We start from the raw sequence: 62,425 nt of genomic DNA on the forward strand, positions 1-62,425 counted from the left end.
TTTTTGTGACTGAGCCTTTGTTTAGAGTACGGGTGGCCCTGCTTGCTTCGGCCTCCCAAGAAATCTTGTGCACTTAATGCGGAATGAGAGCGAGCGGTCAGAAGTAGTATCCCAGTTGAATAAATATCTAACTCAAATGACCAAATGTGGGCCTATTTATTTTCAGACATTGCTCTTTAAGTCAAACAAAAGTCGGACGGAGGGCTGTGAACTGCAACACAATGAGGGGAATTTTAAACTCCGTAATTTTGCATAGTGTCAAGCTCAATTACTTTCAAGACTATTCTAAATTATGACACATTTTGGGAATTCTTTTCCAATCTTCTCCAGACTAATATCAATTTTTTTGTAATAGGTGTTGAGTATACAAGAGAATACACCACTGCATTACGGTATTTTGAACTATAAAATAAAGACAGATTTAAACCAAAAGTTTAAAATGTTTTTTAGTCAGGTCGGGGCAAGTTGTCACATATATTATACATTTTATACAATTAATTAACTACAATTTATGTTGGCAGAAACAATGCTTTGATTTTTTTTTTTTTTTGGGGGGGGTATGTTTCCTTTTCTATTTTAATTGTTTTATTTGTGCAGTTTAAACAAGACTCCTGAAAAGCCATTTAAAAAGCATGAAACACATTTTGAATACCAATATAGAAGATATTTTTCTAATTTCCAGAAGATATCAGCTTTCCCATATATTTGATGTCTTATTCTTTAAAACAATCAGAAAAAAAACAAGAAAAAAAAAAACATTTAGGTGACTTTTTATGGGTTGCCCATCCCCCCCAAAATATATTTTTTATTCACTTGAACTGGTTATTTATTACGGAAGCTTGTGAACCACAGGACAGATGGCTCATCTTCAGCAACAAAGAAGCCTTACAGAATGAATGTGTACAGAAAATAACAGTATGACATAAACCCGTGTCCTCTATGGCAAGCTGTTTTAATATGTATTCTTTTACATTAAAGCTGCAGTCTATTACTTTTTTGTGCTCAAAATTTACTTCATTTATATAATAAGCGAGTACATCATAAATCCGGTTTCCAAACCGTATTTTGTCTTATCCTGAATCACTACGGTTCGGGTCGTACCGCTGCGGAGTAGCCCAATACCTGTGTGACTCACATAAACAGAGAGAAGTAGCTCCGGTTACAATGTTCTTCCGCAAGACGCATACAGTTCTTTTTATTAACCGCTAGAGCACCAAAAGTTAAGGGCTGCATCTTTTATAGGCTACTTTTTGAAATAACTAGTAAGTATCCAATAGCGAATAATATATTTTACAATTTTATTTTTACCAGTTACACTAATAAACTAGATGTACCGCATGGCGGTACAAAATATGACCGCCGCTCAGGCCTGCACTGGCTTTCCACAAAAAATATACTTATACTTATACATACTAAGTATGAAAAATCTGTGTTTTGTTTTTTTCAAAGGACCCTCCCATTCAATTTCTACAAACCTCTACCAAACGGTTGAGGTGCCTGTTGATGGTAAAAGTCAGTTATCTGACTTTGGCATGGGTTTGTTGTGTTTTACTGAAATAAAAATAAAAAAATTCCCCAAAAAAGTGGTTTTATCTTGTAGCCCTGGTCCCAGAGTTTTAAAAAAACAAGGTTAACAAAATTAAACTCATTCCCACTGTACCTAGTAGAACACTTAAGTAAATGTCCCATTGAAATTAATGGGATTTTATGGATTTAGGTGAAGAAAGTGTACACATAATACATTTTGGTCTGTACCATGAAGAGAAAACTGATTCAACTATATAAACTATATATTTTCTGAAAGCGTAGACTCTCAGGATGTGATCTAACATGGCATGAAACATGTCCCACCCACCTCATTAGTATACTGCCCAAGCATAACACATTGGGTATTGGTAAATCGGGTATATGGCTGATACCTAAAAAAAGTAGTAGTATGTGCATGTCTGTCTGTGTGTGTGTGTGTATGTGTGTGTGTTTGTGTATCTGTGTGTGTGTGTGTGTCTGTGCGTGTATGTATGCGTGCGTATGTGTGTGCGCGTGTGTGTTTGTGTGTGTGTGTCTGTGCGTGTGGATGTCAGTGTGTGTGCATGCTTGCGTTTGTTTGTATTCCTGCATGTGTGTGTGTGACAGTATCATCCTAAACCAGCAACCCTTCGCTCAACAGCACCATCTACAGGCCGATGAGTGTACAGTCACTAAATGTGCACATAAATGAATTTATTTTATACCCCCCCATGGATGAAATTCTACGAAACTTAGCATACCCCCAGAGGATGTCAAGTTAATCATACACATGAAATATGGTGAAGTTCTGAACATCTCAACTGAAGATAGGGGCGATTAAAGCAGAATAATATTGCATTTTCATTTTTTTATGGGAAGGGGCGCAAATCACAAATGAGTGATTATGGGCTAGGTTGATGTGGACCCTTAAGACCAACATACCATAAAAATTTCTTCATCCTCGGTGCCACGGTTCAGGTAGTTATTTAGGAAAAACTGCATTTTTTGGGTTTGGGGGGGCCCAGCGCGGGGTGGGAGTGGCCCCCGGGGACCAAACGAAATTTTTCCGTAAAAGTCTAGTGGGGCTACATGCCCACCAAATTTCATGTTCCCCGGTGTTTCGGTGTCCCTGGTATCGTTGACGAAAAATTCAGTAGATGACGGGAAAAAAAAAAAAAAAAAACTTTGACAATCCCTATATGACCGCTTTCGCTAGCTATGCTAGCGGCGGTCATAATAATGGGTTAAAAACAACCCAATTGGGGTAATTTTTGGAAATCCAGCATTGGGTCAAGTTAAATGTTTCACCTAACATGCTGGGCTGTTTTTGAACATTACTATATTGCTGGGTTAAAATTAACCTAAAATTGTATGGTTGGACATTAAAAAAATAGGCCTACATGTAAAATTACTACAGTAAGAACACAGGCAACTGTAATAATCAAAAGGAACATTTATTAATAAGCACGAACACCCAGGGACGGACAAAAAGAGTAAAAACAACGTGTACTGTACATGTATGTGAGTGAGAAAAAGTGCCGAAAATAATGAAAAACTCAACAGTTATACAGCTTATATTATAAGGTAAAACGAAAGTACTGGTACTGGTACAGTACAAAGTACTGGTCTTTCCTTATAAATTTTGATACAGAATTTTATTTTATTTTGTCACTTCGGGGTAGGTACGTGAAACGAATTTTCCCGACAACGCTTTATCTGTAGAGTGGGAAAGGGATCCTCCATAGGGAGAGACTGGTTGGCATTTCAGCACTGCGTTGACATTGGGTCCAGGCGAAGGGCCTTCGTCAGATCTGGATACGGCCTGGATCCGGCAGGCTGCGGGAAAACCTCGGGATAAACAAAGACACTAAAATTAGCGTAGATGCCATTCTTCTTATGATGTAACGAGTACATCAGGATTTATGGGAACTGTTCCCGGTTCCGGCTGACCTAATCAATGCAGCCTAATATGGAATTAGAGAAGTCTATAATGTGTTATGTGTATGCTAGGACAAAGAGATGTGTTTTTAGTCTAGCTTTGAACTGACAGAGTGTGTCTGCTTCCTGGACAATGGTAGGAAGACTGTTCCAAAGTTTTGGTGCTAAATAGGAGAAGGATCTACCGCCAGCAGTTGATTTTGATATTCTAGGTATTATTAACTGGCCGGAATTTTGAGATCGCAATAGATGTGAAGGACTATAATGCGTTAAGAGCTCGCTCAAGTACTGCGGAGCTAAACCATTTAGTGCTTTGTAAGTAATCAGCAATATTTTAAAATTTATGCGATGTTTAATAGGGAGCCAGTGCAGTGTTGACAGAACCGGGCTAATATGGTCATACTTCCTGGTTCTGGTAAGAACTCGAGCTGCTGCGTTTTGGACCAGCTGTAGTTTGTTGCTGTCTACATTTTTAATATTTAAGAACAAATTTTACCATATTTATTTTTTCTCCCACAAACGAACACACTAACGCTACAGCCAAAACCATCAGACTGAGTGCACTGTGCAGCCAAGAAACCTGTAATAAACACCAAAAGTTGGGAATCAACTATTGTAGCGATTTTACTCTCTCCGTTTATAAGCACTCCTCTCAAGTGCCATATTCCACCTTGTTCAGTTCCCTCTCATCAGACCCCGCTAGAGTGAAAACACTCTAGTTTAAGAAGAACATCTTCCTCACTGCAGTCAGTTTCAAAGTTCTCTCTTCTCCTCTTCGATTAGATTTCTTCTTTTTTGGCTACATATATTCCTGTCATAAGCGCAGCGAGCACTGATATGCTCATTTTAGGAGCCGCTTTTTCAGTTTCAGTTCCCGCTCAGCATGCTACCAGTCCAGTTTTAAACGAACACGTTCCTCGCTGCACATTTGTAAAGTTCTCTATCTCTACTTTGACTAGTTTTCTTTTATTTTTCACTCATAATCCTGTAATAAGTGCTGCAAACACGGATAGGCAAAGTGGTATTGGCACACACTGATTAATAACAATTAATAACCCGAATTGGGTCAAATCAACCCAGCTTCCTTACCCAACAGTCTTTGGGTTGCAAAAAATAACCCAGCATTTTTAGAGTGTACTATTCATATTCATTAGACAATCTGAAGATCCCCTTAAAATTGCAAAGATTTGCAATTTGTTTACCAACAACAATGGTATAGCTTGTCACTTTTGAGATAGTGAGCAGTAGCAAGGAAATAAGTACTAACATGCAGTAAATAAATAAATTAAATTATTGAACAACTAACCACTTTTGGAGTTCTAGCAGGCCTGTAGACTATAGTACACTCTAAAAAATGCTGGGTTATTTAATCTACCCAACCGCTGGGTTATGAAATTCTTTACCCATTATGGGTTATTTATATGGAAGTTGGGTATTTTTTTTAAAATGCTGGGTTATTTAATCTACCCAACCGCTGGGTTATGAAATTCTTTACCCATTATGGGTTATTTATATGGAAGTTGGGTATTTTTTTAAAAATGCTGGGTTATTTAATCTACCCAACCGCTGGGTTATGAAATTCTTTACCCATTATGGGTTATTTATATGGAAGTTGGGTTATTTTGTGCAACTCATATGTTGAGTCAAAATCCATCAACCCAACATTATATCGTTTGACCCAGCACGTGGGTTGTTTGTGCTTCGAACGTCATCATATCGTCACCAGAGTCCACACACCGCGCGAGCGCTCGTCACAGCAGAACCTGACTGATCATCCAGCGAGGCAAACAAATAGCCTAATAAAAGGTATGTGTACACTACATGTCTAATTCACATTGTCTGTGTTGCGTTACCTATTAAATTACTATATATTGTCGATGTCGAGGCTAGTTGGTTGGTTTGGCTAACAACGTAGCTAACGTTAGCCATTTAGCCGTTATCAGCACGGATAGCCTGCTTATTTGGTCTGAATTACATTTTTGTAAGGTATTATACATTAAGCAAAAGTTTATTTTTATTTATGCGGAGATGTGGGACTTGAAAGTAAATCATTACAGGATTAGTGTAAGAATATAGTCTTTTGTGGTGAGAAACCGGGACAATTTTGAAAACTGAAAGGAGGACTCTGTGCGCGCCTGCGCCCCCTCACATCTTCTGAGGATTTGGTGCGACGTGACGCGGTGTCTCCTGTTTCATCAGTTTGTCCTGTTATTTTGCAGGTACTATTGTTACAACAACTTGATAATATGCACTGTAATGTGAATGTATATGTTCATACCGCAGATATTTCGGGTAACGTTAATGACGTTCGGGGTTGTGAATATGTTGAATATAGGTCTATGCAGACTGTCCGCCATTTTGTGAACGCTGTAACACACGAGGTTATTGTGAAATGCGTTTAATTCGATTCAAGACTCCAGTTACAAGGTTATAGTGTTCATTATGAGTTTACTTTTATTTGTGTTTGGTTTAAGTTATACATATAAAGATCGGATGCACTTATTTTGCAGAACTGTCTCTCTAACGTTACTTGGCCTTCTGCGCGGGGCCTGTAACATTAAGAAATATATAATATATTTCTGTGCCCTATGCAGTGAGCAGCCACAAATATTATTGTGCAGTAAAAACATAGACAATTTACATGTAACTTTATGCAATTTGTCATATGAATTGTAGAGAGGGAGGATTGTTTTCTCTATATTTTGTATAACTTAAGTTGATGGCGCTCTTGCAAGGGCTCTCATACCAGGTAATTATTAAACGGAATAATTATTTGATGAAGCAAAACAATCATATTTCAGTGACTGACAACTTTGTTCTTTTTTACAGAATGTACCATATCAGACGAACGTGCGTCACAGCTTAAATAATGGTTGAGAAACAATTCTCAGCCCCTCAGCCAGATAGAGACCTAACGTAACATGCAGAACACAGCAGTCTACAGGGCCAAGTGGATTAGGGACTACAATTGGACCATCGATCAGATCCTCGAAGAGTTCCCTCGCCTGATGACCAAAGGCATGGTAGGTATAGGGAAATATGATCTTGAATATGAGGATGCATTGTTTAAAACGTTTTATTAGTGTGCTACATTGAATTAATTTAAAAAATGTGTTTTCCATTTTATAGATTGCACAGAACTTTCTTGTCCTGCATTGGGATGCTGCATCAAAGTTGTTTGAAACATGGCTACCCATCTATGCTGAGAAGATCCTGTACCTGGCAAGACAGAGCTGACATTGCCCCTGGATGGATTAACACCAGGTAATATATTCGTAATATAATATATTAATATATTAGCATTCCTCTTTCCAACATTTTTAAAGTTTTTTGACCAAAAACTTTTCACATAATTTTGGCCAGAATAGTGACTTATTGAATAGAGAATAGTGAGTGATATCATCATAGGAATAGTTAAATAAATCCGTCAGCCTCTTTATGCTAATTGGGTACAAAAAATGGCAAGTTTTCACAGCAGAGTCAACACAGCGGTACCGGTGTAACTAATAACATTAACCAGTCCCTCCAGAAAAACGCAGAGTTTTTTTGTGATTGTTGCAGGCAAAAATCCTTGATTATGTGGCACGTTTTCTTAAAAAATGCGATGGAATATGCAGGATATTTATGCGACGATATTGCGGGGATTGTGAAATCACAGGTATGCCATTCCACATTGTATTGACACCTATGTCTTACAGATGGTGTTGGGGAACTCGCCCTGAGGCAGCTGCCAGCCTTGCTTCCACCTACAACTTGGAGAGTTGGCCATGGCCGCGGTGCGAAAGTGGTTTGCCACACCATTCAGGAATGCAGCTTGGCCTTCATCGACCATAAGCCTGTAAGTCCTCAAGTACATCTAAAGGGGGAAACTTTATTCATTTTATCAACATATCTGAGCTCAAGACTGTGCACGCACACATGCATATCCAGGTTTTTTTTACTATACTTTTGGGGACAGGCATCAAATATAGCCTGACAGTATTCGGAAAATGGCTGTTCTATAAGCTTAAGTTGGTCACTATCAAAGCATCCTGGGCTTCTAGAACACCTCAGCAGTGCCACAGGCTGGTAACCTCTGTACCACACCGCACTGATGCAGTAATTTGTTCTAAAACAGGCACCAACAAAGTATTGAGTGCAGAAATTAACATAATTATCAGAAAGTTGACACTGTTGTATTTTAACCAATTTGGATCTGACTCTGAGGTTGACTCTAAAGAAGTCTTGTAAATCTACAAAGCATTTGCGGCCCATCTATCTGACCACCTAACCCCGCTGCCCATTGGCCAGACAGGATAGTCAGATAGGTGGGCCACATTCGTTTTCTGAACATGTTTATTGTAATGATATATCATCAATCAATTTATGGCTTTTTAGGTCAATTGAGGTCTGAATCGTTTTTTAAAATTGTTTTCTGTAATGTGAGCTATATGCTCTAAGACTTAATCAAAAAATATTTTGTTATGTGCAATGAGATGTAGACTATTACAGTTCAACTTTTTGAATTATAAATGCACCGAATCTTTTCCAAATTGTAAAGTTAACTAGACTTTATCATAAAACAATTTCTCTAGTGAGGACCAGGAAAATGGTCCTCACAATGTCTATATTTTAATTATACTATAGTAGTCGGTAGACATTTGGTCCTTACTCACTTGCACTCTCTAACTCTCGCTCTCTTGTATTCTTTCTTTTTTAGCCTGGAATAAACATGGTGGAGTACCTTCATGAGGCAAAGGCATGCAAATCTCCACTGCACCAGTTCCACTATATTTTTTATATGAACTGCACCAGTTCCACTATATTGTTGCAATTAATTAATGTTAATAAAAAAAATTCAGAGATTACATTGTTGTTTTGTTTTTGTATTGTTTAAGTGTTTATTGCATAATATATGCATAAATCTAGCATGTATTCTGTTCTAAGTTTGTAGTTTAACAGTTTTATAGCTATGGGTAGTCTATTGCAATTTATTTTCATAAATTGTACTGTAATGTGTTAGAATTAATCTGGCATTTGGGTTAATTTTACCCAGAATTTGGGTACACTTTATAACAAGTATGTAGTTGAATCAACCCAGAATTGTAATTAATTTGACCCAGCATTTGGGTACACTATATAACTAATATGTAGTTAAATCAACCCATAATTGTAATTAAATTGACCCAACATTTGGGTACACTATTTAACCAAAGTATGTAGTTAAATCAACCCATAATTGTAATTAGTTTGACCCAGCATTTGGGTAGAATATTTAACTCATCTGTTGGGTTAAATATGACCGACCCATCTTGCTGGGTCAAATTAACTACTGCTGGGCTGGTGCAATAGTTAACCAGCGGCTGAGTTATAAAACAACCCAAGTTGAGTTATTTTTAACCCAGCGTTTTTTACAGTGTAGTGAAATTGGAAAGGTAGGCTACCATTAATAATTAAATTGCATACCAGTAATTAAAGTATTTGCAACGTAAAATCGATACTAGTTAGTTGTAAGAAATCATTGTTAAAACGGCCTGCCATATCACCCCTTTTCTTTTCTCCATTTTGCGCGAGAGAAGGGAAGTGCGCGCTCCCTATCAAACAGAAACGCGCATCCGTTCGCCTCCCCATTGACGTCACTCCGGTATCACATGAACGAGCCCGGACCAATCCACACACAGCCCTGTCGAAGCACTCGGTTCCTCCACCGAGATAGGGAGGAAAAAAAAGACAGAAAAGGGAACCATGACTCCGAGCATCTGAAGAACAAATAAAATACGGCGAATTGAACACGTTGTGGATCTTGTACCTGGTTATTGTTTCATATTTGGTGCGGGAAGACTGGAATAATATGCAGTGGAGAGAAGCGGAATGGATACGGCAATGGCCCGAACATATTGAATAGCTTGCGTCGCGCAAAGGAAAGACATTATACTTTAACGAACCTTCCTCATCTTAAAGGGCTTTCATGGCTTCAATCCTCGCCGTCACCGACCCTTGTCTTTTCCGTACCACTGTTGAGGTCGAATCACGGTGAATCGCGTGAGCCTCTATATGCCAAACACGCGAACGACCATTATTCGGCCTCGAAATCAAAAGACAGCCACCTGATCTGATCCAACGCCGTCGATTTTCGCTGAGGGGAATCATGGATTTTAACGGGAGCGGTGGGGGAAATGAGCTACATAACAATCAGTTTTACCAGTTCGAAGAGAGCAAGCCTCTGCTGGGGGAAATGTCCGCGCCGCAGCCGGAGGGGAATAATAATCACAAAGCGGGGCCCTGCAGCAAGAGGAGCCTTTTACACAGCAGCAGCGGCATGAGATACAAATTGCTCCAGGAGGGGGACATCCAGGTGTGCGTGGTCAGACATCCTCGGACCTTCCTCAGTAAGATCCTCACCTCCAAATTTTTACGGAGGTGGGAGCCACACCACCTCACCTTGACGGACAGCAGCCTGGTCTCTGCCACGGTAAGAACCTCTCTGCAGGGCTTGCTTTTTAATGGCCATATTTGAAACTGTTTCATATTGTGCTCAAGATTGTATACATGTTCTACTCAGTATATAGCTAAAGTAGTGAGTGCATAAACTATTGTAGGCTACTTGCATAATGGTAATTCTGAGACCAGCAGTAAACAAAAATACAGTTTTATAGTAGCCTATAGTTTACTACCTCAGTACATTAATTAAAATAAAAATGAATTCTGTCAAATTAAATGGATGGGTTTTTTAGATTTTGTGTCCCCTCTTTATTTAGGTAAGGAATATGTCTTTAAAAAATAAAATAAGTTGTTTTTTCATACATTTATGAATGGCGTGTACGCGGAACCAATATTACATTAACAAATAATTCTGTTTTAGCATACTATCCAACAGCATGGCAAAAACAAAAATTTCTAGAAAATTTTGTTCATTAAGGGAAACTTTTAATCAAACAAGTCCTCGAAAAAATGTATCTTACTCAGCGGATGTATTTCGAAATAGATCTGGAAACACCGTGACGTCATAATAACAACAACTTAACAGCTTCCTCTTCGTTGTGTCCCGTTTTCCGGGTTTATAATGTGATTTGTCATTTGATGGGGGTCATTCCATGACACGTGTGCCTATTTAATTTGAAAATATGTTTTTAAAGTAAACATCTTTCAGAAAAGTATAGGCTAGTTGCATTGCGCCACCTCCAGCTAAATCTAACATTTTAATATATATTAAAAACAAGGTCATACCACTATAAGGTGTTTTTAGAAATAGGAGGTGTGTTTAGAATGAAAATTGAATCCACCTGATATTTCTATAGATGTTTTCAATTATCTGTTGTTTACTGTTCAAAATCATACAAAGAGATCAGAAGAACACTTGCCTTTTAATAAAGAGTACACGTCATGGGAAGGATGATGAGATTATGACAATTTATTTTAGTAATTCTACATCATTTCATGTAGGGGTGTTTTGACGTAGTAACATGATTGACGCACAACTGTTTATTTCCATTGCAATTCCACTGAATTCCCATGTTTGTTGGCTATAAAAACAAACCGTAAAAGTTGGTGTCAGCTATTCATTGTTAAAGTCATGCAAGTTCTAATTTAAGAAATGAGTTGTCATTTCCAAATACCATGATCAGAGGCCAGTGTATTGGAGAATTATTCATAAATAAAGGTCATTTAGATGATCACTGGTCAACAGTAGGTTTTCATACGTTAAAGACCCCCACCCCATGACTTTTTGATTCTTCTTGAAGGATTTGGAGCTACTATGTCCTGTATGCAGGACAAGTTTTTTTTTTTTTTTTTAGGTCAACAGAGTTACTAAAATAATATCTGAGCCTTTTGCAGGTGCATGATCCTCAACTGCATCACATGAGCTGTTCAGTTTTGTCAAATAAAGCGGTGTAGAGATGCCTAGATATACAGTTAAATGTTTCAGAATTGAATTATTGTCAGCGGAGATGATGATGAATTGAGTATTTATAACATTTAGTCACATTTTGACTATGTATGTTATTTTTCTTGCTAATGTTTGTTTGGTCTCTGCTGATTTTAAACCTAATGATCTGATGCTTAGATATTTGAAAACATAACTGCATACATCTTAATTGCTGCTCAAGAGGCCTGTCAATGGAAAAGTAGTGTCACGGTCACAATGGATTTACCCACCTGGGAGATTTCTGGGAATCCACTCGATGGCAGTTACTTTTTCTTTTTTTTTAAGCGAAAACATAAGAAATTGCGCATGTGGAGAGGACAGTCATTTTTTACCCACTGCCTTTTTCTGATGAGTAAATAATATCTCAGATGTGCCAATGAAATCTCGTAGAGTCTCTTAGTTCAGGACATCCTGACAGCCTGCTCATTGGAGCCATCATCAAATGGCTGATTAAATTAAAGGTTTAAATTTTACAGCTATATTTCATCGTTCTGAAATGATCAAATTAGCCGTTGACTTCTTCCTGAAATGAATGCTTCAGAATGAATTAGATTGCTTGTTTAACAACAGTCTGACTGTCGGATGAAGCTCGGCCGCTGACACTGAGAGGCCCTTGGGATTTCTGAGGCTAGCTGAGATTAACCCAAGCCAAACACAGGCCGTATGTTTATGTTTGCCCATTTTGCAGAGAGTCATGTCGTCTGAAAGTGTGAAAAAAAAAAGTTAGGATACTTCTTGTACTTTGACAGTCCTGTCACTCAGTATTGGTTTTCTCTTAGTTTCAAGGTCTCTAATAGATGTTTAGCTAGTGACCCGTGTTCAGTTGACCGTAGCTAATGGAGGTAGTTGTCTGTGGCTAATGTTCTCTTTTGGCAAAGACTAGCCTGTTTGTGATTCTAGTGTGCATCGAACCATTGTGCTTCAGAAAGGGGTCAGTATATCTACAGAAAGGCCTTATTGTTGATGTTAAGCATATAAATTGTTCGATTTTGATGGTTTGGTTTCCTCACCTGGTGTTTATCCTGCACAAACCGTGCCAGGGTGTCATTTGGGTTGAAATTACATTATCTCGCTCAGATGTGCTTAAAATACTTGACCTCGCTTCTGCCTCGTAGATGTAGCACATGACGCCTGTTTGATGATAAGTGCATTATTTTCCATGAAGATGCCGACTTTTTCCCACTATTTTCTCGAGAACTCCTGTGTTAAGCGAAGACTAAACATTTGGCATTTTGATAGCTCATTTTCGATAAGTGTAGTCATCTCTATGGAAAATGATCTCACTAGAAGATATGAAAGATGTGACTCACCCCTGTCTCTAAGCTCTCGGAGTCTAAATCATATTTGCGTAGCAGCATGCCATTATAAATACTTCCTGTCACTCATTTGTTAAAAAGACATCAAAAGCCCTACCTCTAAAGGCACATTTACGCCGATGCCCTCAAGCACACCATTTTGTTTGTGAAGCAGGGTATAGTTGCTGTTCAAGTTAGATCCTGTTAATTAGATGAAATACCAGATGAGACAACAGCCCGTATAGACCATAACACCTCCTTTGAATAAACATTGCACAGCTAGGTGAGACCTTTCGTGATCGGGTTAGATGCTGAACACCTGGGTACAGTACATTTGAAATGTTATTCTGGTTGTCTCAGTTCAGCTTGAGGACATGTTAACAAACTCGCATCAAACCGCATTTTGAGCAAAGCTGATGACTAAAGCTGAACAAGTCTGGTTGTGATGAGTTCAGCTAAATATGAACAGGTCAGGGGAAATAAACAAGTTACACTTATAACAAACCATTTAAACGGTACTGTTGGGCTTTCTGCTGTAAACAAACAGAGCTATGGTGATGACTGGGCACATAAACTATTGTGGCTCCCTGAGATCCCTTCGGCTAGCATCCAAATATGCTCTGTAATTGAGATGTAGGAGCTGGCTTTGTTTTTGTAGCACAGAAAAGCCATTAGGAGGACATTTTCAAACACTGGCAGGGTTTATTGTTTTGCATGTACTGAGTTGTTTGTGTCTTGATATTGAGGACATCTTTCATTATTGTTGCTGTAAGGATGGATGGATGGATGGAGCCGGTTGGTTGATGAAATGTTTTGGAGATATTTGCATTTGAGAGTGCAAGACGCAATGTATGCGGCTTTGTCTGTGGCCATCCACATGATCAGCTTCAGGGCAGTTTGAAGGCATCTTGGAATGGGATTCCCAACATTTTTAACTCTGTTTTTAGCTAACAGTGTCATATTGTTGTAGTGAGTACTTGGAACAACTTTGATAAAGTTTTGCTTAATATACAAGTTTGGGGGTTGTAAAATGTTTAAAAAAAATGTTTTTCAAAGTCTGTTTTGTTCACCAAGTCTGCATTTATTTGAACAAAAATGTAGAAAAGAAAACCAGTTATATTGTGAAATACACTTACCTAAAGGATTATTAGGAACACCATACTAATACTGTGTTTGACCCCCTTTCGCCTTCAGAACTGCCTTAATTCTAGGTGGCATTGATTCAACAAGGTGCTGAAAGCATTCTTTAGAAATGTTGGCCCATATTGATAGGATAGCATCTTGCAGTTGATGGAGATTTGTGGGATGCACATCCAGGGCACGAAGCTCCCGTTCCACCACATCCCAAAGATGCTCTATTGGGTTGAGATCTGGTGACTGTGGGGGCCATTTTAGTACAGTGAACTCATTGTCATGTTCAAGAAACCAATTTGAAATGATTCAAGCTTTGTGACATGGTGCATTATCCTGCTGGAAGTAGCCATCAGAGGATGGGTACATGGTGGTCATAAAGGGATGGACATGGTCAGAAACAATGCTCAGGTACGCTGTGGCATTTAAACGATGCCCAATTGGCACTAAGGGGCCTAAAGTGTGTCAAGAAAACATCCCCCACACCATTACACCACCACCACCAGCCTGCACAGTGGTAACAAGGCATAATGGATCCATGTTCTCATTCTGTTTGCGCCAAATTCTGACTCTACCATCTGAATGTCTCAACAGAAATCGAGACTCATCAGACCAGGCAACATTTTTCCAGTCTTCAACTGTCCAATTTTGGTGAGCTCGTGCAAATTGTAGCCTCTTTTTCCTATTTGTAGTGGAGATGAGTGGTACCCGGTGGGGTCTTCTGCTGTTGTAGCCCATCCGCCTCAAGGTTGTGCGCGTTGTGGCTTCACAAATGCTTTGCTGCATACCTCAGTTGTAACGAGTGGTTATTTCAGTCAAAGTTGCTCTTCTATCAGCTTGAATCAGTCGGCCCATTCTCCTCTGACCTCTAGCATCAACAAGGCATTTTCGCCCACAGGACTGCCGCATACTGGATGTTTTTCCCTTTTCACACCATTCTTTGTAAACCCTAGAAATGGTTGTGCGTGAAAATCCCAGTAACTGAGCAGATTGTGAAATACTCAGACCGGCCCGTCTGGCACCAACAACCATGCCACGCTCAAAATTGCTTAAATCACCTTTCTTTCCCATTCTGACATTCAGTTTGGAGTTCAGGAGATTGTCTTAACCAGGACCACACTCCTAAATGCATTGAAGCAACTGCCATGTGATTGGTTGATTAGATAATTGCATTAATGAGAAATTGAACAGGTGTTCCTAATAATCCTTTAGGTGAGTGTATATATATTTTACAATGTTGTTTATTCCTGTGATGGCAAAGCTGAATTTTCCAGTCATATGATCCTTCAGAATTCATTCTAATATGCTGATTTGGTGCCCAAGAAATTTTCTTTTCTTTTTTTATCAGTGTTGAAAACAGTTGTGCTGCTTAATATTTGTGAATATTGATATATTTATTTTTAGTTTTTTTTTTTGGATTCTTTGATGAATAGAAAGTCCAATAACCTGCAAAGGGTTAGTTGTGTTTTTAGTTGTGTTTTTCATTAAGAATAATAATGAATCCACCATTCAAGCAATAGCCGTCCCCGAACTGCCTCTAATTCGAAAGGGAAAGAAAAATGCGCACGTCCGCACAGGCATTCATAATGGTGTGTGAGCTTACAATGCATTTTATTTTTCGCTTAATTCGAAAAAAAAATAACAACAAAAAAATGTAAAAGCGGGGTGCAAAAGAGGGAAAAACTCCATCTCCCAGAACACCTTCCCCCACCCCCGGTGATACCAGAATTACCGGTGTTGTCACACATCGATGAACCGGTGGGAGAATTTCCTCACCGTCACATCCCTAATCTGCATACATGCCAACCCTCCCGATTTTTCCGGGAGACTCCCGAATTTCAAAGCCCCTCCCGAAAAGCTCCCGGACCGACCTTTCTCCCGAATTTCTCCCGATTTCCACCCGGACAACAATATTGCTAACTTACACCATCCGTCACTGGGCGCCGTTTCAGACCAAGCGCTTGCGCTCCCATGGCGTCTGTCGTTGCTATGCAACCAAACTGCGCTCTCCATGATGACGACGAAGAAGTATCAGCAAAGGCTTAATTGATTCCTAGCCCTCGCATTAGCTTTACTACTAGATATATTTCTGGAGATGAGAAGGAAAAACCCGCCTGGAAAAACTAGCGCACGTTGCTTCCATTATGAGCGTGCTCACCGCGGCCGCGCGCCTACGGTTGAAATAACGACCTTGAGCGCGGAAAAGACGCGATATGTGAACGGCCCCTAGTCTGAAATGAAAGGCAAGAACAGCTATTTATTTAGCTTTAGACTGTTACATGAAAATTTAAAAATGAAATGTCATAATTATAATGTTTTGAGAGTTTACCTATGTAATTGTTGCATTAGGCTATGAATTAATAAATGTTTATTGATAAGATCTAGCTATTTCATGTCTTTTCATTTACAGTTGCATGAACCACGAGTAGTCGAGTAACTCGAGTAACCCCCCCCCCCCCCCCCCCCCCGGTCCTTTTGAATATCTCCCTAATTCTGAGGTCTCAAGGTTGGCAAGTATGCTAATCTGTTGTACTGCATGAAAACAAAATTTCACTCTGACTGCATTGGGTTTATAGGTGCAGATCCAGCAGAGACCCTCAGATCAAACAAAGGGTTTGACTATTACTTATGTAGCGTGTAATTAGATGTATCATATGATATCAGTTCTGCCTATTATGTGTGAGCTTTTTTATCTGCTCAGCTGCTGGCTGTTGAGGTTTTAAAACAGAACTGACGTTGCCACATCCGTAATGTAGACACTCGCCGTCAAGTTTCCTTTTGTCGCATAAACCATCTCAGATCATCAAATTTGTGGTTAGGCTGACGCATGAATGGATGACGGTATCCTAAAATTCAGCCCACCAAAAAAAAAACCTGGTTTGTTCCTAGTACTCCCTATATTGACGCATTGGTGGAATTACAGCCAAAACTGGTTTAGAATAGATATTTCACTTTAACTTTATTTTGGCTAATGCATTGTACTTTGCATGCCATAGTCATTTGCATCATACTGAGAATTTCTTTGGACTAGATTTCACAAGAGACGTTTTTTTTTTGTTTTTAAGCATATGCAAGTGTCAGTGCCACATGTGCAGACCACATATCTGGATGCAAATGTGTGCGCTAGATTTACATATATGGTGTTATTGAAGCCAGCTGTCTTTGGGATTTTAGTGTTGGATAGAGTCCATAGGCATGCAGTCGTACCCGTCTGTACAGTAACTGAGTTTCTCTTTTGCTTTTGGTGTTTTTAGATGCACAGGAACTGGAAGTAAACTTGTACGGTTGGCTTTACTGGTTGGAGACTTTTTTTCTTTTATTTTTTCTTGGCTTGCATTGGCTTCCTCCTCCTGGCCTGCCATGGTTTGCTGTTAATATATCATGGGTGAAGAGTTTAACTGGAAGAAGCCATGTTTACTTTGGGAGAGAGCACATTGTCGCAGTTTTTACATGCCCATGCTGTAAAAAAATGTCTATTTACACAAAATTTGCATGGGCTTGAACAGTTTTACAAAAGCACGTTGACCTTTTATGAGGGAAGTTTTTTTTTTTTTTTTTTTTACTTGGACATTGACTATCCATGTTTTTGTTTGTTTGTATTGAATATTGATGATCATGAGAAATGTTTCTTGAGCACCCAATATTAGAATTAGGGGTGTAATGATAAATCGTTGTATCGAGATATCGTGATGTAAAAATGTGACTATGTATCGTTGATGTAAACGATATGATTTGCGCTAGGGCTGCACGATATTGAAGAAACTGCGATAACTCATTAGCCTAAATAATTCGATATGCGATACGATAATGCTTAAAGTGTATATAATAAACTAAAATTATCTTTAAAATATATTTAAAATTATATAGCCTAACCTACATACGTGTTTCACATTCTTTTTGTGACAAGAAAACATCCCTACAACTTCTGACAGTGAACAGCAGAGTTTTACTGTAGCATAAGAAGTGTTATTTTAACATCAGTGTAAACCACAGGCTTTAGGGTTTGAGGAACATTAGGTTGATTTAACAACAGAAACTGAATAATCAAATGTAAAAATCAGTATTTTATCACTGCTTAGTTTTAACTAAATTAAATATATACTGATTCTTATTAAAGCTACTAAAGTTATTCAGCCAAGAGCAGTGAGTGATTTTCTCTTTTTCTTAAGTTCATGACCTGTTTTTGCAAGCCGTTGCGATATGCATATCACAATATTTCAATAATTTTGATATATTGTGCAGCCCTAGTTTGCAATTTAGTTAGTTTTATCGAAGGCTCAACTTACTGTATTCATAAGGTATAATTCACACAAAAATGTCAATTGTCATCATGTACTCACCCTCGTTTCAAACCTATAAGGTTACATTCGATTTCCAAACACAAATGGGGATATTTTTTATGAAACTTGAGCGATTTCTGTCCCTCCATTTAAAGTCCATTCCTCTAAAACGTAAAAGAATGTTATTAAGGCATGGTAAAAAAAAAAAAAAAAAAAATCAATCGAGTGGTCTAACCCAAAGTCTTCTGAAGAGACACGATGGCTTATATGATGAACAGATTTACAACGACGCACATACTGTAGTAAACACGCAAGTTTAAAGACTTGCGTGATGTGCGAAAACAACATGAGAGTGAGTAAATGCAGAATTTAAATATTTTTATTAAATTAATATTAGGACCTACAATTCATTTGCCTTCCCTAACGACATCACCACATAACCGACTACAAAACTACATCCCACATCAAAATTGAATTGCGAGGTGATCTATTCACAAATTGTCAAGAGTGCTTGTTATAAAAGAGACGCATCATTCTTATACCGTTGTTGTTTAAGTTGAAAATGGCATCTTAGTTCGTCATCATTTGGTTTTGTTTCCATAGCACATAGCCTAAACAAAACTACTAATAACACTAATAACAATTACAGATTATTCTAATAATAATAATAATATCAATAAAATTATTAAGGGTGTCACGATTTCGATTTTAAATCGAAATCGATCGAAATTAATGCTCAATCTCGATTATCGAATCAAAAAATGGAATCGTCGATGCTGCCACGCCCCCATGTCACGTCAGCTCGACTTGCCAAGCGGAAAAAAAAAACACACGTGTTGAAGTGCTGCCAACTCTCACGCATTCACCGTGAGACACACGCAATTGACACTTTTCACACGCTCTCACGCCACACATCCATTTTCTCACGCACAGAAAAATCGCGAAGCAAAGAGGACACGGAGACCGACAGACTAGAGCAGGTTACTTTATGATGTAAAAAAAATCAGCTCTCAGATTCTGTCAATTTTATTACGAAATTCAAACAATAAATACCGCTTTGGCGCTTGTAAATGTTACGTGACAGATCCCTAGCGCACGTGAACCGATCATCTCTACTAGCTAATAGTAAAAAAACACGAACACTGTTGAAAGATACAGTACAACTTACCGAAATGTATATTCCTCATACATAATATCAATCAGTGTTTTTCATCAGCGTGAAGAGGTCAATAACATAGCTGGAGAACAATTATGTCACATTTACCTCAGGAAAGCCATTTAATGACCATAATATAGGATATAGCACGTAGTTGGCAAGAAAAAAATAGCTATAGAGAGTATTTTGCTAAATATGTGTTCTATATTACATATTTATTATATTTTTTCTTATATCATTAAATAAAGTTGTTATTATAATAAAAAAAACGCATTATATTTAATTATTTTTAACCTTAAGTAATAGCCTACTACCAGCTGATAGGGCTCTCTGTATGTTTACAGCATTAGGTGAGGTTTTTTTTTTTTTTTTCTTGAGACAAATTAAGCCTATCTTGTGTAGCCTACCTAATATTTATCCAAATGAGTCAATATTAAATCAAATCACAATAATTGAATTGAATTGACATAATAAAAAAGCGTAGCTTACCAGAAATTGTACCATGTAACATGTTGTCACTAAACCTAATAAAATTCAGTTTAGTTACTAAAATGTTAGTGACAATCACAATACACTTATTGTGATGCAATTTTTTTTACAATCAAACAAATCGAGAATCGAATCGAACCGTGACTTTAGAATCGAAAATGTCATCGAATCGAGGATTTGGAGAATCGTGACACCCTTAAAAATGATATAGGCCTAATAACAGTCTTTAGGTCCGAACAAAGCATAAATCAGTCATCTGTGAAAATCCAAAGCAGCTTCAGACACCGACTTAAAAAATAGCCTAAAAAACTTGTTTAACAAGAAATATTGATTCTTCTAATTTTTTCAGTGTCATTAATGTATGGTCCACATTTAAGCCAGTGAATTAAGATAGTTGATATAGGCTTTTGTTATCAGCTCGTTGAGGTAGATGCATCTCGTCGTCTCTGAGAGAATGCGCCGTTAAGGCAGTGACAGATGCCAAAATCTTGGTCAGTTTTTGCTTTTACTTTTACTTTCAGGGAATTAAGTGAGTGTGTTTAAATGCACATGTGCTTTTCTTAACCCGATAATGCTTAAGTCGACAATGCATGTGGTCACGCGTTAACCCGTTTTCCTTAACGGCTTAAGCATAAACCGATTGACACCCCTTACCCGATTTCTCCCGACATGTAAACACATTAACCTTCTTCTTTTGGGCTTATTGAATGCGCGTGATCAGGGCCGTTTGAAGGAATTTGGGGGCCCCAAGCAAAATGGACATGGAGGCCCCCCCCAATAAAAAACAAATTATAATTCCGTCCGTTCGAAAAAAAAGTTGCACTAACTGTTTGTTACAAGCAGCATTTGCCGTCAGGCAGGTAGCTAACATAAACATATTTTTTCTAGCCTACCTGCTGCAAAATTACACCATTTGTACAAGACAAGTGGAGCTATTTTATCCAGTGTAATTTATCACTTACCACTAGGGGTGTAACAAAATTCACGGTTCGGTTCAATACGATACACACGGTTTGGTATGTTTTCGATACAGCAAAAAGAAAGAAATGCCAATTTCCTTGATTTATTTATTTTTCTTCTTTTTTTAATTAAAACTAGCATCATAAAATATGATTTCTTTTTACTTTGAGCAATTCTGGAGCTATAATTGACTCTTCTTAGGAGCATATAAAACAAAACAGCTCCTTGGAAAAAAATTAAATGTAATATTGTAGTAGTTATAAACAAATGTTTATTTTAGTTAAGATTAACATTTGAGGGCATTGTATTCATAATGTCAAAATAAAACCGACGTAATGTTACTTGAAGGCATTATAGCCTACTATTCCTGCCAAACTATGTGAATGTTTCTCACTAGATCTCGCAGCGATGTTATTACTTCTGTGGCGAATTCAAATGCTTTCTTTACTGGATCTCTTATTAGCGCTGTGTAGTAACAGTGTCGCATGATCACGATCGGCTCGCGCTGCACTGGTCCAAACTGATAAACAACGGTCCGTCAACCACACAATAACGAGCAGTTTCGTTCCGCTTGCATTACGTTTGCACATTTGATGTTGGGCAATGTTGTGGTCGCGCCGGCGTCTCTACATTATGAGCGCGCTTGCCACGCGCAACGCGCCTACATTTGAAATAACGAAATTTTGGTCGGCAGGAAAAATGATCCAACGAACCGTTCGGTTTGAAAATGCGTACCGAACACCGAACCGAAAGCCTCGTACCGAACGGTTCAATACGAATACGTGTATCGTTACACCCCTACTTACCACTATCTTGTTTTTTCTTATCCTCCTCTTCCTTTCTCTTCATTCTTTTCTAGCTTCCTGAAGCATAATTCCGCTTCATGATGACTGCCGAGGAGTTTTTGTATTTTGCCGGCAGCAGAGATCGCGTGGTTGGCTGGCTGCTGTCAGCGACTACTGAGAGGGGCCCCCTTGAGGGGGATCCCGATAACAGTGTCATTGCACTTTACTGCATTGACTATCAAAGGGGCGCTCACACAGTTTGTCGTTGCATTTTATTCTTAACCAGTCGTTGTCTTGGGGCCCCAGGCCAGCTCGGGGCCCCAAGCAATTGCTTGGTTTGCCTGCCTTGTCGCGACGGGCCTGCGCGTGATAGAGCGAGCTTTTCGCGGCAGCTATAGGGAGCTATATGCATCTCAAACGCTCTTTCTTGACCCAAGATATTATAAAAATGTGTTCTCATCTCGTGCAGAACTACAGTCAAAATGCTGCATCTGTAAAATGAGAGGATAATATGTGTTCGTAAGTTTCCCGCTGACATGTTGAAATACTCTTCTACAACACAACAGCCATAGGCCTAATAAATGGAATACTCTGAGTCAGGTACACAAAGGAAGTAATTAAATGAGTAAAGAAAAAAGAAACAAGTAAATAAATAAGCAAATTAATGATCTAATAAGTAAACTATTGCCACCCCCCCCCCACCCCCCACGCACCGCACGATAATATCGTGTATTGCCGATATATCAGATATCAATATCAGAAGCTGAGAAATGGGTGCTTTTGCTGTGCTTCCTCATGGTTTAGTAGGTGCAGCGCTGATGGGAGCTCTCCAAGATCAGTTTGTCAGTTATAGAGACGCCACCTGAACACACTGATGTTTTTCTCCACATCGTTTTCCATCTGGATCTCCCTGGTAACAAAAAAAAAAAAACCATATGTCTCTATTTCATCTCTTTGTTTCCATGGCAACATAGCAATGGTGAGAGGAGAGCTATTGAAGTCCTCCTTAAAGAAGAATTGCACCATGAAAAACTGGCTGAATGAGACGAAGGAAGAAGAATCAGAGGACTTCTTGGAACAGAGATGTGGAAAGGAGGACAGATAGCGAGAGAGAGAGAGAGAGGAAAGGACAGTGACAAAGATAAGCAGATAGAACATCAAGCACACCGCAAGTTGCCGGCACTTCGTCATACAGGATATTGTAGATATGGCAGCCTTTTATGTGTGTGTGTGTATGTGTGTGTGTGTGTGTGTATATATATATTATATATATATATATATAAAAACCCCTGTGGTGACTTATTTAACCTGATTTTATGAGAGATAAGTAGAGTTCAGTAGTTTTCTGTGTTTCTCCCATCTCTGGCCACTTGTCTTGCTTCACGTATTCCACCCAACACAAGCCTGCTAGCAGATTTTTTTGATTGATTTCTTGAAAAATGAGATATCATTCAACAGATGCTTTTCACACCGACCCTTTAAAAGGAAGAGAAATCGGCCCTCTTGAATCTGCAACAGAGGGAGCAGGACCTCAGTTGCAGAACAGCCAGTTGCTCTATCACCTAAGAGTGGGGGGATGTAAATAAAAGACGGGCCTGTTTTATTCGGTTATACGGAGACGAGCTGCCTGTTTGTTTGAGCGAGCGAGAGACGCAGAGAGAATGAGTCAAAGAAAGGAACAGCTTGTTTGCTCTGCTTGAACTGGGTGGCTGACACAAATACAGGAACTGTGGTTTGGTTCGAGTCTAGAGGGAGAGCAGCGCAAATAAAGCAATAGCCTGTTTGTGCAAAGAAGCAGAGGGAGGGCGGCGCTAATAATGGAAGAGCCTGTTGCCGGGCTGCAAAGAAGGGAGGGCGGCTAATAAAGGAAGAGCTGCAGTGTGCTATTGTAGAGGGAAGGAGATTGGGAACAGCCTGTTGACATTTGAGGTCATGTGATCACCAACACTTCAGTCAGGAGTGGAACTGAGAAATGAGCTGGCCCATGTGTGACAAAATTCAAATGAAGATTGTTAAGAAGGGGAACCTTAAATTCTCTGTAAATTTGTGGCCCAAATGGAGAACCAGATGTATAAAGAGTTGTTCATAATCTGTTGTCCACAATCTATGTCCACTGGCATAGATAAGAAGATGCAACATCAAATTTCTTCGAAGTTGCATGCTACTTCGCAGAAAAAATCCCAATGCATCCAACTTTGAGCAGCCAAACTCCAAATTCAGATAGTTTCAACTTGTATTTCTAAATAGATGTTGTGTAGAATAATTATAACAAGTATGAAATCTGTATTCATTTCTGCAGTTTTGTGTTATTCTCATTTGTGAGATTCGCAATGCAAGTTTATACAAATAAAACAAGAATGATAACCCTGCCATGCTGAAATCCATAATGTAGGCTGTGCATTGTGACTAGCAACACAAAACTCCAAGTTCAAACAGTTTCAACTTCAACCAAGTTTGCTACTGACCTTTGAAACAATTTGAAACAATCATTATGTGGGGGACGTTGCCTCAAATATATGTACGTCAAGAGTTGTACAATGCAACTTCGAAGGTGTAGCGTGACATTCAAAGGGCAATCATCATATTATTAACATTTGATATTCTATGCAAAGTAATAAATAATACAACCACCCTTCCATGACGTTATCTGTAGAGCTTTCTTTAAGGTTTCTTCAAGTTCGCCCTGAGAGGTGTTAAAGCACTGAACGCTTTCTGCAAATATGAACGTGTCTCTTCCTGTCTCTGTAGCCCACAGGATACATGGAGGCGCCTCTGTCTTACAGCACTATAGAGGACCTGCAGCTGTTGTCCTGGGACAATGCCCCCAAATACTGTGTCCAGCTAAGCTTCCCTGGAGGGACGGTCCTCCTACAGGTATCTCCAGCCCCCTCACTGTTCTCACACACACTCATGTTGCGATTACGCTCTGACTCATTTTGTGAATGTTTGTGTGCACTCACAGGCTGCTAACAGCTATCTGCGCGACCAGTGGTTTCACTCTATACAGTGGAAGGTAAGGTAACACGTCTAGGAAGTCTAGATTTGCAAAAAGCATTGGTGTAATGACATTTTGCATGGTTTTAGCGAGAGTATAATTTTATCTGAGGTACGTATGTGGGTGTTTCTTCCACTACTCAGTTACATATTCAGTACCTCTGTTGTGGCTTCAATTCCACTGTGAACAATTTTGCCCTGATAAAGATTTATCAAAAGTTAATACTTGTCAGTTAATAAGAGCATGATTGATATGAAATATGAGGCATGATATGTAAAGGAAACAACAAATATCACTTAGTCTTAGCAAGACAAAGAAATATTTCCATACTTAATCGTTTTTGGAAGGAAAAATTAAATGGTCATTAACCATTTGAATATTATTGTGAGAAATAATTTTTATAATTTTCTACTTTTGATTCTATATATATATATATATTCACATGCACTCAAACACACACTCACATTGACACACTCACATGCACTCACACACACTCACATGCACTCACACTCACATTGACAAATGGGTAATGACCATTTAATAATATTCAAGTATATTATTATTAGAGGTGGGCATAGATTAATTTTTTTAATCTAGATTAATCTAGATTAATTTTGAAATTAATCTAGATTAATCTAGATTAAAATGGCTCATTTGAATTCTGCCGAAGGCATTCAGAATATGTGTGCTACCCAAATAATGACTATAAAAGTAAGTCTTTGTGAACGGGTTTCTCAAGCCAGGTGGCGCATTAGACCAGGGGCTCATCTCCTGTTTCCAAAATGCATCACAAACTGCTTGAGAAAGCTGTTCTACTCATAGACTGTAAAGGTTACTACTGTACTGTTACCGTCCATAGGCAACATTAGGTAGGCCTATGTTATTATCAACTACTATAGGCTATCAATTAGGGATGGGCGATATGGCTTAAAATCTATATTGTGATATACATTGCAGCCTCTTGCGATAATGATATACAGTATATTATAATAAAACCATTTCAGAACAGGTTACACAGACCCTGCTAAACAACTGCTAAATGTATTTTTTTAAAGGGTATATGTTGTTTTGAGAACATATATTGTGCAAAACTGTAAGTATACAACATAATTTTGCAGATAAATAAAATTTAAGTAGGCTACACTAGCTGCAGAGACTTAAGTAGGTCTAATGTTTATTATAGCTTTGAGCTTATGAAACCCCAAATTTAAAGTGATAATATTGTCTAACTGATGTCTTTTCAGTTAAAAAGAAACACAACAACGATTCTTAAAATCGGGCATAGACAGAGATTATGTGTTAACGTTACACCACTAAGATATATTGGAATGAGAATAATACGCGCGCGCTGGTATTCAGTGATATCATGTTTCGTTTTGAATTTGAGGTGGTAGAACGGATTAGTCGTGTGTTAACTTACCGAACCGTTACCCCACACACTCTGTCTATAGTTTGCTGCTGTTTGTCGGACGGCTTAAATCCGAACCAAGTCCAAATAATGGATGTTGCAGCTTTCACTTTCAGCCGTGTTTACTTAAGATGACAACGAATATGCTTTGCAGCCGGGTTTACCTCGCGGCCGCGGGTAGATTGCGTCATCATCTCCCAACCCAAATTGGGGAATAGATTAACGGCGATATTTTTTTTATCGCGCGTTAAGAGTCTCGCGTTAACGCCGATAACGGCCCACCACTAATTATTATATATATTATTATATTATAAAATATAATATAATGTGTGTGAGTGAATGTATATATCTCGATTTTTCTTCTGCACTGCCACCAACACATATTTCTAGATGTGGTGGAAATGTTCAAGACTTTAAAAAATGCATTTATTTCTACTACATTGCTAGAGACTTTTGGACATTGCTAGTAAGACAAATACTAGTAGACAAATTAAACTAGTAGTGAGAGTGCGAAAAGTGTGTTTTAATTAATTTATTTTTTTAAATGCCTGTTGTTGAAAAATCATCCATACACAGGGCCAATAAAATGGAACAAAATAGGAACTTAAATCTTAAACCTAAATCCCCAATACTTCACGCTGTGAAGTAGTATATAACCACTGTTGCGTTATGGTGGTAAAATGTGTCCTGGTTTCATAACTGTTGGTCGCATTGTTAAAAGGTGTGTGTAATCTGGGTTATCTGATTCATATGCAGAAAAAGATCTACAAGTACCGTAAGGTTCTGAATAACCCGAGCCGCTTGGACGTGGTTCTGAAGGAGATCAGGGCCCTGGTGGACATGGCCCTCACCTCACCCCTGCAGGACGAATCCATCCATCAGGCACCACTGCACATTATCTCCACCCTGCTTGCTGAGGTACGTCACACACGTTTACATGCCTGTCTAACTGGTGAGGTAAGATTCATTATAAATTTAGTTAGAATTGAGTGTTTCTCTTTAGCAAAGCTTTTTAATTGTGCTTGCTAAGGCATGCATCACTATTATTGCTTGTATGTCTGCCCAAAATGTTGATGTGTAACACATGTCATGGATGATGATACTTCAAATAATGCATCATATTGATAAGTGAGCTATTACTTTTTTAAGCGATTGTATTTACAAATTTCACCTGATGGACAAAACTAAACAGGCAACAAAACAGATATATATTGACAGAGGTCCTCTTAATTTAAGTGACAAGTTAGCAACCCTGAACTCTTCAGGGTTTGTTAGTCACTTTTCTTATTGAGGAGATCAGATTTGTTAGATATGATTTTTGCTGAAATAAAATTGGATTTGTTTTAAATTTTTGTTTACAATTAAATTCTGAAATTACAATTAAAAGAGAAAATTGCCAAATTATATATACCTTTTATTTGTACAATATTTAATTGTTTTATACATGGTTATTTTCTATATATAATTTTACATAAAATAATTTCTTCAAAAACTGAAACACTGTACTTTTGATAACAGATACATTATACTATTAAAAATTTGGGATCAGTGAGGTTTCTTTAAATAAATTAAACATTTCTTTCTGCAAGGACGCATTAAATTAATCAAAAGTGACAGTGAAGACATTTTTCACAAATTTGACAGAGCCAACCACATGCAGGGAACAGAATACCATATAAACTTTGAAGTTGGTTCCTAATTTAGGGCTATAAGTGATAATATAGCTACCCTAAAATAACTTTTTTGTGCATTTAAGAGTCCCTTTTCTGTTTGAGGACATCAGATTTGTCAAATGTTTGATCTTTCAGCCAGTTTCTCCTTAAAGTATTGCTGGCGATCTTTCTTTTAGAACTCGAGCAGCATTCTGCTTTCCTTTCTAGTTTTGAGTGTCATCTGTAAATTGAGGTGCTAGTTGCCACTCATTTTGAGTCTGCAGTATGTTCAGGTTAAGTTTACTGTGGTTGCCCTTGTAGCTGTGGTTAATTGAGCCTTTTTTTTTACATGGCAACAATACACAACTGCTCCAGAACGAAGATCTCCTTTTCCTCAGAGTGTTTGCAGAAATGAAAACATTGACTGCATCTGTACTTTGATTTGCAGATTAATATTATGTCTTTTAATATCCCATATACCAAGCATTTAAACTGTAAAAAAAAACGTTTTAAAAGATCTAAAAATAGATATCTCACTGGCCCTGTGTCAAAGGCTGAATCCCCGAATCACACAGGCTTTCCCAAGAAGCCATTAACATTTTAAAAATAGGGTTTGCTGGTTTTTGAGTCACTTAGCTGTGATATCACTGGCCGATGAGTTCTCAACAGTGCATTCATGTCATTTCCTTCCCAGAACACTAACCTCAGCGCTCAGGACCATGAGAACATCATTGTGGTGAGTGGGACTGCTTCTTTACAAAGAAAATATGAAAAGACATTCACACATTAGTGTTAAACTCCATTGCTAACGAAGGCAGGGTTACGTGATGTGTCTTAATGCTCAGTGAAACCTGCTCTAGAATAAAATTAATTTGAAAATGTAGTGTACTGCCATAGAAACAAGACATGCATGCACAGATGTGCTGGACTAGCCTCTGAAGGTTATGCAGTTCCTGAAAATGTGGATGAAAAGAAACAAGACTCTACATGTCTGTGGGGAAGGTGACTAATGGTTAGAATCTGTCTGTAGGCCATCGCACCCCTGCTGGAGAATAACCACCCTCCCCCCGACCTGTGTGAATTCTTCTGCAAGGTAAATGTGATGATTCTGGCTATTCTTCAGGGGGAACAGATGAGTTCAGTATTGTAAACCTGAAATAGTCGTTTATTTTTTAATCTTTAATTTTTTTACTGTTTAAAATCTTTTGGCTTGTATTCAATACATTTCAAATAAAAGAGAAAACGGTCATAAAGTACCATTCATTTTGTTAAGTATTAAGTATTTAACCCACTAGGATTTTAAAAAAAGGCATTATCAATATTTGTAACAATTTTATTTTGGAAAGAAATTAATACTTACCAAGAACACATAAAATGTATCAAAAGTGATGACCCTAAATGACCATAAATACATTTAGAATATTAAAAAAAATATTTTTCAAATAAATGCTGTTCTTTTGCACTTTTTATTCTGGGGAAAAAAGTAGCATGTTTCCACAAAAACATTAAGCAGCACAACTGTTTTCAGCATTGATAGTAATAAGAAATGTTTCTTGAGCAGCAAATTAGCATATGTGACCCTGGATCACAAAACCAGTCACAAGTAGCACGGGTATATTTGTGGCAATAGCCAACAATACATTGTATGGGTCAAAAAAAAAATTTTTTATTTTATGCCAAAAATCAATAGGATATTTGAAGATATTTTGTACATTTCCTACCGTAAATATATAAAACATTTATTTTTGTGCGTGAATGCAGCACAATCGCAAACATAAATGGACAACTTTAAAGTCGGTTTTTCACAATGTTTCGATATTTTTGCACCCTCAGCTTCCAGATTTTCAAATAGTTGTATCTCAGCCAAATATTGTCCTATGCTAAAAAAATCAATGGGAAGCTTATTTATCCAGTTTTCAGATGATGTATAAACCTCAATGTAAAAAAAAATGACTCATGTGACTGTTTTTGTGGTCCAGGGTCACACATTATAATGATATCGTCTGATATCAACACTTTACCAAGTCATTTTTTAAATGATTCTGACGATTAAGAATAATATATATATTAATCGAGATTGGTTTTTATTGTGTTCCTCTATGCAGCACTGTAGGGAGCGTCCTCGGTCGATGGTGGTGATTGAAGTGTTCACTCCTGTGGTTCAGAGAATCCTCAAACACAACATGGTGGGTGTGCGCACTACGCCAGATGTGCTTTCGAATTCACGCGTCACCGCACCATCATTGACTGACTCTCCTGGTCTTTTCTTCTCGATCCAGGACTTTGGGAAATGCCCCAGACTCCGTCTCTTTACTCAGGAGTATATTTTGGCTCTGAATGAACTAAACGCTGGCATGGAAGTGGTCAAGAAGTTCATTCACAGGTGAGTGATGTTTTTTTTTCCTCCCTTATACAAACACATCACTTTTCCTGCAGACTAGGGATGTGACGGTGAGGGAATTTTCCCACCAGTTAATCGCCATTTGACAACACCGGTAATATTGGGGAGGAGATCTGGGAGACGTTGGAGTTTTTCCATCTTTTTCACCTCGCTAATTAAGCAAAAATAAACTCTGTACGGTTAATATCAACTACCATAGGACTTAACTGAAAACACTCGCTCTGCTCACGCACCATTATGAATTCGCTCACATGTGGACGAATTAGCAGCAATTCTGGGGTGGCTATTGCTTGAATGAGATTTTTCATTATTCTTAATGAAAAACAACTGGAAAAACACAACTAACGCATTGCAGCTTCCCTTTTATAATTGTTTAAATGCCAAATAGGTGCTTTTACATTTCGCTTTGAAACCAAATAAGTCGATAAATTCTTATTTGAGAATAACCTGATAAATTAAGTCGGTCTCCTGCTGCTGATCTGTGCTGCGATTCTCATTTGGCTATTGCTGCATTGAGCAGACATTTTAATTGTAGTGTCTGTTCTCTAACTGAACTAAGTCATTTTTATTACTATTAAAAAAATCTAAACTACAGTGGGGGCAAGTGATGTAACCAGTGTTGTGGCTGAACACCGTGTAACACCGGTAACACCGACTATCGCAGCAAGCCTACTGCAAATAAAACTGTAGTTCAGAAAACATGTGACCTTACCCGATGCAATGCGGCAAGCGATAAAAGCTTGGAATCTTGTTGCATCGCGCCTGGTTAGGACACAATGTTACCTTATCCTGACTCCCCCTCACTTACGTACAAAGAACAGGCCTTCATATGTACACAAACTGTAACGTCCTTTTATCTATCAGACTGTGTCATTTTAATGGTCTGTTTAGGACCAAGCCCTGCGCTTACTTCCTGTTACAGCTTTGTTTTCTTTTAGCTGTCATTCTGTGTGTGTTTGAACACAGGAGCTGTGCTAACCTGACCTTTTCTTACATGTATTATTACAGCATGCACGGTCCCACCGGACAGTGCCCTCATCCTCGGGTTCTCCCCAATCTCGTGGCGGTGTGCCTTGCTGCCATCTACTCTTGCTACGAAGAGTTCATCAACAGGTGCGTCCGATTCACTGGTTTTCCAACCCATGAGATGTGATGTACCCCTGGGACCTGGGCTCAAAACATTTCTCTGAATCATAATTGCCGTCTCAATGGCACCAAATTGTATGTGCCGGTTCTTAAATCGTCTTAAAATACTCGCGCTTTCATTTCCATCTGCTTTTATTGGTCTGTGTCAAACAACAACGACATGGCTGTAGTGACATTTTTGGTCTCCGCTGTCCTGTTTGTGTCGTCACTTTGAGCCTCTGTGTCGCGGTGCACCCACCTGAGAGGAATAAGGAACTATTTTCAAAAGTTTCCATGATTCACAATTACTCAAGAGAGTGAGACAAGTCAAAGCTCACTCCCCAGGCTTCCTTGCACTGCCCCATCTCTGTTTGTTTGTTTTTGTTGCTATCTGTTCTCTCTTTTACTCTCCAATGGCCTTTCGATACATTTCTGTAACTACTGTAAAGTTCATGTCAAAGTTTCATTTGTCCTTCCAGAATCAGATGTCCAATAGTTACTTGTTAGTCAAATAAAGTCAAATACAGTGGCTGTATAGCAAATTAAACACCTGGTGATTTGTGTATGACTGCATGCAAATATGGCAATTTCCATGGAAAGGGCCTAAAACTCTATAATAATAATATTACATTCAAATGTATCAAGGTTTTGTTTTTTTTTTCCTTCAACTAATGGACAGTGAAAGGTGATTGACCTTTAGAAAATGTTGACTGTCAACCAGAGGTTTTCTAGGTAGAATTAGAGGCTTCCTTAAGAAAAATTAAGAAAATCTTACCAACCCTTAACAGTAGTGTGTATATAATACAAATAATAGTTTAAATCATGGAAAGTGGCTTATGTCTTATCTTTTTCTTTCTCTTTCTGTTAGTCGGGACAACTCTCCCAGTCTCAAGGAAATCCGAAACGGTTGTCAGCAGCAAAGTGAGAGAAAACCGCCCATGCCTTTGCGGCTGCTGCGGCCCGAGCCGCCCACGCCACCCCTGACCACCACCCTGTCTCCCCCCCCTGCCCTGCCCCTTTCACCCCCACCTTCCATCGTCAATTCCAGCGAGATCCTAGTAGAGCTGGAGCGCAACAACAACACCACTAACACACTGCGCAAGGCCCCTGCTGAGGGCGACAGCGAGCCCAACCTGATCGACTGTCTGCTGGTCAGCCCTGCGCTCAACGCCCTGTCCATTCAGCTGCCTGCCCACGCCGACAGAGTGCTGGGCTGTTTCGCCCTCATCCTCAAGATGCTGTAAGTATGCCGTCACTGGATCTTTGTTTTATTATTCCGCTCTAATTATACATGTGTCCGTCCAGTCTTAAGATGTTCCTCTAGGCAGTAATGGCTGTCAAACCTGCTCACATGGTAGAGGTAAATGGCCTCATCACAGGACCTCAAATAAATAATGCTAAATTTATTTTATGCTAATTGATGAGCTTGCCAAAGTACATTCTATTGGTAATTTAATTAAGTTAAACTACCTCCTACTAGGGCTGGGCGATATGGAGCAAAAAATATATCTCGATATATTTTGCTGTATCTCGATATACGATATATATCTCGATCTTTACAGGAAAAAGAACCCCCCTAAAACTACTGCAAAAACAAATATGCCAAATACCACAAAGTCTTTTTTATTGAAGTGCAAAGAGGTAGGCAGTTCACATAGGAACAAGTGCTTCTGCAACATTTTTAAATAATATTTTTTTTTTATTCTTTTTTTTTTATAATTAAAACTAACATCATCAAGTATGATATTTTTTTACTTTGAGCAATTCTGGCGCTATAATTGACTCTAGGAGCATATAAAACAAAACAGCTCCTTGGAAAAAATTTAATGTAATATTGTAGTAGTTATAAATAAAGGTTTATTTTAGTTCAGATTAACATTTGAGGCAATTGTATTCATAATGTCAAAATAAAACCGACGTAATGTTACTTGAAGGCATTATAGCCTACTATTCCTGCCATACCTCCATGGTTGCAGTAAGTGTTACTACAGTAAATCCATGGTGAATGTTGCTGATCTGTGGACACTATAGTTCATTCATGGCACAATGTTTCTCCTGGCTTCCACGCGCTGTTTGATCTGTTAATAACGGAGAAATGTGAATGTTTCTCACTAGATCTAGCAGCGATGTTATTACTTCTGTGGCGAATTCAAATGCTTTCTTTACTGGATCTCTTATTAGCGCCGTGTAGTAACAGTGTCGCATGATCACGATTGGCTCGCGCTGCTTTGGTCCAAACTGATAAACGGTCCTTCAGCCACATAATAACGAGCAGTTTCGTTCCGCTTGCATTACGTTTGCCATTTGATGTTGGGCAATGTTGTGGTCGCGCCGGCGTCTCTTACATTATGAGCGCGCTTGCCACGAGCAACGCGCCTACATTTGAAATAACGACATTTTTATAAATATAAACAATATATCGATATATACGATATGTCAAAATCCGTATCGTGTTTAAAAAATATCTCGATATATTTTAAATATCGAGATATCGCCCACCCCTACCTTCTACCAGTTATCTACACTACAAGTTACTAACAAGGAGCTACTACATTGAAGCTTTTTGGGGCATGATCACGTTTAGATAATGATTCGACTATTATGATTTATATATAGACAGGGCTTGACTTTAACTTTTTTGCTCACCAGCCACTGTAGCTTGTGGTTTATTTAATACGGTACTCTAGTACTCTATTTAATACGGAGGCAGCTTTAGATGTGCGCACTTTGGGTGTAAGCACAAAATCTGCGGGAATGAGTAAAATTATGCACAATCCCACCCTGAAATTCAAGCCCTGTAACACTAACTATATTCATCCAGAACAAATGAAACGAGGGAGTGAGGGGAGGCTGGTTTGTGTGTTAACTCACTGTCTGAGAGGTGGGAGAGTGAGAAAGCGCAGCTGGTATCGTCTATCTATTCTATGGAAAATTAGTATTGGAAGCGAACATCCCAGTGCTGCCAAAGCTTCTGAGAGTGCCATTTGGATGAATCTGTAAATCTGTGCTCCGTGCTTTCCTCTTAATAACAAAATAAACATGCAACAAAAATGACTGCGGTGAGAAAACAGCAGTTAAGAAAGCACCTGATCTGAAGCTCTGCAATTCGACACCCCAGTCAAGTTATGTCACGTTTATTTATATAACACTTTATACAATATATTGCTATAAAGCAAGCAGCTTTACAGTATTAAACATGAAGAAGCATTGCTAGTATCACTTTCAATTAGAATTACAGCTTCAATTTCTTCTATAAAGCAGCTCTCTAGTATGTTCATGTTTTACTCGCATCTGACCTTGATGGACTAATCTGAAGAAAGGAACCGCAGAACATTTCCACGTTAAAGAAGGCGTAGCCTCAGCGCACAACTACCTATTGTGTAAACAATACGCTATTTTAAAAACAGCTTGCACTGAAAAATGTAGTGTAGCAATGCTACTTTTAGTTAGTTACTCTTTAACACTGCTAATCGTCCCACGTGGTGTATAAATGATCATTTCGGTATATAAAAAAGCAGACTCCACTATAATCACAGGGAGGAGTGACCATAAACCTGTCTGCGTATTTATAACAGATTCATTGAACGGAATCCATTTTTAGCCTCCTTTTACCTCCTTTATCTGATTTTATTGTGAACCATCCGGTTGCAGATCACAGCAGGGCCAAAGAGGTTTCAGCTTATACTGGCCAATCTTACATAAGGTTCTTATTTTCTCCACTTCTCGCTCTTCCTGCCTCTGAATCTCTAATTTCTCCTCTGGCCTTTTCTCTCTGCAGATCGGACTACGATGACTGGAGACCAGCACTGGCCAGCCTGCTTCAACCCATCCCCTTCCCGAAAGAGTAAGGGCATTTACTCCCTTCCCATCCTGCTCACAGTTGCTTTCTTTGTAATTGGCTGCGTGACGTCTGTTTTAACTCTTAACTAGGGCCACACAATTAGAAATTGAAATTGAATAGATAATACTGAAAACAATTATAGCTGCTGCAATTTAGCTCCACTTCCATCGCGTTTATGTTTCTATTTACTGTAGAACTTGTTTTTTGCACACCATTGCAGTGGCGAATTGGATCAGAATTTGATTAAATTACTCTATAGGCCCGCAGTAACAGCAACTAATGAGCACATTTTAGCCAGTGTGATCAAGACTGCATCATCTGACACTCAAAAAGATGAAGAAAAGTTACCACACAGCACACTCAATGCTTGATTAGTGTATAATTGATTCAAATTTTTAATAAGAATTTGTTTTTTATGCTCCAAAGAACACCTATGCAAAGTTTAAAATGCATATTGCACTAATGTTCAAAAGTTTGGGGTCAGTAAGCATTTTATTATTATTTTTTTATTATTGTTTTAATTAACAAGGATGCATTTCAAATAAATGCTGTTATTTTCAGCTTTATAATCCTGAAAAGAAATTATCATGATTTCCACAAAATATCAAGCAGCAAAACTATTTTCAACATTGATAATAATAACAAATGATTCTTGAGAATGATTTCTGATGGATCATGTGACACTGAAGACTGGAGTTAATGACTGCTGAATTCAGCTTTGCCACAGAAAACAGAAATGACAGAAATAACTAAATACAGAAACCATCTATTTTACATTGTAACAGTATTTCACAATGTTGCTATTTTAACTGTATTTTTGGGTAAATGAATGCAGCCTTTTTTTCTTCGTTAAAAAAACGTAAAAACGTCTCGACCTCAAAGTTTTGGACGGTAGTGTATGTACAATATGAATTCATGTTTTGAGTGTGTAGCCTACATAACGATACCAGGGGCTCTCTGTGTACGTGCAGGGGAGAGCACTGACGTGGGCGAGCAGCAGCAGGGCTCTGCAGTGGGATTGTGGGTATTGGGTGAGGCGTTTCGGGTCCTTTGTGGCTCCTGTAATTGGCCCTGCAGGACAGAGCACATCATTACAGGTCTTCTGCAGAGCCCTGCAGTTGCCACAGGTGGGGGGCTCACCTGCGCTCGTACGCCACGCCGAGCTTTCAGCCTTCATTAGAACACAACAGCATCCCAGAGCTCACATGCAAAACATTTGATGAAGTCCTCCCAGACACACATGCACAACACTTTAGATGACTTGAAATTGTATCATTGAGCGTGTTAAGGCAAGCACGCCTACATGTAGACTCAGAAAGCAACTTGTGTAATTATGTGGAATGACGACACCCTCTCTTTTTGTGTACCTGAGTCGAGTCAATGTTTTTCTCTTTTTGCTCTCTCCTCTCCAGGGCCCTTGCACATGCCAAATTTACAAAGTAAGTGACATTACCCTCCTACTGTATACAGAACTATTTAGAGAGATGCTTAAATAAGGCTTTAAGATGTGAAATGTCAGTGACTAGCAATCTGGTTTGTTAAAGTGATAGTTCACTCAAAAATGAAAACTCGCCTTCATGTCGTTTTCATTTTTCTTCAAAAAGTTCTTCAAAATATCTTCCGTAATGTTCCGCTGGGAAAAAAAAGTAACAGGTTTGGAACGACATGAGGGTGAGTAAATGATGATGGAATTTTCATTTTTTTAATTCATTCTTTTAGGGGTTTGAGTCATTATGATACTTAATGGGATAGTTTATACAAAAATAAAAATTCAGTCATCATTTTCTCACCCTTATTTCATTTCAAACCCACATGACTTTCTTTGTTCTGTGGAAAAAAAAGGAGATGTTTTTAAAAGTGTCCTGCCCAATCATGTTGAGTCTGTCAAAATCTAAACAACACAAATGCACCATAAAAGATTTCTGAATCCATACTACAGCTTTTGAGGAAAACACACTTTGTCATTATTCACTGAAAATGTTGACATCTTCACTTGCTCTTTTTAAAATTAACCCATTTTTATTATACATTTATGGTGCTTTTGCATCTTTTTGAAGCTTCCGGTCCTTTTTCATTGTAATTGCATGGGAAAGGGCAATCTATTGTGAGAAAAAGTAATACAGGTTTGTTATAATTGTTTTCGGCAATTTTTGTCATCTAACAGATCTGATGTTTTTTATTTTTGTAACAGAGAGCTGAAATATGTCATTCAGAGGTTTGCTGAAGATCCCAGACAAGAGGTGAGACAGGAAACGGTTGTTTGCAGAAAGGGTGTTGTTTAGTTTACAGATTCAGTCGAATGCTTACACTGTAAAAAGAAATGTTGCTGCAATTAGTTATAACAACTTAAAATGTGTTTAGAATACTGAGATATCCAATTTAATTAAACTAAACTAAACTAAAGTTAACTGCACTTAATATTTTAAGTCAAGCACAAACATTTTTTCAGTTGAAGCAACACATTATTTCTTATTCTAATATTGAATTTTAAGTTGTGATAAATAATCATAGTAATACTTTTTTAAAGTGTACTTAATATTTCCACTATAGGCTTAGTAATGGTTTGTAAATGCATGTGTGTGTGTGTGTGTTTCTCACAGGTCCACTCCTGTTTGCTCAGCGTGCGCTCTGGTAAAGACGGGTGGTTCCAGCTCTACAGTCCAGGAGGCGTAGCTTGTGATGATGACGGAGAGTTGTTCGCTAGCATGGTATGAAAGTGTTTGTTTTGAAATACGAGATGTCTCATTTAGTTTAGTCTTTGTTCTGCCACTATATCTACTTTAATGTTTGATGTTGTTCGTCCTCACAGGTCCACATCCTCATGGGCTCCTGCTACAAGACGAAGAAATTTCTACTGTCGCTGGCTGAAAATAAACTGGGACCCTGCATGCTCTTGGCCCTGCGGGGGAACCAGACCATGGTGGAGGTACAAATCACTAACTGTTGCTTTAAGATTAAATGAATTAAGATACCCACCTAAGTAACACATTTTTGGCATCATGAACGGTTCAACCCAAAGGCTCCTCAAAAACAGTAGACTGCTAGCATCTAAAACCTAAGCTGTGTTCGAAATCGCCTCCTATACCCTCATTTTATTGCACTAATATAGTCAATGAATAAAAACGAGTGAGCGAATTCGAAGCCTGAAGGGCAGCCGCTTTTACATCGTTTCTGATTGCTGTTTAATAATTAATTAAAACTTAGCAAACTGGCAGCTACAGTAGTAAGATGTGTTCGGCACAACCCTCACAGTGCATTATGGGTATTTTCTTGCCGTTGAGTGTACATCAGTTGTACACTTGTTACGGTGCAATATATGATTAAATGAGTGCACTCGATAACGTCCACTATGGTTTCGGACTCCACTACAAATGGCTGTACCCTATTTAAAGGTATAGGGGCTGATTTTGGACACAGTTTTGCTAGTCTCAGCTTTACAGGACAATGACCAAAGATCGCCCACAGTCTGTTCACTGACCGGTTTTATCTGATTGGCAAGCATTATGCAACTTCCTGAGAAACAAAGTTGTGTTTACAAGGTACTAATGAATGCTTCTGAGGAAGAAATAACAACTAGGCTCAGTAAACAAGATGTCCATGTGCAGAATTATATATTCTGCTTTAAATCATCTATATTTTAATGCAGACAGAAGTTTTTTCTCTCTTTTTTTGCGTAAACTGTTGCAGTTGTGTTTTTTTCCCTCAGCCATTTGTTGTTGTAGTATGATCCATTTCAGTTAAGCTCGCCCATAAACAACATGAAAAAAACAAAATAAACGGTAGTTGATCACTTAAAGTCTTAAGTTGGCAGTTCTAGACCAGAGTAAACAGTAAAGTGGACCAGTTAGTCGACACTCTGATTACATTGTGGCCAACGATGTATCCAGGAACACAACATTGCATGTATCCTTTGTGTATTTGGCAATCCCAGAATGCATTGCAATGATTAAAGTCTAGCTGATATTTTACAGTTTCATCCGATATTTGTATGCGCTGTTTTATTAGAGTTTCCACTTGCTAGTTTAACAATGTTCAGACGTCAAATTCCACTGGAATCAACGGCGAGCGATATGGTGTGGTCACATTTACCGTCGCTTTACAAATTTTCGCGAGTGAAATCCAGTTGTTTCAGTAGGAATCCACACAATTGGGAACTTTGCGTGAGATTTTTGGCGAAACATTTCCCTGCGTGGATTTCGCAACTGGTTCACACGAATTTGTTGTGTTGCCCAACAAATTGACTTCTGTGATACATACATTGCTACGGTATTGACAGTAGACAAAATACCTTTTTGCCTGCAAAATTTCTCTGAAGTTTTAGACCTTTAGACAAATGTGTCACATTAGGAACAGTTTCTGCAGCACATGACTTCTGGAAAGTGGCCGTTAAGGGTTGTTGCCCCTTATCTGTGAAGAGTTCAAAAACTCCATAGAAACCTGCATGTAGGATAAAACATTCATCCCTGTGTTTCTGCCATGCAGATCTTGTGTTTGATGCTGGAGTATAACATCATAGAGAACAAGGACACTCAGCTACAAATCATCTCCACCCTGGAGAGCACCCAGGTCGGTCTGCGTATGTACGAGCAGCTGTGCGACAGGCAGAGGGAGCTTAAAGAACTGGTGAGTGCACAAACCAATTTCACAAATCAACACCGAGATATTTTCACCGCCACGTGCAGATTTCGATAACACAGTGGCCCAGTCATTGAGCAGTCATTGCTGCCTTCACAGGCCGAGCTCTGACTGTTGGTTTAACGCAGTGCTCCCATTAACAGAAAGACAGAAGTGACCCATTTACGAACTTCCTACGTATACAGTGCTGACTCTCAAGCGCCACCTGTTGTTTGAACTGAAAACTGCAGAACTAGTAATATCTTTCTCTCTGTTTAGCAAAGAAAAGGAGGTCCTACTCGACTCACTCTGCCCTCTAAATCTACGGTGAGTGTGTGTTTGTGTAAGTTACAATGCGTGTATGTGCTTGCATCCATGCTGTTGTTTTCTTAGTGAAAAACAGGACCATAAATTCTTTCTCAAGGCTTTTTTCCCCTCGTATTTTTTACTCTAGGATGCTGACTTGGCTCGTCTGCTGAGCTCCGGTTCCTTCGGCAATCTGGAGAACCTCAGCTTGGCGTTCACCAACGTCACCAGTGCCTGCGCCGAACAGCTCATCAAACTGCCGTCCCTCAAACAGCTCAACCTGTGGTCCACCCAGGTCTCTGTTTACTTATGCTCATTCCACAGTCCAATAGTTCCAGAGAATCTCCACTATTGTATAACAGTCTAGCAAATGTGCTCTTGAACAAGGAGCTGTGTGAGTTTAGAATCGGGAAGCACTATCCCAATGCTTTGTAAATGCAGTTCAGAAGTCTCTTATGCACACCAAGGCTTCATTTATTTGTTCAAAAAACAGTAAAAACTATTTCTGTGATGAAGCTGAATTTTCTGTAGCCATTACTCCAGTCTTCTTCAGTCACATGATCCTTCAGAAATCATTCTAATATGTTGATTTGCTGCTGAAGAAACATTTCTTATTATTCTCAATGTTGAAAACAATTGTGCTGCCTAATATTTTTGTGGAAACGATGATACATTTTGGTCAGGATTCTTTGATGAATTGAAAGTTCAAAAGAACAGCATTACATTATAATACTGGTATCAGGGCCAGATTTATGCATAGGCATTTTAGGCACGTGCCCATGCTCGCACGTCCAGGAGGGCCCAATTACTGAGGAGAAATAATATTTTTTAAATTATTATTATCTCACTCTAATGCTAAAACGCTGCAAGACAACTACTATCTAAATTAACAAAATTTTAAATATTGTTGCTGTCAGGCAGAAACCTTGTATCTCCATATTTGAATCTTTTTTTTTTTCCCTTCATAAATCATTACTCGGTCACCCTTTATGTCTGTCTGTGGGTTTTGCAAATATTTAACCAATGAAAGAGCTTATGACTAAACCTCGTAACTCCATTGGCTCCTCAAACTGTTGGTAAAACATCATAACTCATTGACTTTTTCGTTTTTTCTCTTTTTCAGTTTGGAGATGCAGGGCTCCGTCTGCTCTCAGAGCATCTGGCCTGTCTGCAGGTTTTGAACTTGTGTGAGACTCCAGTCACGGACGCTGGCTTGCTCTCCCTCAGCTGTAAGAGCGCATTACACACACCTTATATCCAGCTACCTTCATTCTGAACTGTTAAAAAACAGCTGCTGCTGAATTGAAGAGTCCAAAAGATGAAAATCCTGTCATGAATTACTTGCCCTCATGTCATTCCAGACCAGTATGACTTACTTTCTTAAGAAAAAAATAAGAACACAATGTCCGAGCTTCTGTTTTTCATATGTAGTTACAAAAAGTGGATGGTGATTTATACCGTCAAGCTCCAAAGTATCATAAAATGTGACTCATGCACTCTAGTCCAAGTCTTCTGAAACCACAGTCATTGTTCGCAGATAATTTTCCTCTCTGCCGTAGATCTCAAATGTCATTTGCTGTAGTGTTTTTAATTTTGCCACGTCACGTAACACGCACAAGAACCAGTGGGTTTTCAGACATGCTGTTATGCCTGGCCACAATTTGACCACAAGTACAAATGAGATTTAATAGAAGAAGATCATCAGCTTTCAAATTTCAGTCGGGTCCTTTCACTTTACCCAGTTTTTTTTGTTTGTTTTGCGTAGACATATAAACCATCATCTATTTTTGTTGTATGGGTCTAAGAATCCGTGTAAATGACAGCATTTACATTTTTCTATCCATTTAACAAATGCAGAAAACAAAAAAAAATGTTTGATTGTAAAGAGCCTTTAGTGTGTTTCCGGACTCCTGACACATTTATGGTTTATATTAGTTAACATGTAGGACAACTAACTTATTTCAACTTTACCTTGCAGCTATGAAAAGCCTGTGCAGCCTGAATATGAACAGTACTAAACTCACTGCAGACACCTATGAGGACCTGAAGGTAAGAGGCTTGATGTCTTCTTTCAAAAACATAAAATCTTACCGACCCTAAACTTTAATCAGTAATGTTTATTTCCCCCAAAAAATCGAAATACTGTGATTCTGTGGTGCTTTCAAAACATCCATTTGTTTGAGCATTACAACCAGCACAACCAGTCTCTACTTTCCCAATTCCATTTGGTGACACTAATGGTGCATAAATTACACATTCACCTTCAAATCTTATCATGCAGCCGATTTTTTTATTGCCTATGTGCACAATGTGATTTACACAAGTAAAACTTGTTCCTGGTTCAACAATAGATCAATCAATTGTACACTTGACCCTAAAATCAGAGAATGATGGGCCGATAGGAATGTTTTCCAGGAACGACAAAGCATGTTGAACCAGGAACATCCCAGACAGGAACATAGTGTCGGCTCAGATCAGGCCCACGTGTGGAAATCCACGTATACCAGATGTGGGCCGGATCTGGGCCAAAACTATGTTCCTGTCTGGAATGTCGCATTAAGCGTCTCAATATCTAAACCTCTCTCTCCGATCCCACCCACAGGCGAAACTACCCAATCTAAAGGAAGTGGACGTTCGCTACACAGAGGCGTGGTGAACGCAATGCTCGAGGAGGTTTATAGACACAGGAAATCGCTGACACATCATCCGAACTCAACATAATCAAGAAACGAGGACTGTATTTATAGGAACATCATTCAAACGACAAGGACCTTCTTATAATATCATAAACGTTTAAGAATCATCTAGTGTCTCATCCGAATCTGAGGACGCTCTTTGTAGCGGCATCACAATGCAAGAATATGTCCCGTGACATCATCAGACAGCACAGGAACCTTTCTAGCGACATCGCCTGGGGACTTTATCTCGTTCTCGCCTTTATCTCAAACCCCCTCAGAGGAACCATGTCCCTCGTTTTAACCTATAACTGGCGTCTCTTTTTTTTGTCCCCATAGAAGACACAGTTGATTTCTCCCTTTCTCCTTGAACCACCTGGAGCCAATTCCCCTGTGGTACCAGCGTCTGGTGAAGGCCTGAATATTCAGAGCCACATTCCAGTACAGTTTTGATATCACCTCCTATGTGGAAAGCCAATTTCCACATCGTTTTTTTTCGTTTTCTTTTCCTGCTCTTGTTACATGTGTGCTTGGTCCTGTCGGATCAAAATCTGTCATTTTTGCATCCTCACAGAGATTTCTTGTGTATAATGTGTCTGTTAACGATGTTCACTTCTTGACATGTTCATCTCTATATCTCTATCGCTCTGAAAATCATTTTTTATCAACTTGAATAAGCATATTTTTCCATACACTGCTTTCATATGTGTGTTTGTAAAGAAAATCGACGTATCCCCATTTTTAATGCAAACATTTCAGGGGCTTCTCTCTCTCTCTCTCTTTCTCAAAAAAAAAAAAAAAGTTTTTGTTTGTCATTTTCTTTTCCTTTTTTCTTATCTCTCCTTTTTTAGCCACATTGTACAGTGTAATTTTAATTTCACACCAATATTTAAGAGAACGTCGTCCAGGAAGTAGTCTGGGACTACTTTGTATTTATGAGCCCCCTCCCCCCCTTCTGGTCCTTTTTTTTTCTTTTATTAAGTACTTTTGTCAAACGTACTGAACCAAGATGGTGCCTAAAACATTTTCTGTAAAAGATTGCATCACCTAGCAACTCTGAGGAAAGTCAGCTAAGTTGTACATAGACATTATGGACTTTTAAACAGATTAATAGGCTTTATTATTCTCTGTAGACTTTGCCTCTAGTGGTCAATAGGAGTCCACAAAGAGTGTCCTGCCACAACGGTTGACAATGTTCCTCATATTTATATCAAATCGAGCCAAGATTTGTGCGATGTTATGCAGTTTAACCTTTTTATATTTCATTTTCTCGCTTTGTTTTGATTAACGTCTCTGCGAACGTATAGTTTATGACCACTGTAATAAGTTACATACAATATCTTGACTTGTAGAGAAATGAGACAGATCTTGTAGTAAAAAAAAAAAAATCTCATGAAGACGGTCAGAAATAAAACAATCAATTTGCCGTCCTAACTCGAGTTTTTCATGTTTACAAAGGCGTGTCTGTCTCCACTCCCACTTTAAACTATATCTAGATAGAGTCGCTGCCCCGTCCATGTGGCCGGTCTTGAAAGTAGCGTTTTTTGTAGGTCCTGCTTGGTGTGTGCGCATTCGATTTCACACAGATGTAGATGCCGTCCAGAGGGGGGCGTTCAGTACTGGGCACCTGCCATCTTGCATACTGTATAATGTACATATGAGTGTATATAATTTCCCATTTCTCTTTCTCTCGTGTTTTTGGGAGACTCTTTGTTGCCTTCACTTTTTGAGATGCGTGCGTGCATATGGTCACCTAATTTTGTTCCCCTTCCCGCCCCCAGGCCAAGTGTACTGTCATTGCGTTCAGGTCTTTTTTTTTTTTTATTAGACTGTATGATATGTTTAATCCATTTTTGTTGCCTGTTTTGTTTCTTTTGTATGTTTAATTCTCTTTTTGCATGTTGCAATTTGATCATACGGATTTAAATATAAAGGGTAAAAGCACTAGCCCCCTTCAACCACTTACCATATGGATCAATACGTGTTTCTAAAAGTGAAAGATGGACAGAGTTTACGTGCATGGAGTAAACCGATGGATTATATTGGGAATGTGTGTTAATAAGGTGCGTTTGTGAGTGGCTAGAAACTGTGCCATTCTGTGCACTGCTGAAACTCAAGCCGTGGTAATGTGACTGACACTTTGTAATGGTCTTCAGTCCTAACAGTGGACCATTTTTCTCTGTGCGGGGAAGGATTAGGGGGGCTGGGTTTCCCCCAGCCTTCATTTTGTTAAAAAAGAAGCCATCTCTTTGAACTGATGGCTAATCTATTGGGGTGGAAATCCAGTTTATACTTCAGTCAACTGTTTCCTGATTAATTTGTAATATCCTGTGGAGCTCACTGTGCTATCTGTGTTTCCAATGTCTCCTTATCAACATATAATGTCTCATTAATTTCAGCTTTTATTTTTCTTCTTTTCTTTGAAAAGCGCTTTTTGTAATGTTGAATTGAGACTGAGTCTTAATATGATGTGGCTGGGGTCCTCGCGGCCCCTGCAGCACAGGCGTGTACATACAGAATGAACTACATTATCCATGACTCCTGGAGTTTTTTGCAGATAGAACTGCTGCCCTTATTTCTTCTGTGTTTTCTGCTTCTATCTACAGCTGGGTTGCTGCTGCTGCTCTGTGGCTGTTGTAATGAGAACACACAACCTTCAACAGGAAAATAAGCCTAATATGTGAACCAGTTTCAATCAAAATAAACTGTCTGTGAATATGTTTCAAATAGAAAGCTTTCAAAGCTTTTTTTATTAATGCATTTACCTTTACATTCACTAGTTTAGCCATATGTTGTTCCCAACATATGCACCCGTTTTTTACCGTGATGTTATTTTGAGATGCAAGGATGCATTAGGGAGAAAAGGAAATTCTGTTATCCGGTATCATGACCCAGAAAACATGAGCATGTGAACAAATGTGCATTATGTAATACAAATAGAGATACAGTTTATTTACGTCTTATTCTGTTTATCACAGCAGTTAAATGTATTTCTCCAATGAAGTCCATAGTGACAGTCAAGTCCATATTTACATTAACTGGTCGGCTACTTCCTGGTGGTAAAGACTTACTATTTACCTTGCACCTGTTGACAAAACAGATTTTTAATTACTGACTGGAATGAGGAAGTGGTAAAATTGTAGGTTGGACTGGTGTTACTGCTTTTATATCAGCAGTCTCAAGGTTAAAAAGGGGTAGTTCACCCAAAAATGAAAATGTTGTCATTTACTCACCCTCATGTCGTTCTAAACCTGCAAGACTTTCGTTCAGGTTTGGAACGACATGAGGGTGAGTAAATGGCAGTATTTACATTTTTGGGTGAACTATCCCTTTAATGTTCATTAATCTTAAAATGTCTTTATTAAATCCAAGGTGCTAGTAATACAGCTTATTCTAACATAATCCTCCTGAATACATTAACATGACTGCTCACATTTACATGGTCTGCAAAGTCACCCTACATTAGTGCATTAAATATATTCAAGGTGTTATATAAATGATGGTAAAATGAGCCAGAGTAACTTCTGCTCTATTTTCGAAGTCTTCGGAAGCTGTATCTGTCTTTTTGGAGTCCTATTTGGTGCTGCAAACATCACTGTTCACATACATTAAAAGGAAAACCATCCTAAACATATGAAAGCACCAATCAACATCCAAATCCTTTACTTGAGAATTGCTTCGATTTTCAAATACCTGCAGTACACCGACACTGCCACAAGGAAAAGTGTGTACGTCTGCTTGGACTCTGGCGTGACGTCAAAGACCGTTTTTCTAAATATGAACGTTGGCGTGGACTTAAGCGTACGCACACCCTAAGATCAAATCTGTGCACGTTTTATAAATGAGGCCCTAAGAGAGAAAGAAATCAGTTTGTGTGTGTTTCTCACCTCACACTGTTGTACATGCACCAGAAGAGATGCAAGCTCTAGGTTTTCATTAAACCCGTTCTTCAGTGGGACAGACCGATACCCTAATAAAAAGACAAAAATAGCCGTTGAAGTGAAATGCAACAGCTCAGAGACCTTTGGAGACTGTAAATAAAGAGGCTCAATATTATGAAAGAAAGGTAATAAAATCAATGCTCCTAATTCAGGGTTTCCCAAACCCACTGAACACATAATGCGCATGCGCTTGACGTCACCATTTTCAAAAATTGTTTATGAAATTAACTGTAAATGAACGGCCAAAAAGGCATAAAAAGTTTTTAAAAGTATTTAATCGAAAACAGTGTCGTGTAAACGGCCCCTTAGAAGTCTGGAAAATAAATGCTCAAAATGCTTGAATTATATATCTATAGTCAGTTCATTAAAAGAATGAAATATTTACAAGGCATATCGGTGGCTCAAATCCATTGGGTGGATTTACCTGAGCGAATACCTCTGAAAGGAAAAGTGGCATGTGCAAGAAACTTAGCATCAGAAAATGTGTCCTCCTCAAAAACCACAAAGCGCAGGAAGGCCAGGTCCGGCTCATCTACTTGAAAGCATTTTGGTGGATTCATTGGGCCCAGCCACACTGGATTCAGTCCATTATCCTCTGTAAAGGTACAGTACCAACATTCAACAACACTACTGTAATCTAAAACAAATTTTTCTCTCAATAACTCTTTTTTCCACTTCCTTACTGAATATATTAGTCTTGAAACTGTAGTCATCTGCTTGACTTCCAGTGTACGGCCACAGCTCAACCTGCACAAAAGGACTGATGATGTGATCTGGATTGGGCAGATGCCTGGCTGCTATCACCTGAAGGGAACCAAAGAAAATTACATTTAGAAAATTTTGGAAAGACAAAGGTTAGCAAATGGTGATGTCTTTCCTATTCCTTTAAAGGGATCATTCAACCAAAAATGAAAATTCTGTCAATAATTAATCTCCTAATGTCGTTCCAAACCCAGAAGACTTTCGCTCATCATCAAAACACAAATAAAGATATGACTGAAGCTGAACGAAAGTCTGGGTTTGGAAGAACACGAGGGTGAGTAACTGATGACAGAATTTTCATTTTTGTTGGAACTAGCCCTTTAAAATCGCATGGTATCATCAGCCATCATTCTAGAACTCGATAAAACTTCAAACTGATTCAACATGGTTATTTACTCTGATTCGGATGTTTTGTTTAGGAGGCTTCTTCTTGGTTGGATTTCGAATCCACTCTGGTTTAAGCACGTAACCTGTGCCTCCATTCAGACTGAAGAGAGCACTGTTCATCTGCATGAACTTATCTGAAGAGAGACGCCATTCAGATTTATTAGACACATTTATAGAGACCGGTTCTGAAGTTTAACAATCATAGAGCAGACATTAGTGTAAACTCTTCTTCTAAGGTCAAGTACAGTCATGGTGGAGCAATAACTTCACATGAATCTTACAGGAAAGTCAAGACGTTTATAGCCAGCTGAATAATGAGTAATAATTAGATAGTTCACCCAAAAATGAAAACTGTCATCATTTACTCACCCTCATGTTGTTCCAAACCTGTATGAGTTTCTTTCTTCTGTTGAACACAAAAGAAGATGTTTTGAAGAATGTCGGTAACCAGATAGTTGAGGATAGCCATTGACTTCCATAGTGGGAAAAACTGGTAACCAACATTCTTTAAAAATCTTCTTCTGTGTTCAATGGAAGAAAGAAAATCATACAGGTTTGGAACAACATGACGAGTGTGAGTAAATGATGACACAGTTTTCATTTTTGAGTGAACTATGCCTTTCATTCTTTCCCAAACAGAATAGTTAACATAGCCCTCCATCGCCCCCTGGAGTACCGACGTTTGTTACTCCCACATCAATGAATGAACATTTGAAAACTGTGCACGATTACTTTTGTTTCTTTCATTGTTTTTGCATTTTTGGAGATCGAGGGCTTCTATACCCATTCACTTTCATTGTTTTTTTCAAAGCGGAAGTAACCTATTTCTGTGAGTGTGGGGAGACTTCCGATTCTTTTGCCGCTATAGGTAAATAACTGGAAGAAACTACAAAATGCTGTAGATGTTAAAATAATTTGCGCTACAAAATAATATGTTTATGATTATGATAATACATTAAAATAAATATAACAAGTAGCCGTTTGCAATATCAAGCAGCTGTTTTTGTACAGCTAAAATAACTGGAAGCGGATGAGACAAGCCACAACACATTCAAGTTATATATACACACACATCAATTTTATATATACATATATATAAATTATATAGTATATATCTAATTTTTTTAAAGAAATTAATACATTTAATTCTGCAAGAACACAATAATTTATCAAACATGACGACAAAGACATTTAGAATGTTCCAAAAAATATATATTTTAAATAAACGATGTGCTTTTGACCTTTCTATTCATCAAAGAATCCTGTAAAAAATATATCATGTATTATTACTAAATATTAAGCAGCACAACTGGTTTCAACATTGATAATAATAAGAACATTTTCTTCACCAACAAATCAACATATTAGAATAATTTCTGAAGAATCATGTGACACTGTGGACTGGAGAAATGGCTACTTAAAATTCAGCTTTGCCATCACAGGAAATAATGACATTTTTAAATATATTAAAATAGAAAACAGTTATTTTAAATAGTAATAATATTTCACAATATTACTGTTTTTTTGGTCAAATAAATGCAGCCTTAGTAAGCATAACTTCTTTCTTTCTCTCTCTCTCTCTCTCTTCTTTCACGTACCAGCAGTTTGGAAGTTGAGAGCCACCATTTGGCAGCCTAATTTCCATGAAGGACAAGGGTCAAAGTTGGAAGAATCAACTCGTGTTCCGGAGGGATACACACGGGTGAGAGCTGTGCGGTTATACTCCAGAATGATGTCTGATTTCTGTACGCCACTTTCATTCCCCTCTTTTGGAATCGTGGTATCCTTGACGGAGCGAACCTCTTTGTAGTTGTATTTTTCTAAGAGGTCTAAAAAGTGCAGAATGGAATAATAAATGAAAGGAAATGTCCAGTTCACTCACCTCAAAACATTTCTGGAATGTTTTAAATATGGCCTTGAAATTGTTTTGCTTAATGTTGATGTGTTTGATACAGTACAGATGCTTTTCATTGTAGTTTGTTTCAGATTTTTTCATGTTTCGCTTATGCAATGTTCTGGAAATTACATACTTACCAAATGTACTCTTTTCTTTTTGATCTCTGTTTTTGATAGATTGACAGTACACCACCATGTCTGACATCTCAATAGCTATGTCGGTTTTGGACTCCATTTCTGCTATTCTCTATTTTTGAGAAGTAAGGAAGATATTGTCAGCACAGATATTCTATTATTCACAGGACTTATCAGTCATCAAAACTACATAAATATATGCAGAAAAATACAGTACACTATATTTCATAATCAAGCACAATAACAGAACATGAATGTGAGTTTGTGTGGCATCTCTTGTGAAAGACAGATATACGAACCGCTTTCTCCAAACTCTGCTCTCTTTGGATGATGTTGAGAATCGCCTGGTACCATTCGTCCACCTCCTCCAAGATCTCACACGTGAACTCGGTTTGCCTCAAATTCTCCTTGTTCATTAGGGTCACCACGAGGTGTCTGGCATGTTTGGTTTTGCGAGCTGAGGAGAATCCATTAAAATCAACAACAAAGAGTTTTAATTTATATTTTGTTAACCATATGGGGCTTTTTTCATAGGACATTTATTAATGAAAAGTATCTGATGAGAATTGGTGAGTTTTTTTATGCAAGTCACAACTAAGCAAAGTGTGTGTGTGTGTGTGTGTACAATCAATTCACACAGGTGACAAAGAAACTCTTACCAACATTACACTTCAAGATGTCCACCACACCTTTACATTGGACACCAAAGGGATTGTCTTCAGCGACCTGAAACAATCACTGAGCTCAATTCAAATATACAAATAGGTATATACAGTACATACATTTGAATTTGAATACTTTGTAAATAAATATATTTTATACAAGTATATAAGTATACAAGTATATAATGTTATGTATATAAATTCATATTAAATAGATGCAATGACTTTTAATCAATTATTTGAATGAATTGTTTTTAGTAAATGCATGTCAGATGCCTAATATTAAAAATAATTGATTTAAATCATTTATTATGTATGTAAAGTTTCACAAATAATAATATTTTACTCAATAATATGTTAATAATACATTTACATACATACATTTTACATTTAACTGTGAAAAGTTTAAAAACATTTTTAAAAAATATGTTTTTGAAATAAGTCTCTTTTGCTCCCCAATGCTGCATTTATTTTCTCAAAAATACAGTAAAATATTGTGAAATATTATTACAAATTAAAATAACTGTTTTCTATTTGAATATATATTTTAAATGTAATTTATTCCTGTGATGCAAAGCTGAATTCAGTGTCACATGATCCTTCAGAAATCATTCTAATATGCTGATTTGGTGCTCAAAAAGCATTTCTTATTTTTATTATTATCAATCTTGAAAACAGTTGTACTGCTTAATTTTTGTGGAAATGTTGATACTTTTTCCGGCTTTTTTGATAAATAGAAAATTCAATCAACAGCACTTATTTGCATTTATTAAAGCATTTACTAAATAGAAATCTTCTGTAATATTAAACATCTTCAATGCATCTTGATGATGAATAAAGTATTAATTTCTCTTTTTTTAATCTTACCCCAATGTTTGAATGGTATCATTGTTTCCACAAAAATGTTTAGCAGTAAAAATAATAATAATGATAATAGTAATAAAAATAAATGTTTCTTGAGTATGTAAGCAGCATTATGGAATGATTTCTGAAGGATCATGTCATATTGTCTGTTTTGATTTCTGTCTTTGTGTGTGTTCTGTCAATTAGTTCAGTTCTGTCTTTCTCCGGCCCCTGACTGTTTGTTTCTATGGTGTTTGATTGATTGTTAGTTTTTTACACTCCACTGTTTTCGAAAAAACAGGTGCAGTTTTGTTTTTGATATCTGCCTGTGTCCTGGTTTTCCCGTTCCTGTCTCGCCCTCTGGATTTGATTGGACTGATTTACTGTGCTCTGACCTCTTGCCTGTTTTCAACTACGATTACCCTTTCAATAAAACTGCATTTGGATCCTCAACCTTGTCTCAGAGCAGTACGTGACAGATTATGTGACACTGAGGACTAGTGTAATGATGATGATAAAAATGGTCACAGGAATAAGTAATTAAAAAAAAAAAATTAAATATAGAATTATATAATTATTTTAGAAATATAATAAATATATCATATTAAAAATAATTAATTAAAATAATTTAATATACTCAATATCAATTATTTAATTATTTTAGTATATATATATATATATATATATATATATATATGAAACTAAGTATAAGGTTATACTATCCTACATTTTAAGATACCCTTAAAATGCAGGATATTATAAACTTATTCTAAGTTTCCAATTACTTTTTAGGGCCAAACATACCTCACTGTACAGCTCACTATCATATGCTGAGAGATCCTCCTGCAAAGGAAAAAGTTACAGTTTGTATATGGTCACAATTGTTGTATCTCCTATAGAAATATGAAGTGGCTCTGTGGTTCTTCTCTCACCATATAGAAGCGCTCCACTAATTGTGGTGTTACAGGGTAGCGTAGTTTTATCTTGTCATGAAAAATATGCTCACGGAAACACCTGACCATGTCTTCAAGGCTAAAAAACTCGTAGATGTCTGCCAGCACATACTTGCTGTTGTTTTTGTATATCAGATAGTGCATGATATCCCCTTCAACTCTGAGTAACAAATAAACAAATTAAGATACATACAGAGAAAAAAAAGTAAGTGTCTATGAGGATAGTAAGGAAATAAAAAGGAAAACAACTAAGGAACCTGATTGAAAGTGCAAAGGTGTCAGGCTCTTCTCTCTGTCTAATGAGGAAGGCTCCATCTCCAGGGATCCTCAGAAGATAGTCTTCTGCTTCGGCTTGACTCAGGTTACTGTAAAACCACCTAAAGACGACAACACAAACATCTCCAGATGTTTCTACTAGTTTCAGTGACCAAAAAAGGTTATGTCATTGAAATTTCTGTGTATGAATAAGTGTTTTAAAGATCTAATTTGAAATTCATGTTTTCTTCTTACCCCATTTGGTGGTGAGACACAGAATTGAGCCGAGGTAGGAATCTCCTAAGACGCAAGTTGAATCCATCATACACAATCGGATTTTGTCTATAATGCTCGATCAAGGCACACATATTTGGAAAACACTGCTTGTTTGTCAAGAAGAAGGACGTGTGACCATTTTCTGAGGACCAGAAGATTCTGTAGTGCTGAATTTTCCAACTCGTCCTATAGAGAGCATACAGTAGGCTATATTATTATTTCAACATTTTCTATTTGCATTATTTCTCTTTGTGAAAATTATCAGTCTAAGGAACATTTTAACAGTATACAGTGGGGAAAATAATTGTTTGATCCCCTGCTGATTTTGTAAGTTTGCCCACTTACAAAGAAATGAAGGGTCTATAATTTTTATGGTAGTCTATAATAAAAAAATAAAAAAAAAATAAAAAATAAAAAAAAATATATATATATATATATATATATATATATATATATATATATATATATATATATATATATATATATGATTAAAAATGCCTTTGTTGGACCACATAATGTAAGATTCTGTATTATATGCAGTAAATTTTGTGGCACAGGTGTGGCAGGAAATTCAATTAGGACCCAACTTTAAACCTTTTAAAAATAAATTTAATGAAAGGATGTGCAGAGTACCAGATGGAGATACTGTAGGTTCTGATGAATGTGTCACTCTCTCGCACCAGAAACGTTCCATCTTTTCCATCCCTCCCTTCACAGAAATCACGCAGGAGTTTTTCAGCGGTTGTTCGGCCCCCGGCCAGCCGTCCATGAAACCAGGTCTCTGACTGGTACAGGTCTGAACCGTCCTGAATGTTTCCAACAACAACAAAAAAAGAGTTCATGAGTGAACAATTTCTCAAAGTGGCTTGTTTTTTAACAGGAGTTGAACTGACTGGTTTTTACAAAGACAATGATTGTAATCTTCTTCCCATACCTCAGTACTGTCTTCCTCCCACTTCTCTTCTGAATAGTACAGCTTATTATCCAAGATCACACAGTCATGCTTGTAAAACCTCTACATTAGAAAAAAATAGAGATATTGTGAATTATGTGACTATGAATAAGGGACAGCAAAAAAAGCAGATTACATTTAAATTAATTGAAAACACCTCATCTATTGAATCCCAGATGCAAAGCTCGCCTTCCTTCTCCACAACACTGTTTTCTTTAGCATTTCTTATCTGCATTGAAATGTGAAAATATGAAAAACCACCCCGTAAAACCTCATTCAGTTCTTTTGACACTTATTTTTAAAATTGTTTAACGGAAAATACAATAAAGATGTTTAAAACATATGCACCTTCTCTCTGTAAGCGTTTCCAATTTTCTTGAAGCTGTCTAATTTTCTTTTCACAGCCGCATTTCCCTTTTCTTCCTCCAGCTGTTCAGAGCAAATAAAATTACATATGACATACTGTATGTTCAAAAAAACTCATGCGCATAAATGTGCATTTATTCAGTTAGATATATGCTGGAAAGAGGGCCAGCTCCAGCTTGCGGTCCCCAAGTCAAGACTTAAAACTCGGGGGGACAGGGCTTTTTCTGTGGTTGGACCTAAAATCTGGAATGTTCTGCCCCTCCATATCCGAACTGCCCCTACAGTCGAGTGTTTTAAGGCTTGTCTAAAGACTCATTTTTATTCTTTGGCTTTTAACTCCGCGTGAGTTGTGTGGTCCTTTGTGGTGTTTATTCTTTTTATTTGTTATATTTTATATAATTTTTTTAACCTGATGTTCTTATTTTGTTTTAATTATTTTATATTAATTGTTTGTATGTTCTGAGTCTTTTGTGCAGCACTTTGGAAACTGTGTTTGTAAAATGTGCTATAGAAATAAAGTGGATTGGATTGGATTGAAAGAGGACAGACATTAAATGAGATCCATTCTAATGTGTGATCAGTTTGATCTTTCCATTTTCTGTCACACCCACATACAACGACAATGTGCATCAGTGTATACACAAAAATACTGTAAATCGACCAAGGTGACTAGGATTATTTAATTAAGTTTGCAAGTTCATCTACTGAATATTAGCTTTGAAAAACAAATCAGAGCTGGATGTAGTTTAAACATTAGGTTGGTTTTTACATGAATGAGATAAGCAGCTGCTTTCATTTTGAGCTCTATTTGGGAGGGTGTCGTGTTTTGTGGATACCTTATCAGTGCGATCGCTCTCTTTTATTTTTTGGTGCTGTTGGAGAGAATAAATAGATAATCATGCACTGTAACAATGATGAAACTAAAAAAATGATATTCTCAGTCTGTCTTGACAATGAAATCTTCACGAATCATGTTACATTGGAAACTGAAGCAGTTTTTCCTTTTAATACAGTTGGTTCAACCACAAGAACGGACAAATCTGAAGGTTTTTTTCTACCTTGATGATGATCTTGCCCTTCAGCTGGTTTGGTGAGGGTAGATGTTCTGCTTCTGGATCCAGTGGCTCGGTCAGGAGCTTGTCCTGGAAAACATCTCTAAACATCTGAGCCATCATTTTCTGTTGCTTGATGTTACAGTGTTCTTCTATGGACAGCACCACAGGATACCTGCCAAAGGGAATTAAAATAAGAGTGTTGAATGTTACATTTACAATGCACAGTGATAATGTCATTGAATGTGTTTTGTTGTTGTTGATGACTAACTCAGATGTTATGAAAGCATGATCATTGATGGCCTCCACCGCATCCTTAAATTTTATCTTGGTGGTCATGGTCCGACCATGGTGGATGACAGGTTCATCTGGACCATTCCAGCAGTCCACTGCATTAGACACACAAAAAAACATAACATAGGGCCTGATATAAAACAATATTAATTTTAACCAGTTTTGGGGGTAACACATTACAAGTAACATGCATTATGTAATCAAACAGTTGACGGTAGCCATTGACTTCCATAGTATTTTTTCCTACTATGGAAGTCAATGGCTACCGTCAACTGTTTGATAACCAACATTCTTTAGAATATCATCTTTTGTGTTCAACACAAGAAAGAAACTCATACAGGTTTGGAACAACATAAGGGTGAGATTGTGGGTGAAATATCCCTTTAATGTTAAGAGATCATTAGTATGGTACACAAAGCTCTAGGGGTCAGAAAATATTCCAAGTGGTCAGAAAATAATAATATTCTAAATGTTTTTTTAAAAGAAAATGTAAATGTATGTAATATAGGTTACCTCTATAAGTAACTTTCCTCAACACTGATTATAACCATACAATATTAAAGTTTCCAAACAACTAAAAATCTTGGTACCACTAAAATGTTATTATTCAACATTAATCCTTACATGCATATGAAGCAAAACTGGAATAAAAATATAAAGTTTGTAGAAAATGTCTGAGAAACACACTGACACTCAATACAGCGGCAGCCGAGCCTCAGGCTGCGCACATAAGCTTCTGTTGAGGACTCACTGAGCAGTTGATCTCCAGTCAAATATCTGTGAAAAAAGCAAAACACATGAAGTAACACAGGAAGTTCATCATGACGAGGAGGAGCTGCATGTGTGTCATGAGCATGAAGAACAGCAGCACTGACGTGTTGTGAGAAGAGTTGATCCAGTAGTGAGACAGAGGATTGTTCATGTCCAGTGGGCAAATCTCTGAGAACTTCTCATCCCAAATTGAGTTTTCTTTGGAGAAGAGAAAACTGAGGAACTAGAAAGACAGAGAGAAATTGCATTGATTTGTTTAGGTGCAGAAAAAGATTTATTTGGTGTGAGGAAGTCAAACTAAACAGATCTCTGTAGCCTGTACCTCTCCAGCAGTAATCTTTAGGTTATTGGACTTCCTCATGGTGTCATCGATGAAGATGGTCATCAACTCTTGTACCTTATTAAAATCTTTGGCCCAGTCCTCCTACAGACAGAAAAAAAACGTAGAGCTCATTGTTAATGAAATATTAATTTTCAACATGTTTCTTGAGCACCAAATCAATAGGATTTCTGAAGGATCATGTGACACCGAAAACTGGCGCAATGATGCTGAAAATTCAGCTTTGTAATCACAGGAATAAAATACATTTTAAAATATATAAAATAGAAAACTGTTATTTTAAATTATAATATTTAATATTTCACAGTATTCACAATATCAAATAAATACAGCCTTGGTGAGCATAAGTGACTTAATTCAAATACATTAAAAAAATCTTACTGACCCAAACATTTTGCACAGTAGGCTAGCTAGATAAAAGATAATATACATTAGTCTTACCTTCTGTCTATTTAAAAGAAAGTTTTGAAAATCATAGAGGGGAAGTACAGAAGATTCTGGCCTATCAGTATTACTGCAGAGAAATACATAGAAAAAGTAAATGTTTTTTGTTCTCATGGTACAATTAAATTTTGGTATTTTTTTTAAAAAATTGGTAAATTTCTCATGATATGGCCCATTTAAAGCACCAAACTGAACCACTTACCTCATTGTGAAAGCAGCAGGCCCCCTTTCAAACTCTTCTAGCAACTAATAAATGATTAAAATAATAATAATATAAATTAGCCTTGATGTTTTACAATTCACTTCCCTTAAATATTTATATCATGTTTAAAACAAATGTTCCATTCAATAATACAAATAACATTCATATACAATGGAACAGATACTCAAATAAGAAATTAATAAAAAAGTACAACAACAACAAAAAAAAACTTAATTGTGCACTCACCATCTTCTGGTTTTCAAATACTAAAAGATTGTAGAATTTGTTAAACTGCTGAAAATCCAGGACATAATCTTTTGCTCCCACCTCCTGAAAATGCAACATTCAGACTTACATTGTTGAATGTGTTTTTAAGCAAAAAATTAAAGGAGAACTCCGGTCAATTTTAACATTGAGCTCATTTTTTTGTCAATTTGGAGTGCTGTCAGTACAGAGAACAACGACAAAAATCGGTGTTGCCTACACCGTGTTATCCTCTTTTTAAAATTTGCACCCTGTTGACTTCAATGGGGCAATATTTAAACCTGCTTTTAGCCTCTTAACATCCTTGATGTGTCATTACAAGTGCACAGGTCATGTGAGTGATTCCTTCAGAGTGAACACGAGTGAATCTGACTGCAGTAGATGTGAAAGAAATGGATAAAAATGATGTTATTTAAGCCAGTGCAAATACCTGTATTTACATCCTGTTTTCGGTTGAAGTCCAAAGTAGTCGATTGTCGAGTTCACGCGCGTGATCATAGGTAACTAAACCTATGCGCGTAAACTCCACAATCGACTACTTTGGACTTCAACCGAAAACAGGATGTAAATACAGGTATTTGCGCTGGCTTAAATAACATCATTTTTATCCATTTCTTTCACATCTACTGCAGTCAGATTCACTCGTGTTCACTCTGAAGGAATCACTCACATGACCTGTGCACTTGTAATGACACATCAAGGATGTTAAGAGGCTAAAAGCAGGTTTAAATATTGCCCCATTGAAGTCAACAGGGTGCAAATTTTAAAAAGAGGATAACACGGTGTAGGCAACACCGATTTTTGTCGTTGTTCTCTGTATTGACAGCACTCCAAATTGACAAAAAAATGAGCTCAATGTTAAAATTGACCGGAGTTCTCTACTCTTTAGGGAGTAACTTAGATAAAATGTACATCTTGAGTTGCTGCCGAATGCATTAATGTAAAATGTAGAATTCAGTGATATGCTTTCAGTATTATTTGTACCACAAATCTTTCCTCCAGAAAACGTCCACCTGGCACAATGAAGTTCATTTGTGGCAAGAGAGACTTGAGCTCTTTCAGGGTGATGCTGTGAGAAAAAGAAACAGATGACTACAGTGAGATTGGGTGATAAGCTGCAATGAAACTGGATGAAGCAGGTGAAAGAGAAAGAGAACCTATTTTTCTTTGTCTGATCAACCGAGTACATCTGCTTCCTCAGACATCTACAGTAAGAGAGAAAACAGAGAATGAAACAAACATAATGATTTGGCTTACGGTTCATAGATACACAAGGTACACTCTCTGTAAGTGTGTGTGGTGTGTGTGTGTGTGTGTACCTCTCTATAATCTCTGGTGTGTGAGCCACCAGTGTCTCCTGTCTGAGTAACTCCAGTCCTGTCAGCCATTTTTCTGCATCCTCCACTGAATCAGCTATGGAAGACAAACGCCCAACAAAATATTTTCTATGAAAATTTTTGCTAACATTCCCATTAAAGTATAAAAACGTTTAAAAATGTTTTTGGTTGTGCGAACATTCCATTTGATCATTTTGCAAACATAATGGAAAAGTTACTTTTGAATGTTCTCTGAACCAGTAATAACATTTAAAAACCGTTTGGCGGTTTTTAACATCCAACTAACGTTTCAGGTAAAAACGTTACATGAACGATGTAGCCTATAAATGATGCTTAAATACATAAATGAAAACATAATTAAAGACCACATAACTTTGAACAAATATTTTATTAATTACAGGACGTTTGTTCATAAATTTGAGAGAGCCTCAACCTTACCATAATGCTAGCGAAAGTTCTGAGGACATTCCCTGTTACAGTTAGCCGAGTATCATCACAGAATAAGCACATCAACACTATCATAATGAAGTGGTAAGACGGTTGCAAAAAGCAAATCATGATTGTTCCCCACGGTACACTTGAAGACATACTGTGCTCCATAGGGACCATTCCGGTAAGAGAACTAGCTAGCAAAGCTGTTTACCAGCATAATTATGCCGGTGTTTTTTTTACAATGTTGGTGATAGTGTGCTGCTTTCCTCATCACGCTTTTTAGCTAGCTTAACCAGCGAGACTTCTGTGGTCAACCAAAAATAGGCTAACTTCATTAGTTAAAATTTTGCTGGTGAAAAATATGTTCCACCAGTTAGCCAACTAAAAACAGTAATTGTAATATATATATATATATATATTATTACAATTTAATATATTTTAAAATGTAATTAATTTCTGTGATACGAAACAGAATTTTCACTATCATTACTCATAGTCAAAAATCATTCTAATATGCTGATTATTATATTTCTTATTATTATCAATGTTGAAAACCGTTGTGTTGCTTAATAATTTTGTGAAAACAATATTTTTTAGGATTATTTAATGAATACAAAGTTCAAAAGAACAGCATTTATTTATTTAGCATAAATTATAAATGTATTTACTGTCACTATTGATCATTTGAATGCATCCTTGCTAAATAGAAGTATTATTTTTTAAAGAGTCCTATATCTCTTCGCTGTGCACTTACAATGTGTGAGAAACATTTGCATACCTTTTAGACTCAGTGACTTTAAAATATACTCAGATCCATAGAAGATGGTGAAACACGTTTTTCTGTCCTGCTGAATCTCTTTTTCAGACTGCCGAAAGATTCTTCGAAATATACTCCCCCTGTTCTCGTTAAATCGCTGGAAATCCTTGAATGTCTTCCACTGGCGAACCTCCTTGAGCTCAAAAATGTCCACTGCAAATATACAAACACATATAGTATAATGCAATTATTCAGTGAATTTTATCTTCAGTATAATTGTTCCTTTGAATAACTAAATACCAGTGCTTGCATAAGCTTGAAGATTACATGTGTCTTCACAGACAGGGCTTATATTAAGCCATAATTAGGCCTAAATTATTCAAATTCAATTAGGACATTTAAAAAGTTCAATCTGGACATTTAATAGCTTTTATAAACGCCTTATGGCGAAAAAAAAACATAACTAGTGTGTATCTTGAGACAAAGCAATGGCAATGACATATTTTAAGAGATCCGTCAGTGCAAGTTGCTTTCAGCTCAAACATGCATTTTAGTCTGGGACCACACACTTTAGTAATTCTACAATAATAAAACTGCTATTTTAAAAAGCATTACTCTGTTTGTTTCAATAATTTGTTTTAATAATTTAGCTTAAACACTGCATTGTGTCAATACATTTAAGTAAGAAACTTACACATTGTGACTATCCTGTTGCCGGAGCGTATCAAGGCCACCTGCATGGTCTCCATCATGACCTGGACAGTGAGTCTCTCAGCCTTCTGCTGATACACCATCATTTCAGTGCCTGTCTGCAGATGCTCAATAATCCAACTCCTCTCGTCCTCTATTAGCTCATCCCGCTCATTGACACCCATCATCACTGCATCCGACACTGATAATGTTTTAAAAATATATCTATTTTATACTTATGAAAGCAGTAATTGTGTTAAATGTTAGATTATTCATGTAATGTACAGACGCACTTACCTTCCAGTTTCTGTGCACAAACCAATCTGAGAAATGACAAGATGACGTCAAGTGGTTATTGTCCAACCAGGTCTTGAGAAAAAAACATATCCTGTGGCATAAACCGCTTTCTAATTTCCCATGTCAGAAGCAGTGCTTTTGCATCACAGGCTTTTCAGTAACTACACTCTTAAAAATAGTTTTTTTTTTTTTTTTTTTAAGAATGTATTTTATATTTATGAAAACAGCGCTAAAAGTTAGATTATTCATGTAATGTAGCCTATATTCAGACTTACCTTCCAGTTCAAATGCACAAATCAAACTGAGAAATGACAAGAAGATTTCTATTGGTTATTCTCCAGACCAGGTCTTGAAAAAAAAATCACATCCTGTGCATGACATAAACTGCTTTCTAATTTCCTATGATGAAAAGCAAAGATTTCCAGAGGACAAGAGAGAAAAGAAATACCCAAATCATCTTCATTGAGTTACCTGTAAATTGATTTAAACGCAATATTAAGTAAATATCCGTATTTGTGAGACCGCAGGCCTCCAAACCAATATTTAGAAAGCTCTCTTTTTAAGCAGAAATTTAAAATCATGTAAGATTTGTAAGTGGCGTGAACATTGCTTTAAAACCAGGGGGTGAAGAAAAACTTAAAAGAATTGGTGAAAAGAAGTGGATTTTACTGGAAGGAGAGAGATTGTGAGAGATTTTCTCAAGTAACAGTTGTCAAGTGTGGTTCAGTTTGTGCAAAACAGCATCCACCCACACCCTCTGTTACTGGCAAAGCAAGTTTAGATGTTAGAATCGTCAAGATCAACAAAATCATGGGGTTGGTTCATCTTAGGCCTCGTCCACACTAATACGTTTTCGTTTGAAAACGCATCTTTTTCTCTCCGTTTTTTGCCTTCAAGCGTTTAAAAAATGACAAATTACTGCCTTCATTGTTGATTACTCAATATTGACCTTGTCATGCAAGGTTGAAGGATCAATGATCAAGTTTCAAAAGTCTTTAATAATCCACTTTGAAGGCAATCTAAAAAGGTAGACAAACAAAACACAAGACGTTAACACAAGCAGGAACTTAATACACAGAGATGATTAACTAAAAGACAAACAGTTGTGATGACTAGTGTTAGTGTCCATGTAACTCAGGGATGGGCAACTTCGGTCCTGGAGGGCCACTGTCCTACAGAGTTTAGCTCCAACCCTGAAAAAATCACCTGCCTGTAACTTTCTAGTAATCCTGAGGACCTTCATTAGCTTGTTCAGGTGTGTTTGATTAGGGTTGGAGCTAAACTCTGTAGGACATTGGCCCTCCAGGACTGAAGTTGCCCATCCCTGATGTAACTAATCAGTGGTGGGAATCAAAGACAAAAAAAAAAAAAACACGTGAAGAATGCAAACTTAAAGTCCATGAAAACTAAATGCACTGAACATACTGGTGACAATATCATGGGACTATTAAATTTAGAATAACTGTATAACCAGAATATCTTCAGAGTTTGTTAAAAGGCCTGTAAAGAGAAATCAAAGGTTTAATATTTTGGCCTAGAAAAAGAAATGTTAGTTCATGATTAGTTTTTAAAATTCCCACTAAACACACGAAATACCCTTTATAGGACTTCAAGGTCTTAAAATCACCGCATTTGAAAATTTGTTTTCGTGATA

The 62,425-nt window shown here is 37.6% G+C and overlaps 2 protein-coding genes and 1 long non-coding RNA gene across 5 annotated transcripts; 2 read left to right on the forward strand and 1 right to left on the reverse strand.

Moving 5' to 3' along the window:
* Nucleotides 1–6,372: 6,372 nt before the first annotated feature.
* Nucleotides 6,373–8,180, forward strand: LOC307160717. 2 transcript variants are annotated; one of them, XR_013821615.1, is made up of 4 exons: nt 6,373–6,471; nt 6,574–6,708; nt 7,143–7,282; nt 8,144–8,180. It is a non-coding gene; the product is annotated as an uncharacterized lncRNA (long non-coding RNA). The 2 variants fall into 2 exon arrangements; XR_013821616.1 differs by having other exon boundaries at nt 6,373–6,467.
* An 896-nt stretch (nt 8,181–9,076) lies between these two features.
* On the forward strand, nt 9,077–44,113 carry cmip (c-Maf inducing protein). The gene is made up of 21 exons (XM_079873425.1): nt 9,077–9,895; nt 24,195–24,320; nt 24,409–24,459; nt 26,606–26,767; nt 28,196–28,237; nt 28,532–28,594; nt 29,607–29,687; nt 29,781–29,884; nt 30,911–31,015; nt 31,896–32,267; nt 34,806–34,871; nt 36,281–36,307; nt 37,060–37,108; nt 37,469–37,576; nt 37,678–37,794; nt 39,351–39,491; nt 39,762–39,809; nt 39,937–40,083; nt 40,912–41,017; nt 41,767–41,837; nt 42,391–44,113. Exons 1-21 carry the CDS (start codon nt 9,572–9,574, stop codon nt 42,442–42,444), a joined length of 2,364 nt encoding a protein of 787 aa, XP_079729551.1. The 5' UTR covers nt 9,077–9,571; the 3' UTR covers nt 42,445–44,113.
* Nucleotides 44,114–45,186: 1,073 nt separating this feature from the next.
* Nucleotides 45,187–60,672, reverse strand: LOC307159803 (1-phosphatidylinositol 4,5-bisphosphate phosphodiesterase gamma-2). Of its 2 annotated transcripts, XM_079873423.1 has the most exons (31): nt 60,479–60,672; nt 59,806–59,997; nt 58,578–58,671; nt 58,416–58,463; nt 58,243–58,327; nt 57,241–57,324; nt 56,995–57,038; nt 56,790–56,862; nt 56,331–56,432; nt 56,113–56,231; nt 55,929–56,014; nt 55,215–55,332; nt 54,950–55,118; nt 54,728–54,763; nt 53,874–53,954; nt 53,683–53,754; nt 53,508–53,588; nt 53,207–53,379; nt 52,553–52,759; nt 52,300–52,419; nt 52,022–52,202; nt 51,894–51,932; nt 50,244–50,310; nt 49,884–50,041; nt 49,588–49,696; nt 49,152–49,382; nt 47,563–47,687; nt 47,088–47,208; nt 46,829–46,999; nt 46,351–46,433; nt 45,187–45,548 (listed from the first exon to the last, which is right to left on the reverse strand). In XM_079873423.1, the coding sequence occupies exons 1-31, from the start codon at nt 60,660–60,662 to the stop codon at nt 45,534–45,536; spliced, it is 3,468 nt and encodes a 1,155-aa protein (XP_079729549.1). In that variant the 5' UTR covers nt 60,663–60,672; the 3' UTR covers nt 45,187–45,533. The 2 variants fall into 2 exon arrangements, with proteins under 2 accessions (XP_079729549.1, XP_079729550.1); XM_079873424.1 differs by lacking the exons at nt 59,806–59,997; nt 60,479–60,672 and adding an exon at nt 59,239–59,259.
* Nucleotides 60,673–62,425: the final 1,753 nt, after the last annotated feature.

The sequence above is a fragment of the Squalius cephalus genome (genome assembly GCF_949319135.1).
Source record: "Squalius cephalus genome assembly, chromosome: 6".
NCBI classification, from domain to species: Eukaryota; Metazoa; Chordata; class Actinopteri; order Cypriniformes; family Leuciscidae; genus Squalius; species Squalius cephalus.

Bases quoted from the DNA above. Each gene is read 5' to 3' on its own strand.
- cmip (XM_079873425.1), top strand. From the start codon at position 9,572: ATGGATTTTAACGGGAGCGGTGGGGGAAATGAGCTACATAACAATCAG. The intron at 37,795-39,350 runs GTACAAATCACT...TCTGCCATGCAG, and splicing joins GGAACCAGACCATGGTGGAG to ATCTTGTGTTTGATGCTGGA. The intron at 41,018-41,766 runs GTAAGAGCGCAT...TTTACCTTGCAG, and splicing joins TGGCTTGCTCTCCCTCAGCT to CTATGAAAAGCCTGTGCAGC.
- LOC307159803 (XM_079873423.1), bottom strand. From the start codon at position 60,662: ATGATGGGTGTCAATGAGCGGGATGAGCTAATAGAGGACGAGAGGAGT. The intron at 52,760-53,206 runs GTACTCTGCACA...TGCTCTCTATAG, and splicing joins ACCTACAGTATCTCCATCTG to GACGAGTTGGAAAATTCAGC. The intron at 51,933-52,021 runs GTGAGAGAAGAA...TTTCCTTTGCAG, and splicing joins TAGTGGAGCGCTTCTATATG to GAGGATCTCTCAGCATATGA.